General features: G+C 47.5%; 1 long non-coding RNA gene across 1 annotated transcript; it reads left to right on the top strand.

Moving 5' to 3' along the window:
* Positions 1-28,617: 28,617 nt before the first annotated feature.
* On the top strand, positions 28,618-51,411 carry LOC138487859 (uncharacterized). The gene is made up of 4 exons (XR_011274551.1): positions 28,618-28,736; positions 32,710-32,748; positions 40,073-40,147; positions 51,389-51,411. It is a non-coding gene; the product is annotated as an uncharacterized lncRNA (long non-coding RNA).
* The last annotated feature ends 20,678 nt before the right edge of the window (positions 51,412-72,089 follow it).

Here is a 72,089-nt window from a genome sequence, read left to right on the forward strand (position 1 = left end):
TCTAGAACAGCAAGACGTTTCTCTAGCTTCTAGAGAAGCATGTAGATAAGTCGTCATGTGGTGTAGGACGGCTTTTGATACGGACCAATTCTGTGGCCAGGGCATAAACATCTTGTGGGCGGTACCCTTAACCCATTCTGTGCTATACTTTTTTAATTTAGGTGCATGCTTAGGTAGTTGCTTGCATAGATGCGCAAGTGGGGTGACCTCCTCCATTTTCAATTCCGTTACCAACAATATTTATACAGTTTGTTATCCTTCTACTAGTATGAGCGAGAACCAGATATGCAAGCTCCAATCCAATCTTTTCCTGCCAAAATGTATACTATCAATTAACTCAAAACCATCAATTCATTGGCGAATCCCTCTTCTTCACAGAATTGCGTAAAACTCAATTTCATCTCAAACAATCAACAATACGGCTCTCTTACATTCAACACACAACAGAACACATAGGACAGACACTTGACAGACTAGACGGAAACCAGCTGGTCATACATATACCTGCCTTCTAATCAATACCCCGCCATGGAGTTTAAACAAACTCCTTTAATGCATCTTTAAACGTCATCGTAGTCTAATTGTCCCTTATTATATGGGCTATGCGTTCACGTTTCTTCTGACCGCTGTATTAAAGTGCAGGAACAAGGCAAATCCTTATGTTTTTCTCTTGGGTGCCCCCCGTATCCTTACGTTTTTCTCTCGGGTGCCCCCCACCCGGTATCCTTATGTTTTTGTCTCGGGTGCCCCGCTGGTATCCTTACGTTTTTCTCTCGGGGGCCCCCCCCCCGGTAACCTTTTGTTTTTCTCTCGGGTGCCCCCCCCGGTATCCTTACATTTTTCTCTCAGGTGCCCCCCCGGTATCCTTACATTTTTCTTTTTTATACTCGTTATTAACCCCTTATATATATACAGTCTTCTCTACTTCTGACTATTTTATTTTTTCTCCGCCACCCTCCGTTACCTTTCCCTTGCTTGTTCTAATGCCTTCAAGACATTTGCCAAAGTAACGAGTTTATTGTTTCACTCACCAATCGCATCTTTTCCGCTCTGGAGCTTCGGGATCACCGCCCCTCCTTTTCAGCCTCTTGCGGCCTTTTAGTCCGATTGGCTGCCCGTGGGAATGAGAAGGGTTATGCTTGGAAAGGCGGATTCCTTCAGACCCACTGCAGATTTCTTATGGACTTACTCTATCATTGTCCACGGGAAGCTTCTCAGCCTACTCAGCCAGAATGGCGAAAGGACTTGTGATATTGCCAAAGGCCTAGAGTTACTTTGTGCCGTCGGTCTATAGGTGTTTTATAACTATATTAATCAATAATCCATAATCGATGGCCGAAACCATCCTCACGCTACCAAGGGTAAAAGAGGACGAGATATCCACTGATGGGCCCATAGGTCAGTGCTCACCCTCTAGTACCTTTAAGACACAATAGCTGCACCATGTGAAGGATGGGGGTGCAGGATTCACTTACTCCAACACGACTCAATAATGAGGTCTCTGCAATTTGGCAAAGGGAAGTCCGTTTAATGACAAGTACATCAAACAGGGAAGCAGTTGGGAATCAGCATCGTTGCGATCACCTGTCTCGCTCTGACTTCCAGGAACTTCAGTTGAACAGCAACCTTTATACATAAAACATGTCATCATTGACGTCTAATTCTACAAAAACTTGCCATGCAGTATAATTGGTTAGGAAAGGTAACTTAAGTATAGGTGCTATATCTGTATATGATAATGGAGCATGCAGATTGGATAACCCTTATCGGGTGGGCGTCCGCACCCCTCCCTCTACATCACACATGATAGACGTCACTACAAGTATGACGTCTCATTGGTTCTACAATATATAGGACCCTAGATAACTTGGTCCATTGCGATTGGGCAGGTTACACCCCTAGACATAAATTTCCACTTTTAATTAGCAGCATGCAGAATGGACACCCAGGTGCCTGGTGTCCCAAGTTTCACCCTGCCTCCCTTCCATCAATCAGTATCTTGGGGCTATGTGTCAATTAGTTGGCTGGGCATGGCCTCAAAACTGTAGCCTCTTATCTGGAGAAGTTATGGCACCCTTGGATCTGGGTGACATCAGACGTTGGTAATTATTTGCGCCTGTCTTGTTCACATGTCTGTTCACCGTGAATCTGCTTCAGTTTCCAGCTTTTAGTATATTTAATTCTGTTTTCGGCCTCGCCACCTGCATGGACCTCCCTTATCTGGACCTTCACGGGGCAGGCTGGTATGCTCTGAAGTTTCGATTCCTGTTAGCTGACGCTCTCCTCCCTTTCTCTGGTTGACCATGATTTCTCAGGCATGAGCTGCTCTTTGTTGAGTTTCAATTCTGCTCCTTCTCCTGGCTTTGGCTGGGATATGAAACCAGTCCTGTTAGGCCTCTGGCCGCCTGAGCATACTTGTGCTTTTACAAAATGGAGTTGCACTTGTATAGCGTGCCTTATTGAGGTAAATATAGTTGCCGCTTGCCGCTCTATTCTTCTACTAAGAATTGCAAGCAGTATCATTTTCTTAGCTTCTTGCGTTCCAAGCCTATTTACACGCGTTTAACTGGTTCGTTACTTCCATCTTGTCTCATAGCAACGTTTCCTCACGTTTTAACGTCGTCTCTTTCCTGTGTCCATTACATCTATTTTCATAGCTGCTCGCACTGGCGTGCTATCTTCGATAGCTGCTTTCGTTCATTCGCGAGTCTGTCCAGGCTCTTGTGTCATTTCCATTGGCCTTCCATTACAGCTCTTTGGGTCTCTTCATGGACTGCCTGTAGGTACTCTTCATTTCGTCTCAGCGGCTGGTACGGCTGTCTGATAGGGTACCATGCTGCCCAGGGCTGTCTGGTTATGGGCGCTTCAACATGTATGTTTCTTCTGATGTACACTGGGCATAGTCCCAATGCAGCTGTTTGTTGGTTCATCTGCTCCTCATATGTCACATACCTTGGTGCGTCCATTCCTGGTACCTCGAAATAGAGGCAGGGGTGCAGGCCATGTCTGGGACCTCCTCTACAGTTCCATATCCTCTGTTTCTCTTTTCAAGTCCCGCCTTCAATCTTATCTTCTTACTCATTGATCTGTTGGTTCTTGATTACCTGTTCAAGTGATTTGTACTTTTGGTTACTTTGTACAGCGCTTAGGTGTCAAGGGCTATAGAAATTTAAAAAAAAAACACAATAATAAAAATACGAATACACCGTCCAGAGAAGCCCACAGTTGTGCAAGGCCACATGATGCACACGGTACAACTAACATAACATAAATAATAGCTGTCAGGGTGTTCTCCCAGACCCAGCATACCCATATATTTGCACTATTTTAATACATTCTTAATATAATTAGAATCGTCATACGCGCTGAACCCTGGGGTATTTGGGCGCATTGCATGTTACATGGTTACAGAAAATGTACATAATAGCAGAAGAGAAAAAAAATGTTATTTACATCATAAGTCATGTTGTTACAGAACATTTTACACAATAACATATAGTGATCAATTCTTTACACCATAAGTCACTGGGGTGTGACTATCTTACCAAACCATTACACAGCTGATAGTTACAGTACAGTAGATAATTACAGAGGAGTATATAGATTTACAGAGGAGTATTTAGCCTAGGAGAATGTACTTTTGGGAAACTCCGCTACCCTACAACCCAGTTAACATACATTTCAAACTGTAGTGCTGGGAAGATAAACGGGCAAGGTAAGTATCCTCTTGAGATATGTTACGAATCTGCAATCTGTAACTATGAATCCCAGTAGGGATGACTCCGCCTTTCATCCTGTCAAGGGCAATATACAAAGTAATGTTAAAATGAGTGATAATAACGCTGTAATCGCAAATGGAGCCCGAATAAAGTGCTATATTAAACCGTGATATTATGTGAAAACGTGATTTTATATGAAAACAAGATGCAATATGGTGCTGGAGGCAACCACGTTCTGCGTCGCCTGCGCCATGACACAGAGTAATGTTAAAATGAGTGATAATAACGCTGTAATCGCAAATGGAGCCCGAATAAAGTGCTATATTAAACCGTGATATTATGTGAAAACGTGATTTTATATGAAAACAAGATGCAATATGGTGCTGGAGGCAACCACGTTCTGCGTCGCCTGCGCCATGACGTACCGTGATCTTAACCAGATGCCCACTGAGTCCAGTGTGTATTTTCCAGTTGGAGTGCCAGAAAGGATGTGGTCACTGAGAAGTTCTGTCTTAACTTATCCCTTGCAGCTGCCTGAGCCTCTTGGGGTCAGAGTGGAAAGTCCTCAGCCTGAAGTCAGCAGGGCTAAGTGGAGTTCTGACCCCACGGTGAGGCCAGATACCAAGAGTCAGACATTAGCAGAACTTGAGCAGAATGTGTAGAGCTCGAGGGGGGCAGGCGCTAGGCCGGCCACTGTGTCTGTGTGGCTGTAGTGCAAGAAGGCAAGCGCTCTGTGGGCCGCAAGGGGCCTAAAGAGAAGGTGGCCTTGCCGCGATTTCTAAGGGTGTGGGTGAAACGGCCCAAGCGCATGCCACCCCACCAGGGTCAGACTGGGCCATAAAATGGTCCCGAGCACCAATGAAAAAGTGGCCCACAGTTGCAAATGGCTATTCATTCCTTTTGTGACACTGTTTGAATAGTACCAAAGGGGGAGTTTTTTGATAACGTGTTATGCAAATTGTGCATTTTAAAGAATATTTATTCAGCAACACTGGTCAAAGATACTAACCGCACGGTGAAGCAAGTGATCAAACTGGCCCACTTTGACCAGAAAAACTGTCCCACAGCAGCATTTTGTGTTTTTGGTCCTGCCATGAACCCATTGCCCTATATGCCAGTCCGAGCCTGCACCCCACCTGCATCGCCTCCCCCTAAAAAGCCCCTTCACTTGAGGACTGCTTCACTGCTTGCTCAATTGGGGACGACACACACACGGGACGCTTCTGAAGGGGCACCCAGAGGCAGAGCTTGTACCAAGTGCAGCAGAAACCCCCTCGCGCATGCCTAGCACTCGTGCCACGTGCCTAGAGACTGTATAGAAAACCTAACATAGCACATGCACGTGCCGGTTAGCATGGTAAAAAAAGCACCGGCCCTTGAGCACAATTTTACATGGTTAAACTTTCTTCCACTTTTCAGCGGGGGCAATGGGAAGCACTGGCTTTTTTTTAACGAGGGGTGGAGGGGGATGGGGTGTCGAAACCTGTATTACTGCCAAAGTTCATGATAATACACTGTTTTCTTTTTAATATTGTACGTTTTAAGTAGGCATGCATGCCCCTCGCCAGGTCCCCCACACACTTAATCATTTCCATTCACTTTCACTCTTCACAAACTGCACTTAGGCCTAGAATGTTCAGGTGCAAATATAACGTTTTCAAACTCAATCAAGCGCATCCGTTTATTCATAGGGTGCAAAGCCTCCGCTTTTGAGAGCAACCAAATACACTCCGGTCAGAAGAATCATTGCTGCATGACTAGAACCCTGACGCCAAACAGGGACAAGCATGGGCAAAGCCAAGCGTTCTGGCATTTGTGTAGGCATGGAATCGTCCTTGGTAAGATGCTAACAGCTGGAAAATGGTGTGCACATCTGGACATATGATAGCAGTGCCTGGAAATCCAGTCCACATACACTGCAAGGAACAGATGTGAGGACACACATTGCTTATAATTCAAGTGCCCGAAGGGACACTTTTCTATAGCATTGTTTGTACAGCAGGGGCTCGTTTACTGCTGCAAATAAACCATTCACTCTCAGAAGACTGAAATAACACTCGCAGGCCCTATACAGCAGTTTGATGTTACTGCATGGGAGAATGAGCTCATAGAGATCACAGGAGGGTGGATTCTGGCTGGGGAGGGGCAAGTAGTGGTTGGGCACGGCCCTAGCCACAGCATGGCTATGGTCAGTCAAAGGGTGGGTAAGCACCCAAACAACACTCACATGCTGTGTGACCTTCCTCAAATCCCATCTTCCTCCCATCTGTACTGGAATGCAATCGTTTCGGATCAAAGTAGGTGCTAAAGCCAAAACCCAAAATGGGTCTGACAGCACGCCTTGAACAGGGACAGCATCAGAGTGCTTGGCAGGCCCCGGGGCCGAGCATTCAGCACCCTGGGAGACGTGCCCCACACGGCCCAGGCCCCAGCTTTGCGGGAAGCCCCCTTGCCACTCTGAGATGAAGCTCTTCTGAGGTCCTTAGGTAGTGTGCAATCACCATCGGGTGTACCCACCCCACAGGCCTGCAGACATATGAATCCTACTTCCTGCATAGGTGTAAATGCACATATTGGCCGGCGTGTGCTTCACACAGAGGACCTGTGCTTTAAGTGGGCCAGGGCTAGACACAGCAGAGTTACAGCAGTCTTTAAAGTGGTCTTGAGCCACGGCTCTGTTGGGGGGCGCCCCCAGTAGGCATACTTTCCTGCCAAGTCTTTGTGGGCAGTTCTCTGATCAGACGGCGATGCACATACATCGATATAATTTTATTGACTGCCCTGTCATCTCCTTTTGTGTCTTAATCCGAGGTGCTGACCCCTGCGGCAGCCCTTGCATGAGACAACAGAGACCATCTCTGTCGAGTGGTGAGGGACTGAGAGGGAGATGTTTTCTGCTGCATTGTGACAGGGCTGTCTGCAAAGTTCAGTGCTAGAGATTAAGAAACGAAAGGAGAGTGCAGCAAAATGAGTTCTAGCAATGCGCTCGCCTCTCCCATTTTCCTCTGACAAAAAGGCAACCGCCACTCCCCCACCTCTGCACGCAGGCCACGACCCCATGCCTGATTTCTCACCCCATTTTCCTACATACTTGAGAATAAAGGTAATACACGTCGCAGGGTTCGAGATGCCACAGTCTGCACTAGCTGCTGTTTCAGGGCTAGGCGCATATGCAGCTTTGCAGAGAGTGAATATGCATAATTCAGACATGTCAACACCAAAAAGTGGCCCATTGATTCTAGGTTAGCTGATTGCATGGGTCACGTATGTTAAGGCTGCTGTCAAACAGGACGATGAGGTTTCCTACTTAAGCAGCAGAGAAGGTTGCCAGAGCCAGATCACACCTTCCCTGACCTACCGCCAGTCACCTTTCCAAACCCACAATTACCCTGAAGATTGCATTCTTGTGCCCCATCACTTCTTTCTTGCTCTTTGTGTTGCAATTCCTGGTGCAGGAGTCTGTGGTCATGGGAATATCTTGGAAGACTTAGGCCCGAGTCATGGAATACTTTGCGGGAAAATTGGGAATTTGCGGGCCATTTTGCGCTCAACCCCCCCCTTACATTGACTCAAGGAATCAACTTTGCAGGACTTTTCCAGACCTTGCGGGTCTCTGCGCTGGCTCGGCGCGTCTTTGCGTGCAATCGAGCGCATTGATAAAAATAGGGGGTGGAATATGCATATATCCCATTTTCCACAGAGAATGAGGAATAATGTGGGCATGTTGAGGGACAGGACATGTGAAACAATGGCATGCCCAATCCAGCGCAAACCCAAACGAATTCATGGATTCTAACACGCAACCTTACATCGAGAAAAGTCGCAAGCAAACCCTGTGATCCAACCACCATATGAAAGCAGGCGTAAAGTTCAATGTGCAAAGGATCCAATGTATATAAAGGACGCAATGCACACCATACTAATGTCGCACAGCCATGATGAACGCTGCAATAGTGGGAGCCATCGTACACGGATACAGAAGGTGGAGAAGGCTTCCCAGGCCCTGGATTTGGTGCTACATGCACCAGGCTGTTTAAGATGCTTAATGACCAGGTGTATGCCAGGTACCGGTTCCCACTCCATGTCATCCTAGACCTTGTCAGGGAGTGGGAGCAATACCTAGCATCACCCACCATCTGCTTCTAGGCCGCTACCCCCCTTGAAAAGGTGCTGACAGCTTACATTTCATTGCCACAGGCTCCTTCCATGAACTGGCACGCACATGCATGCATGCATGCACATCACACACTGAACAACAGACCATGACAATAAGTGCCAATTACAACCATGTAAACATTTTCAGGGGACAGTGCCTACCCGCTATCACTGTTCATGATGATGCCACAATGACACCATACAGAAATTCTGCCACATCAGCTGAGGTAAGATATAATGCTGTGCATGTGGCCACAAGGGGCATAGTGGAGCACACATTCGGGGTGCTTAAGTCATGTTTACGCTCCCTAGACCACTGGTATTGCTATATGCCCCACAAGTACTCTGTAAAACCATTGTCGGAGCATGTGTACTGCACAATGTAGCCACACAGCATGGCGTACCAGTTGATATGCTGTTGGGACATCGCCCTCAGCCACAGGCACCATCCTTGCTCTTGGTAGAGGGAGAGGTTGTACGCAACCAGCTGGTGCAAACATACTTTACATGAAAACCTGTCTCTGTGGGGCACGCACAGTGAGGCCACTGCCCTGGTGCCATTCAATGATGAATGGGGCATATCCTCCGTGCCCATAATAACACCTTGAGAATGTGTGCTGAAAGAGGCAAATTGTGTTTGTCTACTAACATAATATAACATGCACCAAACACCAACACACTCATAGCAAAGGGAAACAACAGAATCCATTTTGTTGTCGGGAAGCATGTTCAGATCCCATCCCCTCCCAAATGATTCACATTGTGGAATGGACACTAACGTGTGGAGAATGCACAGGGGTGGGCATAGGGGCTAGGGGGGAATCACGTGGGTAGTGATGTATGGTGGGAGACACCTGTAGTGTAGCAGCACATACACATTCAAGGGAAAATAACCTCTTGCTTTGCAGAAGCGTCATGTACAATACATTGCATGTACGTGATGTACAGACCATGAACTAACACTGTATTGGACAGTAGGCCTCAGTCCTTGCAGGCTGTGTTTGAAACACAGAGCAACGAGGCCTCTGCTCGTGCTTGACTATCACATCAGAACCCCCAGGCAAGGCAGGGAACATGCACATACACATACATGCAAATATATAACGTTACAACTTTGGACAATTAGACAAGAAAGCGAGCAGTCAAATGGTAGTAGGGCTGAGGCCGATTGTGAATGTCATACCCATGGGAGCCGGAGCAGAGGTCCTGAGCTGCGAAAGAACGGGCTGAGATTTATGACGCCAGTGCCCCCCAGGATAATGGTCATCACATTTGAATCAGCAGATGCCCAAGGATACAGTTCCAAAATCCTACATGAATCAGATGAATCAGTGGGACTTGCAGGAATCCCAGGCCTACCCCTTTTGAGGAGTACCTGACATAGGGGGCAACAGAGAATAACAAGGTCCATCATTTGTACGAGGGAGAGCAAAGGGCGATGCCAACAACAATAAGATTGCGGCGGGTAAGCCTGAAGGGGGTGCCTGCATGTCTGGCATGAGAAAACAGTCGCCTTGATTGCAAGAACCAGGCTGACCTCGAAGTTGTCTACTGAGCTCGTGTTGATGGCCAGGTGCACATCACGTGGTTAGACCCTAAGGTAGGGTGGAGTGATCGAAAGCCTATCCAATCCTTACACAGTGCCCCAAGGTGAAGAGATTGTCACTCATGTGGGATCACTCATGTGGGAAGAAGTTGGAGGATAAGATGAGATGGCCAATGGGAGATTGGGCAAAATGTGACAATCCAGATTGATGGTCGTGGAGACCACCAACAAGTTCTGTGCGCCAGTTGAGTTGGGGAAAGGTCAGCTTCTCCAGCAGTTTCCCCAGGAAAGGGGTGATGGAAATAGGGCAGTAGTTGGCTGGACAGGTCAGGTCTCCTGAAGGTTTTTTACGGGAGTGGGCACAGAAAGGAGCGCTTGAGGGAGGAGGGGAAAGATCCAGTGGCAAAAGAGTGGTTGCAGAAATCAGCGAGTGTGGGGGCAAGAGAGACAATGTTGTCCTTGCATGTAAATAGGCGGTAGTCAATGAGGGTGGTGGCTGAACAGTGTACATAAAATGCGTCACAAATGATAACTTATTTATTTATTTATTGTTTGCTTGTTAGGCGCTTGTACAGTAAATAAATTCTGTTTCAGAGCACCCACAGGGCAACAGGGAGGGAACATGGGAGTGAAACACAATAAAAACAAAAAATGAAATACAGTGGAGGGAGAAAGAAGGATGGACCTACTGTGCCTTGTGAGTATTCAGAACATGCAAGTGCAGAAAGGAGAGGGGGGTGGGGTAGGTGCTGGGATGTACGTGCTCGTGGGTGAGCAACAGACGAAGTGCAACAGTATTGTAAGTGCTACACATCCAGGAGATGCATTGGGTGGAAAGTGTGAGCCTCCAAGCAGGAGGGTGTGCAGAGGCAAGCGCTGGAGGTAGCAGAAGCTGGGTGATTGGGTGTGAGGATGAAGGGCCCCAAGGATGCATAAGGGCCCCGAACACCAATCACAGCAATTGTGAGATTAGCAAAGGAGAGAAGAAGGGAAGGAGGAGGTAAAGAGGAAAGTCTTGAGGAGCTTCCGGAATTTAAGAAGATCCTGCTCACGGTGCAGACGGAGGGGGAGGCTGTTCCATAGGAGTGAACTAGCTGAGGAAAGCGATCAATCTCCGGCCCTCTGTTTAGCAAAACGCTTTACACACAGAGCATTGGTGCCAGAGGAATGTAGAGGTCTAGAGGCAGAGTATTTAGTAAGAGTGAGCTGCAGATAGTGTGTTCCCCAGCCCCAGACAGCCCTGTGGATGATGCAGAGGGATTTGATTTTAATCCATGCAAAAGCCAGGTGCCAGTGAAGACTTTTTAGGGCAGGAGTGGTGTGATCCCTGGGCTTAAGGCAAAGGATACATCTTGCTGCCCTATTCTGGATTAGCTGGAGGGGTAACAGAGTGGATGAAGGTAGATTCAGGAGGAGGCTATTGCAATAACCAAGCATAGAGAGAACCAGGGCTCGGGTAACATTGAGCTTCTGGGGAAAAGTGAGAAAAGAGAGAATTCCTTTGAGAAGGAACAGCTGAAAGTGGGATTTCTTGGCAATGTACCGAGTGTGAGGGAGGGAAGAAGGAGAGAGAGGAGTCAAAGAAGACTCTAAGGTTTCTGGCTACAGAAGAAGGGGCAGCGGGAGAGCCCATGGAGGAAGGCCAGAGTGAATGGAAGAAGCAGAGATTGTTTGAAGTGTACCAGGATTGGATGGCAGAAAAGCAGTCAGAGATGATCGAAGGTGCAAGAGAGTCAGCAGGAAGTTTGAAAAAGAGTTGTGTGTCGTCTGCATAACACTGGACGTTGTAGGAGAAGGAGGAACTGAGGAGTGCCAACTGGGAAAGGTAGATGTTAAAGAGCCAAGGGGAGAGGATAGAACCCTTGGGAACACCACAGGAGGAGAAGGAGGTAGGAGAGGAGAAGGTGCCCAGGATGACTTGGGAAGAGTGGTCAGTTAGGAACGAGGTCAGCCAGTCCAGTGCCCGTTCTGAGATACCAACGGTATTGTGAAGCCTTTGTATGAGGATGGAATGGTTGACCTTGTCAAAGGCAGAGGAGGATCAAGTACAGCTGGGGAGTTGAGTCCAGGGACACAAGCAGTTCTTCATGGGTGTTTAGAAGAGAAGTTTCCATACCTGTGGATGCTCGGAATCCAGATTGATGGTCGTGGAGACCACCAACAAGTTCAGTGTGCGATTTGAGTTGGGGCAAGGTCAGCTTGTCCAGCAGTTTCCCCAGGAAAGGGGTGATGGAAATAGGGCAGTAGTTGGCTGGACAAGTCGGGTCTCCTGAAGGTTTTTTGCGGGAGTGGGCACACAAGGGAGTGCTTGAGGGAGGAGGGGAAAGATCCAGTGGCAAAAGAGTGGTTGCAGAAATCAGCGTGTGTGGGGGCAAGATAGACAATGTTGTCCTTGATGGTTTCTGGATGAGCAGGGGGAATCCTGTTTGGAAGAGAAGGAGTGGACAACTGTGGTAACTTCATCAGGAGTAACAGGGGAGAAGGAGGAGAAGGAGGCAGGAGGAGTGTGAGAGGCCGAAGGAGGCAAGGGGGTGAGGGATGGGATGGTTGGGCCGTGAGTAACAAGGGTATTAATAATGTCCTGAGTTTTGGTGGTGAAGTGAGTGGCCAGTGCATTGCAGAGGGCCTGAGAAGGAAGAGGGGAGGAGGAGATTGGGGAAGGGTTGGCTAGTTCCCTACAGATTTTGAAAAGTTCAGCCATTTTGTTGGATGCACTGGATACCTGTGCCTGAATGTGGGCCCTTTTCTTGGCATGGATGGAGAGTCTGTATTGCTTTTGGAGGAGGCGGCAGGCCAGCTTGTCAGAGGATGCACCTGAGGTTTGCCACTTCCGTTCCGCCGCTCTGCACTTCCGTTTCAGGGATACAAGTCTGGAGTCATACCAAGTGTTACACTTAGAGGAGGGCGTCAAGCGGAGCCTCATGACTGGGGCAAGAATGTCAAGAGTATTGGTGATGGCCAAGTGGAAGTTGTTGAGAGCAGAGTCAGTGATAGAGTCTTATGTTGGGGAGAAAAAGGGGATGACGTTGGAAGCCAAGGCAGCAGCTGGCACTTCTTTCATAGGACGGATGTTCATGAACGTGTTTGGCAGGGCTTTTGGGGATCCGGTCAGAGGGTCGAAGGGACCCAGGTGGGAGGAGAAGAGTGAATGGTCTGACCAGGAGGGAGGGGTGACCAGAGGGGGTGGGGGAGAGAGAGAGAGGTCAGAGTGGATGAGGGAATCCAGAGTGTGTCCAGCCGAGTAGGTTGGGTCCGAAGATTTTTGATAATGCATGCAAATATCATGGTGACGACTAATACAGATATAAAACAAGAGACTGTGCTCATGCTTACCTGCTGACAGAGCTGTCTTGATGTGATTCCCTCATCACCTCCACCGGAAACTGTACCTCCACATTTGTGAAAGTAGGGCCAGCGCCTGGCAGAGGGCATGGGGACTAGGGAGGTGAAAGTGTGCAGGGCGGACCTCCCATGGAGTGCAGTCACTGGATGAATTAGGATCAATGCAACAACATCGGACATGGTATGTCACCATCCATAGTAGCAAATCATGCATCCAGCACATATGTGGAAAAAAATCCATCAACCTATTGCTACATACACATATCATCCTGTTGTTCTCAAGGCAACCATGGCAATTGACACCACTGTGCATGGCTGCATCTCCAGTACTGCACTCATCATTCCTTTGAGAGGGCAATAGCAAATCTCTCATGGAAATAAATAAAAAAGAAAGACCATTTTGGATTTGGGAAAAAAACAAAACAAAACATGCCTCCATTCTGAACAGGGGCATTACAAAAGCATTACAAAAATGAGAAAAATGGGTCCATCCCGATCAAGGGGTAAACAAATACAAATACAATCAGACCACACCGCTGAGGTTTAAAATAAAATATACATCCACCCTGGGTTGGGGATGAAAAGAATTTCCACCGTTGGCAGAGGCAAGGTGCATGTCAATATCCTCATGAGTGACAAAAAAAAAAAAACCTCAATGGGCTCATGGACATCATGGGAACAGTGGTTGAAGAAGTGGGGATGTGTTGGGCTCCCCCATCCTGCGGTTGATTTGCAGGTGGCTGTGGTGGTGGATCCAATCCATGCAGTGCCAAGGTCTGGTCTTCATTGGCCAAGGCCAGCCGTGACACAGATGCATGAACCAGCATCCCAATGGCGGTAAGGTCACAATGTGCTTCATCACGAATGGCTACAGAGTCTGTATACACGCTCATTTGTGATGCATCGAGTTGCTGGGACAGTGTCTGCCTCAAGGCATCCATCTCCTCGTGGAGCAGTGTCCTTGTGGCTGAGAGTTCATCATGCAGTGCAGTCCTCAAGCTCTCCATCTCATGGCGATGTGTTCTACGAGATACCGACATCTCACACCTCAAGCCCACTCTATGTGCCCTACCATCTGCATGCATGGACTTCTGCAGACACCTCATATCAGCCTGTGGGCCCTTGATGTTGGCCTCCATGCCCAGTCTGTGGGAGCAGCTTGAGGACCGGATGATCTGCAGCTGTTGCGCATCCCGGGCCGCTGATGGGGTCATGTTCTCGGTCAGTCAATCTATGCCTTCTGCAATTCGATCCAACACATGTGCTGGATGGTGGTACGCATCATAGGCGGGGCGCACAGTGGTGTGATGCACAGGAGCAGGCCCGTTGCTGCGGTGCCCCTGTGGTTGGCTACAGGTCTGCATCTCCATTGGTAATCAGCCCCAGAACCTGACACCAACTCATGGGAGGGTGGCCTTGCAGCCATAACCAATGCAGATGTGTGGCCCACCACAGACTGGCCCTGTAGAGGAAACTGCACCGCCGCAGACCCAACAGCCCCATATGACTTGCCAGTTGGGCCACTCACCTTCTCCCTCAGTGAGTAGTCCACTTCTGGTTCTTTATCCAAAACAGCAAAGTCAGAAGATTCCGAAGAGGCTGGAGCATGACTGATAATGACCTGTAGCACCTGTGGATTTCACGTTGAACTGCGCCACGGCCTCGACTGGTGGACTGACGTACCACAAACTCTTCTTCCTCCTCCTCCACTGTATCCGCTGCATCATCAACTGCACATTGACAGAGATTGACATTAGCAGTCATGTGTGTCCTGACAAACATGCCCATGTACATCAAAGAGGAGACAGACACAAAATGGCAGGACACCCATGCATCTGACATCATGACCTGGAACACTGTGAGCTGTAAGCCACAGACATATGGCATTTGCTGAGATATAGCACCACCCCACCCTCTTGTCCAGCCCATGATGTTAGTGGACACATAGAAATACCAAAAGGTGCGAACACCATGCTGCAAGGGATAAGGTATGTGTCTGTCATGTATTGACTGATGGACACATACAGGGCTATCATGTCAGACAGATGGTACTATACTTTACTATATGAAGACATATATAAATCGACCATGCACCTACATGACATGCAATGCAGACAGGCACACTCATTGGCATTGTTCATGCACCTAACCTTTAGCTTGGGATATCTGCAGTCATTCCTATTGGAGTAAACTAGACTGCCCACCTTGCCATGAAGACCCACCATCAGCTATTATTCACCTTGTTTTGTTTAGTGTTGCCCGTTGTATTGCACAACTCAAGTTGCATATTAACAAGGCCTGCTACACAGGGCAGTGGTCTGTTAGCACTGATTCCCCGGCAGGCTGGTCACACCTCAGTGCCTGACATGTACTTGCTGTACAATTCAATGAGACAGGCACCAAAACTGTGGCAATGAATGATACATGTGGATGTGGCATTGTTTGGCGTGACACAGAGGTGTGCCCTGTGGGTGATGTGTGCCTGTCAGGGGTTCACATCATGGGGTATTGCAAGTTGCACATCTGTCGGACATTCAAACCCTGCATGCAAGTACTCGCATGGCTATGCGGCCCTGCAGACAGTGATGTGAAAAGTCACACTGACATGTGCCACACATGTGGACCACACAGGAAAACAGCTGAACACAGGCCATGTGACAGAAGTGTACATGGTAGCAAACATGCATTGCCCAGGGATGGCTGACAACTACAGCCAGCTGTACTGCTACAGAAATATGGGTTGGTCAACCATGATTGTCCACACATAAAATGCACACAAATTCCACCCACCAGATGTGTCGTATGGGTCTCCACACCTCACACGCCTTGCACCTGCTCAATGCTGATAAGTTGACTCGTGGCCTCTTCGATTGGTGTCAGCTCTGCCTCTGCTAGCTCCCCGTGGCCAGTGCAGAGACCAGGTTGGCAATGAGCTTATGCTTGGTCCACCGCATGAGATCATTCCACTGCTTCTGGACCTGTTCAGCATTTCGCCTCTCCACAACTAAGGCATTGATGAGGTCAGTGAAATGCCGCCAATGCACCAATCGTTGTGCTGTTGTAAATGTGCTCACCGCATACAAGAACATCTCACAATGGTGATCGGTTACATGGTCAACGAGGATCTGGAGCTCTTCATCAGTGAAGCGCCTCTTCCTCTGCGGACCCGTCTCCTGTGCCATGTCTTGGGTTGGTGTCTCGGGTTGGAGACTCTTCCTGCTCAGCAGGGCATCCCTTATTGGTCGTAGTGGCACTAAGTCATGCTGCTTCACCTGTCTGGCTGCGACTACGTCGATATCTAGGTGTGGGTCACCTGTGGGCTGAGATCCACCATGTCCTCCTGGGGCTGGGGCAGATGTATCCTCACCACGTCCCCAACCCGGTTACTCTCTTTCTGTTTTCGGGACTTTCCACTCATGTTTCAGATGTAAAGGAGAAATAGAAGGCACACCAAGATATTGTTATGGGCAGTATAAAGAAGGGAACAGTGTACATGATGTGCGGTGTAGATGTGTGGTCCAGCAAGGCTCCAATGTACCCCAAAAGCAAAATTATGCACAAACGATATACAGAGACACCTTTAAATGGTAAAATTGTGTATGCGGTACCTGGAAAGCTTCTGAAAGGTGAAAAAAGTGGTAAGCGATACGCAGAGGCACCCCAAAACAGAAATTGGCACACGCAACACTCCGTAGCCCTCACAATGGAAACAAGTACATGCGTGTATGCAAAGAGGCAACCCCCAAAAAGGAAAATGCGGTACATGTTACCTGAAGGAAACGGATTGCGTAGCACCCCCAAATACGTGTATGCGACACTCGTCCATCTCGTATTTTTGCGCGCACAACCAGTGATGTGCATTGCATCCATTACATTACACCGTCATTGCCATGAGCCGTGTAGGCGTGCTGCATAGGTGCGCTGAGCACAGTGCATAGGATGTAACTTACATGTTAAGGGCCTTTACTCTGTTTTCGGCTGCTATGGATGAGAGACACACACCAAAGTTACTCCTGCACGCAAACTGCTGATTTTGCCTCCTCCGGCCCTGCTTTGCCTCACTCACTCCTTATCTGCTGCTGCCTTCTTGAGTGTGAGGGCCTGCTTGCAACCAGCACTGTCTCGCAGTTCCAGCTGTCCTGATATTGCCTGTACTCCTGTGTTGGTCCTGTGACCACCTCTTCTGTATTTGGGACTACCACCGCTCCCTGCCAACACCACCACAGCTCAACAGCACCTATCCAGGACCCAGCAAAGCCTTACCTGCCTTGCTCATGCCATGTCTGGACCATCAACATCCTCGGAAGAGTGCAGTACCCCCATGTCAGCGAGGCAAGGGGCTGCCGGCCTCACCTCCACCAAAGTTGGCATCCTGGTGGATCGGGTCCTGGGTGCCTATGATGCCCACTATAACCCAGCAACTCAGCTGGGCAACGACAACAGGCAACAGATCTGGGAGGACATCGCTGCTGCCATCCACGCAGAGAGAGTGGCAGACCATCTGATGAAGACGGTTCAGAAACGTTGGGATGACCACAAGGCCAGTAACCATTGCAAGGTGGTGGCAGCCCTCGCCAAGGAGCCCATCATGGAGGTATACTATGCATGCTGCCTCTGGTTCTCCCAGGTAGAGCTGTGGGTCCTTGAGAGGTTCTATTTGGACGTTTATACCCAGATCTGTGCTTGGAGAAGTTGTCTGGAAGCTGCTGATGAGTACCCATGTGGAGCAATGCTCTACAGTGTATGTGTGGCATGCATGTTTGAAGATGCCCCATTCTGTATGCAGGTTGTATGTAGGTGTGAGATGCAGCAGCTTGCTGCCTCATGCCAATGCTGGGTGTATGTGGCGCCAAACATTGTATACTGGCATATACATGGGTATTGGCTGAATTTGTCCTCAGTGACTTGTTGGACTCGGGCACATGCTGCGTGAGATCATGAACCAAGTGAAGGGGCAGTATGAATGCGGGCATGTTATGTTGTGGGCATGTGAGGGATATGCATTATGCACGTCTCCATGTGTGTAGGTATATATTTTGTGTTCTATGTTAGCCTGTGTGCTTGGTTTGGTGTTTTTATTCGGATTGTCTACTGAGTAAATTAGTATAAGTTCTTTAGTTGTTCTGTGCGGCACTAGAGTATCAACACTGAAGTTTGGAATATTTTTATGAATACCTTTTGAGAATTTGAATAAACTATAAAATACTGGAAACAACCCAAGAACTTTTACTAATTTACTTAGTAGACAATCCGAATAAAAACACCAAACCAAGCGCACAGGCTAACATAGAACACAAAGCATATATTTACACATTCATTGACTGGTTAGTGGATACCAGTCTCTATACAGCCGTGCAGCTACTGGCCCCCACATACGTAACTAATCAATCATTCTAAAATGTAATAGTAGATGGGTAGAGCGCACTGACTAATCTACTCACCTTCGTATACAAAACATCTCCATGTGTGGCACACCTGCAAGTGCATATATTGCAGACACATCTGCTGAGAATGACACATGTGCATGGATGACTGCGAATAGCAAATTGTTGCATTGACCTCTCCGGGGCAGGGAGGTGACATCTCGTCCCACTGCATTTGAAGCACAAGTGTACGTGTGTACATGCAATATGTGTATGTTGGGCCACACAACATGAACAATTGATTCCCAGATATGTGTGGCGGTACATGTTGCTTGCTTGCGGGTAATGCTGTCACATATGCATGTTGGTGACTGTGTTTGTGTGGGCAGGTGCCTTGGTGCAGTTCCCATGCCCCTGGCCACATGTCATACTTCTGTTGGTTGGTGATTGGTATGGTGGCATTGCATGTTTTTGGTGATGCGTTTGTGGCCACACAACAATGTGCTGTGTTGACATGTGCGTGTGTCATGATCATCCTTCACACTACACTCATAAAGCAGTTGACAGGCAGTTTGTATGGGCACATCTGTGTGTGTGTGTGTGTGTGTGTGTGCATTGTGTGTGTGTCAGTTCCTGGTTGCAACATGCTGCATGATTGGTGATGTTAATGTGTATGCCACACATACATTGATGACGATAACTGATGTCAATGGGCCTCATTACAAGGAAAGCGGTAGAGGGATAACAGCGCCGGTAAAGCTGCCGGCCCCGTTATCCCTCTACCACCTCATTATGAGGTCGGCTTGTGGCTCCCGCAACGGACATCTGGTAAAACCAGGCGTCCTTAGTGGGACCTGCTAGCAGACCAGGATGCTAACAACGGGCCCGTCATTAACGGGCCTGTCATTACGGGCCCGTTGTTAGCACCCTCCCCATTTCCATTGAGCCCTATGGGGGCTCAAATGGGAATTGGGATGTACCGGGTCCGCGTTCCCTATTTCTGGAACCTGGACCCGCTACCCGGTACCCGGTATGGGGGTAGCCATGCTGCTAAAAGCGGCATGGCTACCTCCATACTCGTAATGAGGCCCAATGTCTTTTGTCTCATTTCCACATTTGCTGCAGCTCTTGAAGAGGGCGGAGGCATCACTGTGAAGCAGAAGGGCAGGGACCATGCCACCAGATCCAAGCACACACCCTGGCCAGCCACCATTGACACCACCTCATATGAGGGAGTGCAAGTAACATCGGGGAGGGCTGCTGGGGGTACGTCCCAGGAGGTTGTTCTGGTGGGGAACTCCTCAGTGGCTGTGGTCCTGGGTGCAGGGACAGAGAGGTCATCCAGGGAGGAAGGCTCTCAGGAGTCATCCGGGGACATGGAGGTGGTGGTGGAGGAAGAGGCAAACAAAGGTCAGCACACAGGGTCTGGTGGGGGCATTCAAGAGGGTGCTTAGGCTGCACCCCTGGGCCAGGGACATGAGGATGTGCAGTGCATTGTAGAGGTAGATGCACAACCCCCTGTCCCTGGTCCATCTGCTGCAGCAGTGTCAACCTTTATGGATGCCTCCACCCAGACTGAGCCTCCCGCTGTGCCCGAGGAGACCAGCCCTGAGATGGTGCATGCCCTGCTGGCTGGTCTGGCAAGGTGGACAGGCTACTTGTGATGAGCTAGCACAGCATCACGATTCGATGTGCCTCTACGTGGACCAGCTGGCATGTGCACTACTCTCGGGTGGCCTCTGTGCACTTGTAAATTCACTGGCCCCTCCTCCACTGCTTCCTCTTTGCCCCAGTCGTCCTCTGAGGAGCATTCCTTGCCAGTTCCTATCAAGTACTCTTCTATGGCAATCCCACCCTCACGCCCCGTCTGGTGGCAAGCACGTTCCTGCCTCTGGTGGAAGTCCCACATACTACAGAAGAGGTGGTTACTGTGCCTGCCCAGGCATCAACACAGAGACAGGCAGCAGTGGGACAGCTTGCGCCTCAGGACAGTGCTGACACTGAAGTCCCCCAAAGTGTGACATGCAGATGGCAAAGGTACCTGTGCAGCCTACGCTCAGCCAGGCAGTAGCAGATGAGGAGTGCCCAGAGGAAATCCTCGAAGGGCCATTCTTTATCGACGAGGCAATTCAGGTGGGGATTTTTGACAATCTGGCAGGAGGAACAGAGGAGACTCTGCGATATGGTCTGCGTCCAAATGAAGTTCAGGAGGCAGCTGATGGCAGAGAGGCAGTGGGCTAGGGAGGCGAGGATTGCTAGGGTCAGGGCAGAGTTGGTGGAGGAACGTACTTCGAGGTGGGCTGCCTTCCTGGAGGAGGCTTGCAGAGATGCAGAGGAGGAGAGGAGGATGTTAGGGGGCCTGCAAGCAATCCAGCCAAATGCAGAGGCCCGCCTCCATGTCGATGAGGAATGTGACTCTGCCCTGGAGGACGTAGTGAGAGACAAGTGAGCCCGCTACCTGTGTAAATAGCTTTGTGTGGATTTTCGTTTTTGACTTTTGTTCATTTTTGATCCTTGGACATTTCCTCCTTCCACATAATTGTTTTTTGTAGTGTACATGCTTTGTATACAGATTTAAGTTTCTTGTTCACACAGTTGTTGCTCTTTGTTCATGTGTTGAATTTGGTTTACTATGGTTTTGGAATGCATTTGTTGTGTAACTGTCATGTGGGTTTGGGGCCTCAGTGTGGATGTGTGGGATACACTTATCAGTTGTGCAGTCGTTATTCAGGAGGTGTGTCCCTCCCAGTGCATATCCACCCACCTGCACACATCAGCTCTGACCCAGAAGATAGTTTTACAAAGGTAGCGGGCGCCCCTCTCTCGCAAGAACAGACATGATAACCTGTTCAGTGGTTATTAACCACTTGAGAGTTCGCAGCCACTGCTTTTACTCACTGTGCCTTTCACAGATGGGAAATATCCATTTGCATATCAGTCTTTGTCCTGCCCAGGGGCAGTCCAGCACCGAAATACAATGGCAATTCCAATCTGAACGAGAGTACCACCAGCAACCCCATACACGTGTTTCACCCTTGTTGGGGATCATCAGTGAGGTGAAGCTGATGCCTCTCTAAGCACAGTGAGAGGGAGACCACGTCTGGTTGCCCCCAGGAGACCTAGGGTTACCAATCCCAGGTTCCTTAAAAAATAGTTTTACAAAGGTAGCGGGCGCCCCTCTCTCGCATGAACAGACATGATAACCTGTTCAGTGGTTATTAACCACTTGAGAGTTCGCAGCCACTGCTTTTACTCACTGTGCCTTTCACAGATGGGAAATATCCATTTGCATATCAGTCTTTGTCCTGCCCAGGGGCAGTCCAGCACCGAAATACAATGGCAATTCCAATCTGAACGAGAGTACCACCAGCAACCCCATACACGTGTTTCACCCTTGTTGGGGATCATCAGTGAGGTGAAGCTGATGCCTCTCTAAGCACAGTGAGAGGGAGACCACGTCTGGTTGCCCCCAGGAGACCTAGGGTTACCAATCCCAGGTTCCTTAAAAAATAGTTTTACAAAGGTAGCGGGCGCCCCTCTCTCGCAAGAACAGACATGATAACCTGTTCAGTGGTTATTAACCACTTGAGAGTTCGCAGCCACTGCTTTTACTCACTGTGCCTTTCACAGATGGGAAATATCCATTTGCATATCAGTCTTTGTCCTGCCCAGGGGCAGTCCAGCACCGAAATTCCAGGTTGGAATTTCCATTGCATTTCGGTGCTGGACTGCCCCTGGGCAGGACAAAGACTGATATGCAAATGGATATTTCCCATCTGTGAAAGGCACAGTGAGTAAAAGCAGTGGCTGCGAACTCTCAAGTGGTTAATAACCACTGAACAGGTTATCAAGTCTGTTCTTTCGAGAGAGGGGCGCCCGCTACCTTTGCAAAACTATTTTTCAAGGAACTTGGGATTGGTAACCCTAGGTCTCCTGGGGGCAACCAGACGTGGTCTCCCTCTCACTGTGCTTAGAGAGGCATCAGCTTCACCTCACTGATGATCCCCAACAAGGGTGAAACACGTGTATGGGGTTGCTGGTGGTACTCTCGTTCAGGTTGGAATTGCCATTGCATTTCGGTGCTGGACTGCCCCTGGGCAGGACAAAGACTGATATGCAAATGGATATTTCCCATCTGTGAAAGGCACAGTGAGTAAAAGCAGTGGCTGCGAACTCTCAAGTGGTTAATAACCACTGAACAGGTTATCAAGTCTGTTCTTTCGAGAGAGGGGCGCCCGCTACCTTTGCAAAACTATTTTTCAAGGAACCTGGGATTGGTAACCCTAGGTCTCCTGGGGGCAACCAGACGTGGTCTCCCTCTCACTGTGCTTAGAGAGGCATCAGCTTCACCTCACTGATGATCCCCAACAAGGGTGAAACACGTGTATGGGGTTGCTGGTGGTACTCTCGTTCAGGTTGGAATTGCCATTGCATTTCGGTGCTGGACTGCCCCTGGGCAGGACAAAGACTGATATGCAAATGGATATTTCCCATCTGTGAAAGGCACAGTGAGTAAAAGCAGTGGCAGCGAACTCTCAAGTGGTTAATAACCACTGAACAGGTTATCAAGTCTGTTCTTTCGAGAGAGGGGCGCCCGCTACCTTTGCAAAACTATTTTTCAAGGAACCTGGGATTGGTAACCCTAGGTCTCCTGGGGGCAACCAGACGTGGTCTCCCTCTCACTGTGCTTAGAGAGGCATCAGCTTCACCTCACTGATGATCCCCAACAAGGGTGAAACACGTGTATGGGGTTGCTGGTGGTACTCTCGTTCAGGTTGGAATTGCCATTGCATTTCGGTGCTGGACTGCCCCTGGGCAGGACAAAGACTGATATGCAAATGGATATTTCCCATCTGTGAAAGGCACAGTGAGTAAAAGCAGTGGCTGCGAACTCTCAAGTGGTTAATAACCACTGAACAGGTTATCAAGTCTGTTCTTTCGAGAGAGGGGCGCCCGCTACCTTTGCAAAACTATTTTTCAAGGAACCTGGGATTGGTAACCCTAGGTCTCCGGGGGGCAACCAGACGTGGTCTCCCTCTCACTGTGCTTAGAGAGGCATCAGCTTCACCTCACTGATGATCCCCAACAAGGGTGAAACACATGTATGGGGTTGCTGGTGGTACTCTCGTTCAGGTTGGAATTGCCATTGCATTTCGGTGCTGGACTGCCCCAGGGCAGGACAAAGACTGATATGCAAATGGATATTTCCCATCTGTGAAAGGCACAGTGAGTAAAAGCAGTGGCTGCGAACTCTCAAGTGGTTAATAACCACTGAACAGGTTATCAAGTCTGTTCTTTCGAGAGAGGGGCGCCCGCTACCTTTGCAAAACCTGACCCAGAAGATGCTTTCATGTCATGCTGCACATCTGCCACTCAAATGCTACATCTTCACATGAACGTTTTCTAAGTCTGGCTGTACACATCATTCATTTCCTTGGCTCACACACTGTCAGAGAACCTTCACAGCACCCAAACAAATGCCTTTTCTATGTGTGTTAGTTGCAGGGGCTTTGACTGCTATGCTTCCCTACTTGACTCCCTTCATTAGTTGACTTTTACAGGCCACTATGCACACTCACATTACATGTGACTCTGTCCTATCAGTGATGTCTTGAACTTGTGTCCTCCAGGGTCGTTCACCTACAGCGCTGTGAGGCCATTGCAATGGCACATGTGAAAAATGATACGTCACATTGCATTACATAGCTTTACTATGTCACATGTACATGGTGTGTTCACAGTGTAGCTGCTGCTACATTCTGCTGTCCTGTTGCTGTGCAACTGAGTGTGATGTACCAGGGAGTCCTGTGTTGAGCTACAGACAAAGATTCTGAAGCAGTGCCCCCAGTTGTTTGGGCTAGGGGAGGATATGTAGCCGGTGTGCTTCATGTTGGAGGTAGGCCAGTGGAGTTGAGGTAAGTTGTTGGACAACATTGGACTGGTAGGGGTGTAATGTAGCAGGGCCAGGCTGGGGTAGTGTCAGAGGTGAGGGGGACTGGTGGGTGGTGTCGGGACCTGAGGGGCTGCCTGGAGGTGGCATCAGAGGTCAGGGGGGCTGGTGGGTGGTGTCAGGGCTGCCTGGGGGTAGTGTCAGAGGTCAGGGGGGCTGGTGGGTGGTGTCAGGACCTGAAGGGCTGCCTGGGGGTAGTGTCAGAGATGGGGGGCTGGTGGGTCATGTCAGGGCCTGAGGGTCTGCCTGGGGGTAGTGTTGGAGGTAAGGAGGGCTGGTGGGTGGTGTCAGAGCACACTTGGGGTTGTGTCGGAGGTGTAGTAGGCTGGTGGGTGGTGTCAGGGCCTGAGGAGCTGTCTGGGGGTAGTGTTGGAGATGCGGGGGCTGGTGAGTGGTGTCAGGGCCTGAGGGGATGCAGATGCCTGGCGGTAGTGTCAGAGGTGAGTGGGGCTGGTGGGTGGTGTCAGGGCTGCCTATGTGTAGTGATGGAGCAGAGGGGGCTAGTGGGTGGTGTCTGGACATAAGGGAGCTGCTGTGCAGTAGGGGCATATTCCAGCAGTATGGGTGCATTGGGAGAAGGGGGGACAGTTTGCTGTTTCGCTGGGGTGTAGGCTTTCCTTATGGGGATCTCACTAAAATTCCCAGCGGTGCAGCTGTTACTTACGGGTGACCTTATGTAGAATTGCAGGGGTGCAACCTTTACTTATAGGGGACGTCACACGAAATCACAGGGGTGCAGCCGCTACTTACATGGGACCTCACGCAGAATCACGGAGGTGCAGTCATTACGTGGGACCTTGCGCAGTTTAGCTGGGGGCAGACTTTACTTACGGGGGACCTTGTGCAGTTTAGCAGGGGTGCAGCCTTTACATATGGGGGACCTCATGCAGAATTGCAGGGGTGCAGCTGTTACTTACGGGGGACCTCGCGCAGAGATGCAGAGGTGCAGCTGCTATGTGAGACCTCAGACACAATTGCAGGAGTGCAGCCATTACTTAATTGGGACCTTGCACACTTTAGATGGGGTGCTGCCATTGCTTACGGGGGACCTTGCACAGTTTAGCTGGGGTGCAGCCTTTACTTAAGGGGGACCTCGTGCATGCTGGATGTTGGGTCAGAGGTGGACACAGAGGTTTGAGGAAAGTTTGGTCCATGGCTATGTTTTTGTTTTGCGTGTGGGCGTGTTGCGGGTGTTCCTCGCAGAGCTTGGTTTTCTTTGTAGGTCGGGTTGCTTTGCGATTTGGATTCTATGAATACGCAGACCGCACATTGGAAACTTTATGCGTAGGACCATGCAGAGTCGTTTTCGGCATGAGGACTTTGCGGGATCAATGCAGACTTTTCTGTGAATTGGGCCATAAGACTCTTTTGTGCCTGCATTTTGCAAAGTCTTACTATTTCATTGGCTCCCTGCGCCGAAGGCTAGGGTCTAAGCCTAGTTCCCATGAACCGAGGAGTTAATTTCCTTACACCTTTCTTGCCTTAGACGATCCTGGGAACAGCTACAGACACCCTGGGAGCAGCTGTTTATTCAGGGAAGGCCTTGTGGAATGGCACATTGTTCAGTTAGATTCAGATCTCTACATGGTTTTGTTGTGGCTTTAGTTTGAGTTTCAAGTTTCTCAAAGTTTGGGGACCGTCGACTCCATTGCCTTACCACTGTAGCATTTTAATTTAAGGTTGATAGCCACATTTTTCTTTCTAACAGCAATCTCTGGTTTTGTGTTAGTATGCAGACCTCATTTCTTGTGTTGGTAGAAAGACGGTAATCCCATAGCTTGTATTGGTATGTAGATGTCGGCCTATTGCCTTGAGTTAGTGTGCAGGCATCAATCAATTATGTTGGTCCGTAAATGTTGATCACTGTTTTTGTGTTATTATGCAGTTTTCCAGCTAAGGATGTTTGTTGTTAGGTCCACGTTGATCTCAGGTTTTGTGTTGGTATGCAGACATCCATCCCAGGTCTTATATTGGTAGCAGAGGTCGAGCTCAGGTCTTGTGTTCATATGTAGATGTTGATCCCAGGTCTTGTGTTGGTATGTCTACCTCAGGTCTTGTGTTAGTTTGCAGACGTGGATCTCATATCTTGTGCTGGTAGATAAATGTTGATCTCAGATCTTCTGCTGGTATGTGGACGTCAATCTCAATTACGCTGGCAAGCAGATGTTGATCTGAGGTCTTGTGTTGGTATATAGATACCATTCTAGGTTTTCTGTTAGTATACAGACGTCAGTCCTATGCCTTAAATTAGTACGTATTGGTCGATTTCAGGTCCTGTGATGGTATGTAGTAGTTGATCTCCCATCTTGGGTTGGTATGTGAATATTGAACCCATGTCTTGAGTTGGTATGTAGATGTCAATCTCAGATCTTGCGTTAAAGGCATGGTCTAGTAAAAAAATGTATTTAAAAAATAGATAGGCAACATAAAAAAAAATACTAGCATTCTCTTTTTTAAAACTTCCTATGTAAAATTTGAGCTATTCAAGCTCAAAATTCGCAAAAGCAAGCACATGGGCGCATCCATTTTGTGAAATGGATGCCCTCCTGTGCTCGCTTTGGCTTTTGCGGCACTAATGAAGGAAAAGCCAGCCAGCTGTAGTAAACAAAAGCTACCACTTGGTGGCTTTCCCTTCATTAGTGCTGTACGCGGAGGACGGGGACCGGAGACCAGAGCAGGAAAGCTGCAGCTGAATCTCGGTAAGTGCTATTTATTTAAAAAAAAAAAAATAAGCACTAGCTGCGTTTTTTTTCTAAGTTTTCCGGGCTGGAGGAGCCCGGAAAACTTAGAAATAAAACCACAGCTTTAAAAACATTGTATTTATGTTTGCGGTCGCTTTTGAAGCGACCGCAAATATAAATACAACGTTATTGTGTTGGAAAACGCTGCGGTTTTTCTTTCCAAGTTTCTCAGGCTCCTCCGGCTCAGAGGAGCCTGAGAAACTCAGAAAGAAAAACCGCAGCGTTTTCCAACACAACCGCGTTGTTTCTGCCTGAATCTGCTTTCCCATTTGGGGCTCTCGGGCTCCAAATGGGAAAGCAGATTTAGGCAGACACAACGCAGCATTTAGCATTTCCCATGTGTGGCTCTCGGGCTCCTCACGGGGAGCCGAGAGCCCCAAATGGGAAATCAGCTGTAGGCTGAAACACTACGCGGCATGTAAACACAACCGTGTTCCGGAGACCCAAAGTGAAAGCCACAGCAGGCAGAAACACAACACGGTTGTGTTGGAAAACGCTGCGTTTTTTCTTTCCGAGTTTCTCAGGCTCCTCCGAGCCGGAATTACCGACATGTTACCCGCAAACCCGTAATGAGGCAATTGTCTCCACTTGCACAGATTACTAAAGTCTAAAACCTTTGCAGCAAAGTTTCCAAAGTTTGCTCCTGCCTCCTGATCATGAAATTAGAATACCAAACAGATCTCAGACCTTGCGTTGCCTCATCCCCTCCTCGAAGAGGGAAGGTCGGATCAGACAGCCAGTGGCCCCTCTGCTGACACGCCAACAAACTGGCAGGCAGGGGGCCACAAGGGAGGCACCCAGTGACCTCTATGACTTCCGTGCTGCAGGGGACCGAGGCGACGCTGCAGAATCTCAACAACTGCAATTTAAGTGAAAAATGACACATATTTTAGTGTTTTTTAAAGAATTGCAATTGCTATTTTTTTTTAAGATTTTAATAATAAAGGTTAACATTAATCAAGAACTTTTTTTTCTTGCAAACAAATCGCAAACGGAGTTTTTCTGCCTTTCTGAATTTTGAACTAGCAATTCCAAATACTATTTAAATGTTTAAGGGGGTAATTCATGGATTATTTGCGCCGGAAAAAACGGGATTTGTGCGCCATTCTGCCCGCAAATCCCTGTTTAACAAATGGGGATTTGCGGGCAGAATGGCGCACAAATCCCCTTTTCTTCGGCGCAAATAATCCATGAATTACCCCCAAAATCTCTGGTATAACTTTTTTTAATGTGATTGAATATCAAGATACCTGTTTCAGCCGCATTTTGCATTTGGGCCTCAGCATTTCTATTGCACTGCCTTTGAGTGGCTAATTTTCTATTGGACGTTACTTATGAAGACGAGGGGCCTGATTCCTTTTGTAAATCGATGTTTCAATAAATCTGCACTTTTCACAAAAGTGTACAATTGACTATTGATGAAATGTTGCCTGGCGGGAAAATGTGTGCACCTCAGTGAGGGGCACCGTCCGTGATGTCGAGGAAAGTGTTCCCACCGCACCCAACCTCCCCGTGTTACCCACCTGCGCTGGCCTGTGTCCACAGGCGCCGGCACCGCCACTTGGGGCAGGCCAGGGAATGTGCACCTTGGCTTCCATTCGCTCCTATCGATCGCGCCATCTTGTTCCGAGAGCGCTCGCGCATTGTTCAATTGTCAAAGCAACCGGGTAGGACCTGCCCGGGGGTGCAGTGTGGCCATCTAATGGGCCTGAAGCTGCCAACAACCACCCTCACCCCCCACCTCCCTAGCAGTCACGCTCACCTCGTGATGGGGATAAATATTACACCGGACCAGTTAATGTTTAATGTGGCTGAGCTTGGCCTAATGTCCCTTAACACAGGTGGCAGGCATGCCATTGCGTGTTCCCACCTCGAGCGCAGAAGGGGCACCGCTTGGCTCTCCGGGCACCATGGCAGATGGTAAGATACAGGTGTCCACCGCCAGGGTGTGAGACAGCGCCATTTTGGGCCACTTAGTTTGCTTTAGTCTTATTTTCACTTGCAAGGCTGTCACTTTCTCCCCGGTCCTTTTCCGCCAGTTGGCCAACCTCTGCCCGGCTGTAACTGCTGGTTAATGGGGTGTGTTTGCCCCGTACCGTTAGTGGACAGCTAATGGGGTGTGTTTGCCCCATACCGTCAGTGGACAGTTAATGGGGTGTGTTTGCCCCGTACCGTTAGTGGACAGCTAATGGGGTGTGTTTGCCCCATGCCGTCAGTGGACAGTTAATGGGGTGTGTTTGCCCCATACTGTCAGTGGACAGTCTGCTCGCGCACCTGGACAGTACCACCTTGCGCTCTTTTTTTCGGAGGCCATTTGCGTCCATGGTTCAGTTGACTACAGGGGCCAGAGTTCGATTCCCGGATTTCCCACTTCGACAGACTTGTGTGATCCTGGGCAAATCGCGGTATTTCAATGTACCTCTTGTTTTAGTCCTGGGTGACCTCGTTTCGGGATAACTTCAGCCACCTGCATTTCGGGTGCTTCTAGGACCGGCAAAAAAATGGGAATATTTTTCTAGATGAACTGGGAAAAGTTTGAGGTTCATCGTGGGGCCATCAGCTGGGATGGTTATAAAAGGCCATCTTATCTTCTACCAAGGCCTGGGACATGTCGCTAATGGGGCCTGGTGGGCAGCAGCAAGGCAGTGGTGTATGGTAAACCGTTTCTCGATTTCCAGTGCTCTTGCAATAGAAACACAGAACACGTTTCACTGCTTGGGGTGATGTGTGAGGGCGAGCCACTGGGTAAGTAGGCGGAGAGAGGCACGAGGGAATTGGGGGCTGGAAGTGGCTTGTTTAACCCTCAAAAGCAGTCTGTACAGTGTGTGAATCATCGAACTTTTAGAGCACTAATCTCCAAATATTCACTGGCCAATTTTTGGATTTTCGCCTGGGCATCACGTGTCCCTTATTTGCCCAAAGTAGGAGTGCTTAAAGAAGCCCCCAACCCTCTCTTGTAGTCACTTATGTCCTGCCCCAGTTCCATGGTTATACTTTGTAAAGGTGCAGAGCTTATGCGCGAGGAAATGGAGCAACCCGCTGTCCCCCCACAAGCAGATCCGCCTTTTAGAGCTGGAAAAGGGCACCTGTGTTTGTCCCTTTAAGAGCCAGCATACCACGGAATCATTCATGCCACTTGCTGTTCAGTGGACCCGGGGACTCGTTCACCCTCTGTCACACCTCCTGTTCTCTCTCACTCCCTCCTTTCTTCTTCTGCCCTTTCTCCGTATGTACCTTTCCCTTTCCCGCTCTGTACCTCCCCGCCGCTCCTTGTTCTCTCATCATCTCTCTCGCCCCGCATCACTCTCACTTGCACTCTGCACATCGCGCTTCTCTTGATGTCAGTTTCTAGAGTGCACTTCTTTCACTCTGCTGAGCTCTGCGTCTCCTACCAACGCCCCCCAGTTGAACCGCATCTCGTTTGCTCTTTCGTTCCCACCCACGTTTATCTGCTGTCAGCCAAACTCGACGCCTTTCCTCGCACTTTTTTCACAGCCGTTTCGCCGCATTTCTTCGCTGCATTTTTATGGGGAGCGCGGGAGTAGGGGACATTTTTGTTAAATATTTTCAGGTAAGGGAACTGCGATGAAGGGCAGTGGGGCAGGGCGTAGCCAGGATTGTCTAACAAGTGGGCCCTGAGGCTAACGTAGTTGGGCCCACCGCAGTGACATTAACATCTGCAGCATGCTAATACCAAGCATTGGCAAAGCCACACTTTTGCTTTCCACTGCACAATGCTTGCAATGTCTCAGGCGCAGGAGCCGGTAGGGTAGCCTCCAACAAAAGCCAAAACCACTTTGGGCCACATTCGTGCATTCGCCTGGCTGACCCAAGGCTTCCGTCCCACTGCTTTTCGCGCGGCCCTGGGGACATGGCCGAGGAAGCGCAGAGTTGCTGGAGTGCTGTAGCACAGCGACGTTTACCACTGATGTAGTCACCTGATGCGTTAAGCATTCTCGTCTGTCCAATGAGATACTCCCTAGCTGCTCTACAAACCAATGAAGTTGAACCAAACTCCGGGGATCACTTGATTTTTGGTGTATTTTTTTCAATGACCCTAGAAAATGTCCACTGACTGTAGGACCCTGTGATTGATACCAGATTCCTGGGAATCGGAGCTACATGAGGAGGCCCCAGACATGCTCATGCTTTCCATCCCACCCGCCGATTCCTCACACACAGCCAAACATATCTGGTGCCACATTGGGGAAGACACACAGCCAGCAACATATGACCATCCCAGTGAGAATGCTGAAGTGAGGGCCCATTCCATCAGTGGTAGTGAAATTATATATTACGGAAGGCAACCTGGCAGCACTGATGGCGATAAATAATGCTTATGGTAATGTTATGTTATGTTATGTTATGTTATGTTATGTTAAAGGTACTTATATAGCGCACCGTCACCAAACGGAAAAGGTCCCCAGGCGCTCTGGCGGATCTGTAAACAAGAAGGACGGGTAGGGTTAGTCGGGAGGAGGGGAGCAGGAGTGTGGGAGAAGTGATGTGCTGTTGGCAGCTTCAGCTCGGTATACACCGAGTGCTGGGCTTTGGTGCTAGTATCGGATCGGGCGAGACCTCGAGTGCTCTATGTGATGTTTATGTGTTGTTGATGTGGTGTGGTAAAGTGCGTGCGGATTTCTGGGAGAGAGATGGTCGTGTGGCTTTGTGTGGTTTACGTATGCAGAAGATTGAGGGTTGGGTTAGTACGGTCTGTGTCCTGATTCAAGTACTTTCTGATTGAGTTGTATCCCTGTCGGTTTGGTTGATGCTGGTTCCTCATGGGCCGACTCCCTTTGTTGGTGCTGCGCTGACCCCGCTGTATCATAGTGAGTATTGTTTGGATTGATGGGTGCATCTGAACCTTTCTTCGGGTGTGGGACTGGGTTGGTAATCTCTCTATTCTCTTCTTATCTGGTATGACACTGGTCAGTTGAGGTTTTGAAAGGTTCAGGGTCGGAGTGGTGTTGATGTGGCATTCTAGTGCTTCCGTCTTGGTGAGCCTGTGTATTCAGTCGTTCGTTTCCTCCTGTCATGACTGTCTTTCCGTTGGTTCATTGGTTTTTGTGGGATGAACATCCTTGGGGATGTTGTTAGTTGTAGTTTTTGTGTGGTGGGGCATTGTGCATCCCGCTGTGTGGTAGCTGGACAGTGTGTAATGATTTACCACCGGCAGTAATTGTACCTCCTGCATTTGCCTGGTGGCGAGGATTATCCTCCACGTCAGTGGTAATTCCAAAGATTCGACAGTAGAACGTTTCATGTACATGGCTGAAAGTCTAGCAATTCACTCTCACTACATCCGCGAAATGGGGCCACTTTTTTCAAAATATAGAGACGGTGAAAATGTAACTGTTTCATTGAGAGTACTGAGGCATGGCCTCTCCTTGACAATTAGATCCCCAATTTAGTAGCCAACCAATCATAAGCCTAAGACCCATCTCAACATCACATTGACTATCAAAACCATGTTGTTTGTATAAATGGGCCTGAATGGATGTACTGCCTTCTACTGCTGTTTGCCAAGTTTCTATTTGTAACTCACAACTAACAATGCATTTGGTGCACCTCATTTTTGTTTTTGTTTTTTTGTAAAGCCTTTGCCATCTGTAACCTTTAGCAAGGCCTTTGTACCTCTAACGAAGACATTTTCTTGCAACAGCGCCTCGATGCCCTTGGTCTGTAGTGCGCTTTACAAATTTAAAAATAGAAGAAAATAAATCTGTAAATGCCCATACAGTGCTGCTTAGTGGGCATTTACAGAATTTGGGTGGGCCTTGCCCACACAGGCGCTACCCTATCTACGCCTCTGCTGTGGGGTGAGGAATCTGAAAGAGAAGAATTTGCGGCTTGAATCCCATTCTCAATGTACCTCATTTTTTATTTATTTCAGACTATTTGAACAACCAGGTTGCGGACCAATTCTTTTACGGTACGTCTGTTGTCCAATTTGCTTTAATATGAATTCATATTTCAGTGCAAAGATGTAGATGTTTGTGCCATCTTGGCCTCACAGTTTCGCATGACCCCTTGCTGCCTTCGAGTCATGCATCATTCTCACTGTTTAAAGTGAGGATTGGAAGCTTTTCAGAAGCTGAATCCAAAAGCACATCAGCTGGTGTATTCTTAAGCACACTGCAGGTATCTCACACCCCTGCCCTCTAAGATAATACAATTATCCCACATGCAGCTAAAATGATAACTAGTCAGCTAATTTGCATATCCACACTGCATTTCTTTGTGGCTCAGGAATAGAGGTGAACCTCAAGGGATTGCCACTAGATGGTGATGCGGCATGTGTGGCTTGTTAAGTGAAATTGCCTGTTCTTCTCAGACCTTATTGGCCCCTGGGACCTTAAGTGTGACTCTCTGTGACCTATTTTTCTCTAAGTTAAGATCTCTTTCTACTAGGTCCTCACTGGAGGATCTGAAGTAGATGGAGGAAGCTCATCTATTCTAAGCGGAAGAGTTGGGGGACCACTGTGCGGTGCCCCAGCATGGACAGGCTCAGGGTCCGACTGGGATAACAAATAAGAGACACCCCAAAAAAAGTTGCCCACATTAACAAATTGAAAAGAATCACTTTTAGTAACAAACTGTTTCAGAAACACTCATGGCACATTTTTTGTGATTTTGTTTTGCAAATGGTGCATTTTATGGCATATTGGACCTGTAACATTGCCCACTATGCTCTCAAGCGGTCTCCCGTGGACCTGCAGGACGTGCCCTTTATAACCTGCCTGGCCAGCCCTATTTCTCGATGGGCCAGTCCACGCCTGGGCAGGATGGGCCTGTGTGGCTTGGAAGTATAAGGCACAGACATCCCAAAACAATGAGTAAAGAGATGTATCGGTGCCCAGCACAGCTGATTCCCGCTTGATGTGGAGAATGTCTCCAGCAAGGCTGGATCTTGTAAATGCCAGTTTCTATTAGGGGTGTACCGATATTCGGCTTTGAGTAAGTATTCAGCCGAATTCTGGCTGGAAATTAGACATTCAGCTTCCACCGAATACTTAATTAATTTTCACTCAATGCTAAATAGTTCCCCTACAAAATACAATAAGGACTGCTCTGAGTGCATGCCTGGAATCATTCAGACATGTCATGTTTAACCTTTAAAAGGATGATTAAAGAAATGCTGCTGTCACTTTTTTGATTGAGTGCTGGCAGAGCAGATGTGTGAAAGTGCAAACAAAGTCCCTGCCCTTCATGTGCTGGACAGAGACTTTCATCTGGGGATTTGCTCGGGAGGGGTGAGCTGAAGAAAACTCTCAATATTTTGAATCTATTTCTGGTCTCCCCTGTAATTTGTAGTTGAAAACCATTGAGCTGGAACAATAGTTTATGAAGCCGCTATTGGAAAATAGTATTTTCTTTATTCGCTTATTGATTTGCAGTGAGAAATCTGAAAGTTACAGGTTCCAATCCCACCAGTTCCCAAACCAAATAATATAATTAAGTGGATTAATATAGCTGCTGCAGAGATCCCAGCAAGTTCCAAACTCTGAGTAAAATAGCTCAGGAAGTAGTGTGCCTGCATCAAAGGACTGTATTCGCCCTCCAGGCCAAGGTTATAAAGAAAGAAAGATGACTCAATGGGAAGTATGTCTGCAGTAAATATGTGCTTGTAATATCGCAACATACGTTACAATTCCTGCCCTCTAATGTTCTCATTTTGCCAAAATGAGCCCGTTTGAAATGAGTAAAAGTGACAGATTTAAAAAAAAAAAGTGGCTATATTTTTTCAACCAAAATTCCCCAGTCCATGGCAGGAGAAACATTCCTCCCAACGTTAGATATTTGTAAAATAAAAATGAGGAGATACAAGTTTACAATTTAGAAGCATTGGACCAAATGGATGTAGAGTGAAACAAGTAAGTAACATAGACATGCACATGCCAATGAAAGATCTAAACATCAGCAATGCCCCTTCCCTGTAGGGTCAGCTGAGAACCATGCAGGACTCAGCATTAAAAGATCTAAACATCAGCAATGCCCCTTCCCTGTAGGGTCAGCTGAGAACCATGCAGGACTCAGCATTAAAAGATCTAAACATCAGCAATGCCCCTTCCCTGTAGGGTCAGCTGAGAACCATGCAGGACTCAGCATTAAAAGATCTAAACATCAGCAATGCCCCTTCCCTGTAGGGTCAGCTGAGAGCCATGCAGGACACAGCATTCCCTATATATTTTTGCCTGATGTTTTTTAACATTCCCCAAACAACCACAAACATACCCCCCCCAGAAAAAGTAAAATACTGTCTATTAACGAAAAGTCATTTTTCAAATGCCTCACCATGGCTTTAGCATTGTAAAGGTTTGTATTCAGTAGCACTTCAGTCAGTCGGGTATTCATTGATGTAAGCACCCGTTCTGTGTTTCAGTGCCTTGCTGGAGCCAGAAGGCTAAAGATGGCCAGGCCCAAAAGGAACATTTGAAAGTACAAATAGACACACTCCATTTCCCCCCTCACAGTGATTACATACATGTACACTATACATTTGGGCTAGTCATAGATACTTGGGTCCCGCCCAACAAGCGACACCTAAGAATGCACAAAAATAAAAATTGTGCTGTTTTTGAACAGTTTATTTTCTGATTTATTCTTTTCATGCTGTACATTTTTTTTCCATAGGCAACAAAGAAAAACAATGCAACAAACAGCAGATATACATATTTTAAAGTGTATTTTTAATTTAAAAAGTGTTTTTCCTGTCTACATAACTTTATTTATTAAAAAGGCAACCATTCAGCTCTAGCTGAATACTTGTCCAACTATTCGGTATTCAACAGAATATTTAAATCTACTATTAGTTGCACCCCCTAGTTTCCACCCCATGAGTGCTTGTGCCCTTATTCACTTTCTCCTTTACTTCACCAAACCCAATGGTGATCTCTTTTTAGGACACAATGGTTCTCAACTTCAGAGGCACAAGGCGAAGGGCAGACAGGAAGGCATGTGTGTCTTTTTGGACATGTTTCAAGGAGGGGGGACATTCCAGCCCAAGACCCTCTGGGCCTGATTCACAAAGATTTGAAGTAGAGCAAATGAGAATCTCCCGTGAGGATCTCTGATCTGCTCCTGCTTCCTGAGATCTGATTCACAAACGCTACAGCTGGACTGAATCTGGAGATACTCAGCACATCACTGAGATTCGCTTGAGCAAATCTTTCAAAATCACATTTTGCACCTGGGCATCCCCATATTGACGCAAGTTTAAGTATGTGTGAATCAGGTGTAATATTGCAGGTGCAAATCAGAAACACTCAGGAGCATCGCTGGTTACTCCAGTGCAAATATATTGGAACCAGTGCCATTAGCATCAACTAGAACCATGTATGAATCTTGCCTGCTTTCTCTTAATCCCGGCTTTTGATCAAACTGTCTGTTTTGTTTTTGCCCTTTGTTGCGCTCTGAGGGTTATGGCGTGCGGCGCTCTATAAAAAGTTAAAATAAATAAATTATATATATATATATATATATATATATATATATATATATATATATATATATATATATATATATATATATATATATAAATAAAATAACTTTGCACCACAGATCAAGCCAAGGGGGGGCACAGCCAGTGCTGTAAATGGAAAAAAAGAATAGTCTGGGATTCCATCTAGAGGTGTGAGGGACGGTGTATGCGGCAAGGATAGGGGTGGAGTCATGACAGTCAAGTGATCGGCTTCTAAAAAGTCTAAAAAATACAGAGCTAAAATATAATAGCCTGTTTTGTCAAAATGACCTAAAATGCAGAAATCCCATTGTACCATCTGGACAATCTAATGGTGATAGCACTGAGTTGAGAAGAACAAGTATGCTGTAGCTTTATTTTCCCCATCTTGAATGGGAGCCAACAATGACCAGCCTGCAAAGTCATGGAAGCCTGAAGAAATATAATCTGGGTTGCTTGCCTCTTAAGGGACAATAGTGCTCCCAGTCACCAATTGGCTGCTGTGCCTGCAGCCATGTCACATTAATCTCACCTTAACGTGAATACATGTAAAACAACAAAGATAAATCGAAGCAGGGCTCTTCGAGGCTCAGTAGTTTGTCTCCGAGGTTGGGGCAGTTAATCACTGCCGGTGCAGTGTGTAGCAGCTCAGGCGTGGGTTTTTGTTTCCCTGGATTCAGAATCCAGGGGCGGGGAACATGTTTGCAGTTTTCCAAATCTGTGGAAATCTGACACAATTCCAGCCGTAGGCACGGTGACATCATGTGGGAGGACCCCTCGCAGGCAAGTCTCTGACTACATCCGCATAGCGTGCAGTGGCAGTGGGCAAGTGCAGTTTGTTGGAAGACGACTTACCTGGGAGGAATGCAGTCATTAGAGTTTATGTCCTGGGCAGTGCCCTCGGATCTCTATCATGGTGCCCTCTCCACTAGAGGAAGGAATGAGGCCGATCTCTTGGGTTCTTCCTTGGAGATGGGGGCACCGCTCCATTCATCTCCATGCTGGGGTGCAACTTGCACTTCCTTGCCCTCAGATGGGGTTCTGTCGAGATATTGGGTGGATTTTTGGCTCTAAGCGTGGAACTATTTGTGTTAGATATAGTTTTGACTAAAGTTCCTGCCCCTGGAAAAGTAAGCACTAGTTCCCAAAAAAGTCTTCAAGGAAGGTTTGCTTGGCAGTGCTGTTCACCCTCAGAGGGCCCCACCCGGGCGGTGCGAATTGATCTTTGTGACAACATGTTTCATAGGAGCTTCTCGAAACTCCAGGAAAAGGAAGCCACGGGGTTGATCGAGGTGAAACTCACAGATAGGCCTGAGCAATCTTTCACAAACGTGCCTGCACTTCCACGAGTCCCAAGTGAGACAGACGCGGGTAGATTTGTGGGTACCTGCAGATTTTTCTTCCAGCCAAAATCTGCCTAAATCTCAGTTAACAGCCATAAATCGTCAGGGAAGTTCAGCAGCACTTCAGAACGTTTCTGGCTGATTCTTGGGGGGAAATCATACAAAAAATAACTTCAAAGGCTGCAGGAAGGGAGGACGAGGTTAAGGGAACGGCAGAGGGTAGGCGAGGCTGGATTTGGGGGATTAGCAAGAGGAAACGTGGTCCTGTGCATCTGGGAAGGTTACCGAAATAGGACAGCAAATCAAATGATGCGTTAGGATAACTTAGCAGGTTAATGCATCTGCTGCAGAGACCAATGTGTAATAACCCGCAGGTCCCAGGTTTGAAACTGGCTAAGAACAACTGAACCTTCCATCCTTCAGTAGATGATGACTTTAGCAGAGGCGAAGTGGGCAATAGTCATATATCATGTGAGAACAGCAGAGCCAGTCTCATGTAATGCATGCCTGAGTCTGCTTCTCATAGTTCGGAGGTCGATACATTTCGAATTATTATGGTTTATTATATTACAAAATATTGAATTCATAACAGACATGTCAAAAAAGCTGATAATTTAGAGGGCAAGTCAGTCATGCATTGAGTGTGCACGATGTTTTGTCCTGCTGAGTTTGGTTGCATGAGGACTACTGAGGTTCACGCTATTATGATAAGGAGTGCCCAGGACTGCACGTCAATAACCTTGAAAAGAGCCAGCAGTGCTGAGGCAGGTCAGTAACATGTTAAGCATTTGTGATTAGTCGGATAATATTACAATGTTATGAGATCTGTACCCGGGGGAAATATGTAACATATACATAACACAGCTCTACAGTAAGTTTCTTTACAATATTGTTTTTCTTTAGCTGAAAACAAAGATTTCATTTTGGTTCATATACTTTAAAAAATGCCAGGTGCAAGCCATTGTCAATTGCACACTTAGTTTTCTTTGGACATTCCGGGCAAGAAGGAAGCTGACCTTTTCGAATAAGCGTGTACTTTGTTTGCTGTGAACATGTGCTGGCAGGAAAGGGACTGCGCTTCAACCCACTGTGTTCAGCAACATTTCATCAGCATGACAATAGCAGCTGAGCCCGAACCAACCTCCCGAATCTCTTAAAAATTCACCCTGCAAACCCAGAAACTATGATAATTCGGGCGATTTTCAGTTTGGCTGAATTTATTTGCCCAGGCTCAGTAATGAAGACATTTTTTGCATCAACACAGGTGGCATATGGTTGCTGAAGTTACATGCAAAACCTTTAAAGCCCCTTTTTGGATGTAGTTCAAATGTCCAGGAATAACAGTAGAAAATGTATGTTTCCAATATCACTTTTTAATACAGTATATGCCAAGACAGTTTGAGGACCACCTACCCAAAGGCCTCAAGATATAGTTATTGTGAACTGTCAGGTAGAGATTGTGTGAAAGGCCTGTAAAAAGCCTTGTATACAGTGTGTGTAACCTTCAAAATATCCCAATGCGTTGTCCCCGCACATTCAACACACTCCAAATCCTAGTACGCTCTACAGGCATTTCACAGAAACATTTTCCAAAGGTTTACACAAACTATACTCCAAGGCTTTTTACAGGCCTTTAACACAACTATATAAGGAAGTTCACACGGTTCCACCATGTCTTTATAATGAACACATAAATAACGAAAACTATTTCAGAGAAAGAAAGATAACGAAATAATGTTGAATGTTTTCCTCTTTTTTTTAATTTGGGGGTTCCCCGCCACGCCACCTGTTTCCCCAGCTATATTACCCCCCAGAACCCCGACCCTTTTTAATCCTTCACCCCACCCCCATATATACTTTTACCAAAAATTCATTATTTTTTTCATTATTTATTTTTCACTGAAAAAGCTATTCGTTATTATTTATTTTGTTATAAACACTGTATACGAGTTTACACAAACGATATCCCAAGGCCTTTTACAGCCTTCCACGCAAACTACACCCCTAAGGTTACACCAACTAGAACCCCATGAGAACTATATAGGAGCCTTTACACACACTATATCTCTGGGGATTTTCACAGGACTTTCACAGAAACAATAGCTGGAAGCTTATACACACTATATCCTGGGACCCTTTACAGGCCTTTCACCCACATTACGTGCTTTGAAAGGACTGTCACAAAAACGATTTATCCAGGACACCTGTATGTCTTTAACGCAATTGTTATCCAAAGGTTTTTAATGTGTCTTTTTTCACGCAAACTCCTTCAAAAGCACTTTACAGGCGTAAAGGTACTTTACAGGAGTTTTACGCAGACTGTGTCTTCACTCCCTTTTCAGAACTTATCTCATATGTTAAAGCTGCTCCTCATGCTTCATCATGCAGGGGACAGCAGTGGGGGGCTGAAATGTGTGACTGAAATGCTGAACCGTGTTTCCCCTGCCTTGCAGATTATGAGACCATCAGGCGAGGAGGCCTGATATTTGCTGCTGTTGCGTTCGTCATCGGAATGCTCGTGATTTTCAGTAAGTTGTAACCCCCCACCCTCCAGCATACATTTTAAACACCACACCGCAGCATTTGCCACACATCACATTGCGAGGACTCATGCCAGAACTGCAGGTGGGGCCTTCAAAGCATCTCTTTGCATTTACCCCTTTTTATTCTTTAATATGTATAACACTATTACACATTCTACACTGCCCGCCCACCTCCTTTGCTCTAAATCCTATGCCTACCCACACGTGGGTCAGATCTCTTCTGGCATAGTCCGCTATCACTCTAGAGATACAGAAATGGTATTTTCAGCAGCAGATATGGCTTGCTGCTTGCTCAGAGTTCAGTGTGCAGTGTCTGAAGACATATGTCCATAACGAGGGTCCTTTCACACTGTATCCGCTGGGGAATGTGAGAGTTAGCGTTCTTGTGTGAGCTTGCATTATATATTACATGGGAAAGGGCTCTCTGCGTTTGCAAATGGGCAGCCTTACCGCAAATCTCCTGATCCAAGCAGTGAGCCTTACTAGCATCCTAGGTGCAGATTCTGGGCAAGAAGAACACGAATCAGACTGTTATCTGTAATGCAGGCTGTGTAAAATAAAAAAGAAATCTGCTTATTTTGTTTATTTTTATGTTATGCATCAAACATATTAGAAGAAAATCTGCTCTATTTTTTACCCAGTGAATACATTTTTAGATATTACAAATTAGGACAAACCCTGTTTGTTTCATTCCCTGTTACACAAGCAGTAAACATGATGCTAAATTAATTTGCATCACTTTTTTGCATGAGGGCAAAGTTTAGGCAATCTGGTCCCAGAGAAGCATTTACCCTACAGAGAAACTCAATACCCCCAGCTCAACCCACATTGGATCATACAACTCCAAAACCCTTCACCAAGTTTGAATTCTCTCCCATCACCATAGAGCAGACAATGAAAATCATCAAAGCCCTCAAACCCGCGAGATGCCAAGGGGACATCTGCCCGGCCAAACTAATCAAAGACTGCACAGACAATCTGGCACCTTTTATCACTACCCTGATAAATAACTCCTTTGCAACCAATCAAGTGCCAGATAACCTGAAGGAAGCCTGGGTGCTCCATTTAAAAAAAAAAACACACACTAGCCCCTAACATGTCTACTAATTACAGGCCTATTACAACAGTGCCATTCCTTCTCAAAATATTAGAGTCTATGCACAAATTCCAAACTATCTGGAACGGCACAACCTTCTTGGCCTCCGCCAATCAGGATTTCGTCCTGGACATGGCACGGAAACAGCCCTAGTCGATCTTAAAACCCAAATGGACCTAATAAGAGACAGAGACGACTTAGCCATCTTACTCCTACTGGACCTCTCAGCCGCATTTGATCTAGTTAATCACAAGATCCTGTGCCGCCACCCGGCGCGCAACGCCCACTTTTCCAATAACACCATAAGCTGGATAGAATCATTCCTTTCAAATCAATCAATGCAAGTCTTCTCTGCCTCGCCAGCAGCACACCCCACACCAGTCATACATGGAGTATCACAGGGCTCATGTGTAGCCCCTACTATGTATAATGCATTTACCAAACCCCTCTTTGATAAACTAGATAAACTGGGTGTCACGTACACAAATTACGCGGACGACACCCAAATTCTCCTGGCAATCACTGGGGACTACGACACAGACGCTAAAGCGCTCAATGCCATCTACTTCACGATTCAGGCCTGGATGGCCGAAAAAGGAACTCTGTCTCAACAACGATAAAACCAAGATCCTAATCATAGGTAGCCCAGCGAAACTCAAGAACCTTCCACCATCCTACCAAGCCTTTGATATAGACGGGAACAACATCAAAGTCTCCAAAGAAGTCAAGGCATTAGTGGTGTACCTTGATTCCTCACTTACCCTCACCATGTAAGTAAACTCCATCTCATCAGCCTCCTTGTACACCGTGAAACTCATCACGGCATGCAGACCCTACCTTACGGTGCAAAATAGCCTCACTCCAGCCAGAGCACTAATCCTCTTGAGGATTGACTACTGCAATGCCATCTTCGCAGGTACCTCCACTTAAAATATTACAAAGCTCAAAATTATTCAAAATAACGCCGCCAGAACTGCTCTCAATATTCAGAAGTCCCCCAACATCTCCACTGCTAGAAGAAACATCCATTGGCTACCAGTCAGAGAGCGCATTCAATTCAAAGTATTTTCCCTCACCCATAAATGCCTAGCTAACACCGCTCCACGCTATCTATCCAACCTGATCTCAAAAACTCAATCAGACAGACCCACCCGCTCAGCCTACCTAAGGCAAGTGAACTCTCTAAGATTTAAAAGACAGAAAGCAGGTGGATCCAGCTTCCCCGTTCTCGCAACAAACTACTGGAATTCCATGCCCCCTGAACTTAGGACAGACCCCTCCCTATGGTCCTTCAGAAAAAAGATAAAAACGTGTTTTTTCAACTAGGACAATAGGAACCAGCCCAGCTCCTGCCACTGAGCACCAAGGACCCGGTACTTAGCCCACCTACAACAATCGAGAGACACTCTAACTATGCCCTTGCTCTGACTGTCACCTAGCAAGCCTGTGCAACAGTATTGCAGAAATTACTTCTGCAGTCCTTTGTCAATGTTACTGTCTGTTCAGAACCCATAGCACCTGGTTGTCGGAGGTTCCTTTACACTTGATTTGATTTGATTTATTAATTTATAGAGCGCTTTACACCAAGGCGCTGATTGCTATTGTACAACTTATTCAAACAACTTCTAATGTACAACTATGTAACTCATATGTAACCATTATCCCTATGAATATCCTAAGTAACTCTCATGTAACCGCTTTCTTAAGTCACGCTCCCAGATACCCGAGGGTTAGGCATGCTATATAAATGTAATAAATAAATAAATGAATAAAAATACTTAGCCATATGATCATTTGGTTTTAAGAAGTAAGAGGGATGTTGTTTTGAAGAGACAGGCGTCAGAGAGAACGAGAGATAGAGAAAGAGAGGGGGGAGACATTCATTACACATTGTATATCAGTAAGTACACATGTTAATTTATTAGCAATGTGTAAAGTGAGAAACTGCTGAAGTACTCCTAGCACAGTCTCCGCTCAGTAGTGCATTTCTGCAGTTAAGTGATGTTCCCCACAAGGAGCAAGTGGTAATGTGCTTGACACAAGAAAGCTGTTTGCAAAATGGTATCCTCTTCCTTCATATGTCACGATTGTCAGCATACCCTGCATCCCAGAGCCTAACCTCCACCCCAAAGGTGTTCTAAATGCCCACCTGCAGCTGTGGTGGGTTTTGCAGCAGAGGATAGTGTTGTACCCAGTGTAACGCTCTGGAAAGAGCTGTATCTCTGCACGAAGTGCAAGAGAAAGCAATGCACCGGAGCACCTGACAGGTTTAATACCGGACAGCAATATAGTTGTGTGTCCACCTCTAGAGTATCGAAGAAGCAATTCATATAACCCTTGTGTGAATGATTAACATTAAATGTTATCAGACTCTTCCCAATACACCTGTAACTTTAAATCAACCAGTATTTACACTTGCTGAGTATATTGTGTGTTATACTCATTAATAGAAGCACAACAATAATGCTCTCACTCTTTTTGTTTAACATGGATTCATTTATTTTATTTTAATATTTATATAGCGCACAAAGCCCAGAGGCATCTAGGCACTTTTAGCTTAAGAATTCGGTTACAGATAAGTGGTTTTTTGTGCTATTTGTTCTCTTATAGAAATAATATATGAGCCCTAAAAGAGTATAGTCAAGCAATATGCAGTTACCAGCATGAGTAATAATGTAGTTCAATATACTTGGAGGGGTCAGAAATGTGAGGCAGACGCCTTGGTAAGGTTTTTCAGAAGAAGCCGTTTTATTAACTCAAAAAGGTTTGAAAAACACCTCACTGTCCCTAACATAATGAGGATTTTCCCTGCCTATAAAAATAAACTAAAGGAAAACCCTCTAACAAAAGGAATCTGTCCCTCACACTTATACATACATCAGACTCATAAAGGAAGTATTTGGCAATTTAAACATAGCATAAATAACAGTTAAAGGAATATTGCGCTCAGAAAATATTATTGGCTAAAAAGATGGGCAATAGTCTAAAACATAATTTAAACATATTTTGAATGAAAGTTCCTATGTAAACACTTTGAGCAAGCGAGGCTCAAAGTGTTTACATCGGAGCATCCATTTTGCCATTTCAGGCAGCCTCCTCAGCTCTGCCCTGGCAGCACTAAACAAGCAGCAAATGCCCCCTATTGGGAGATTTTGCTTACTGCAGCCAGAACAGAACTGAGGAGGCTGCCTTCACTTTCATTTTACTTTTCGGTGCTCCCCAAGCCCAGGGAAGCACAGAAAACGTAAAATGATGGCAAAAAGCAGAGGCGCAGCAATTACAAATACAACATTGTTGTATTTGTGATTGGCGTGGTTGGAAACCCACGGAAATCATAAATACAACAACGTTGTTATTGTGACTGCGCCGGCTTTTGCGTGGAATCTCCTGGGCTCCCTCAACCCTGAGGGAGCCCCGGAGACTCCAAGCGTAAGCCGGCGCAGTCAGAATAACAATGTTGTTGTATTTCTCACTGTGACGGCTTTTGCTTGGAGGCTCCTGGGCTCCCTCAGGTTTGGGGGAGCCCAGGAGACGCCACGGGAAAGCTGCCGTAGTGAGAAACACTGCAGCATTTCAAAACACACCCGTGTTGTGTTTCTGCCTGCAACGGCTTTCACTTTGGGGCTCCCCCGAGGGAACCCGGGAGACTCAAAGTGAAAACTGCTGCAGGCAGAAACACAGCAGCATTTTGAAACACACCTGCGTTGTGTTTCTGCCTGAAGCAGCTTTCACTTGGAGTCTCCTGGGCTCCCCTGGGGGGGCCCAGGAGACTCAAACTGAAAGCTGCTGGAGGCAGAAACACTGTGGCATTTTGAAACACAACCGCTTTGTGTTTCTGCCTGCAGCGGCTTTCACTTTGAGTCTCCCGGGCTCCCCCGGGGAGCCCAGGAGACTCAAAGTGATAGCCACATCAGGCAGAAACACAACGTGGTTGTATCAAAAATGCCGCGGTTTTTATTTCTAAGTTTCTCGGACTCTTCCGGTTCGGAGAAGCGCAAGAAACCTAGAAAGAAAACCGCAGTGTTTTTAAATACAACAATGTTGTATTTATGTTTTTGCGGTAGCTTCAGCTTGGTGCCCAGGGGGCTCCAAGCTGAAGCTTCTGCAAACATAAATACAACGTTTTAAAAGCTGTGGTTTTCTTTCTAAGTTTTCCGGACTCCTCCATCCCGGAAAACTTAGAAAAAAAATTGCAGCTAGTGCTTATTTAAAAAAAGAAATAAGCACTTACCGAGATGCAGCTTTCCTGCCTGCAGTCTCTGGTCTCCGTCCTCCGGCACCAATGAAGGAAAAGCCACCCAGTGGTAGCTTTTGTTTATTACAGCTGGCTGGCTTTTGCTTCATTAGTGCCGCAAGGGCATGCACAGGAGGCATCCATTTCACAAAATGATTGCCTGCTAGTGCTTCACATTTTTAAATTTGAGCTTCATTTGCTCAATACTTTACATAGGGACTTTTAAAAAATATATTTTTTAGATATATTTTTGATTATAGGCATCTTTTTAGCCAATAATATTTTCTGAGCGCACTATTCCTCTAAGTTCATCATAAACTTAATAACTGTGTATCCTTGGAACCTGGGTCGGTTCCCCTTCCCCAGATTCGAAGCAGGATTTTCACTCAAAAGCTCAAATAAGCAAGTGACTTTTTGTAGCCACATTTGGATTTTAAAATTCTTCTAGCTCCAAAAGTCTTTCACTTTGACTTTAACCAACAGTTCAATTAGACAAGTCTTTATCTCTCCACTTATAGCAAAATATTCAACACAACTTCTTTCTCTTGAGAGCAAAAACACTTTTACAACTGTTCTGTATCAACAGCACACTTTTGTCAGAATGATTGCACAACAATTCATGAAACACTTTAGTGACTTTGCCCCTTCTTCTCTACAACCTTCAACTGCAATTTAGTACGTCAATGATTTCTTCCTGGTCTGCTAACTTGCCAGGACTACCACTAAAAGATCCCTGCCCTGGTATACTCACCTGCCAGGACTAAAAGCTCCTAACACTACTACAAGTACTATGTAGTAGTTTTTTAAGCCTTTGAGAAAATAGTCTTTAAACTTCAAGAACATCAGATTTCACAACTTCTTCTCAGAAGACATGAGACACATTGGTGCTGTTTATTCCACTGTTGTTTGACACTTTTACATCAGATAACTTCTGACAATGTTTCTCTAGCACACGTGCCCCCTTCTTTGGCTTTGCCAATGCGTGTTAATGTCTTGTTCAACTATTGCCTCTACCTCACTCTGCCAAAAATGGTTACACTCCCTCTGTGACAATGCTTTCTTGTTGTTTAGCCAATATGATCTACATTCTGTTTGAAGTATTGCCCCCTCTTTACTTTGGCAATGGTTGTTGCAATTGGCTGGCTTCGGTATTGCCCCTTCTTGACTTTGGCAAAGGGGTTTATAGTTAGCCTGCTCAAGTGTTGCCCCCTCATGGTCTTGGCAATAGTATTGGCTTAGATAGCAATGATTATAAGCTTTCCTTTCTCGTCCGGAGCATACCGGAGTTACCTGTCAATGCCAAACCCAACAGTGTGTGCAAACGCACCCGCTTGATCCGCTGCCACGCTTTGTTCTGCTTCTTCTTCTGCCTCTCACATGGCAGACTGCTTTGGGTTTCCTGTGGCTGTGTTGACCAGGAAATGAGCTTCATTTGCTCCCAGCACACCGCGGTGCTCGCCAGCCAGTGCGTCATAACGTGCAATTAGGAGAGCCTCTCTCTCCAGGGGGAAAGCTTGCTACCACGGTGCTTCCCGCTGCACAGTCTCTGCATTCAAGGCCCTCAGGTTTCAGAGACCCTCTCAGGGTCGACATCCGCATTAACAATAGCAGAGGCTCTGGCGTCTCCCTTCTTCCTCCACTGCCACTGCTGCTGGATACCTCTACATCTCCTCCACCTCCTTTCTGTGCTCATCTGTTGCACCTGAGGAGGCCTTATATATTCAAAGGTCCTGATCAGGTGTGGGCCATTAGAAACACTAGACTGCATACTGCAGTTTAGAGCCTCTGAGTCCCTCTTCCTCATCCCAGTACTTAGGGCATTGTGGGACTTGAAGTCCCCAATGTTCTGATTACCTTTTTCTTTATGAATACAAATTTCAACTTTATTGGGTTTGCTCTGGGTATTGTATAGACCTCTCAAAAAGAGCTTTAGAGGGGCCACGGGCCACCATTGTACCCCTCTGGGGTACGACTGCCTCTGGATTCCTCCCTGGTACCCTCCCCACCCCACGCTGAAAGGGGTTCTCATCCCGTCTTGACATGGTCAGGGCATTGACTTGATCACATTTGCAAGTTCCAGTAACATGACAGACACTGGGGATTTTGAATTGGCCAAGACTAGATGTGCAGGGGAAGTCAGGATTCAAAGCAGGGAATTATTGACTTACGCTTAGTCCATTATTTGTTACACTGCACACCTTCCAAGGGCGCTTTTCTCCTCCCACCCTCTCTGGTGCCCCTGTGGGGAGTGGCTGCCACTCCGCGGAGCTCTGGCTTACCTGCTGTCCCTGGCCAGATCCAGTGGCGGCTGCTATTATAGGGCGGCCGGGCGCCGCCCCCCCAGAAAAGAAAGAGAAAAGAAAGAGGAAGCTAAAAGAGATTCAATCAGAGAACTTCTCTGATTGAATCTCTTTTTTAGCTTGCATTTCCTTTGCCAACAGCCGGGGGCGCTGTGGCAAGGCAACACCTGAAGGGCTGGGCCCGGCTGCTTACACAGCAGGGCGCGTCTCGTTTTACTCTAATTTCTTTAATAGTAGAATGCGTGGAGCTCGTAGCTCCACGCACTCTTCGTAAACCCCTTTAATTAGAAGGCTGGCGGGGCGCTTCAGGGGTGGCCCCGCCGCCAGTCTAAAATGTGCGCAAACAGCGCACTAGGTCAGTCCCTCCCCTGCATGGACACAGTAATGTCATTGGCTGTTTGCCAGCCAATGACAACCCTTGCATTGGCTGGCAAACAGCCAATGACATTACTGTATCTATGCAGATCTCGTGCTGGTGCAGGGCGTGTGGGTGCGCTTGCGCCACCTTCACACTCTCCCCTGGATTCTTTGGAGTCAGACGAGTAACGATGCGAGCTCAGCTGCCCCTGACCCCTGAAGACCACCAGAGACAGCCTGGACCACGACGCGACGAGTTGCCGGTGGGTAAGTACCAGGTGGTCCTGTCCCAGATGTTGTTCTGTTTTCTTTTGGGCCTGAGGTCGGGGACGTGGTCCACGGCCACAGTCAGCAACACTGAAAGACGTGTAGGCCAGGGCCTACGGCTTTCAGTGTTGCTGACTGACTGTGACTGGGCCCGGCCTTGGTGGTAGCGGGCCCGGGCCTGCCTACCCCCAAGGTGGGGGCCAAGGCAGGGGCTGCCTGGCCTGGGCCTTTCTTTCCCCCGGTCCGTGGATCAAGGCCCTAGAGCCTTGGGCCACGGACAGCAAGGCAAGGCCCAGGCAGGCGTGCTGCTGCTGCCGGGCAGTGCCCGTGTAGAATCTTCAACATCCAATGTGCCGTTTTATATTTTCGGCATTTTTCGACAAAAATGCTGAAAATATAAAACGGCACAAGTAGAGCCCTGGGCTGCTGCTGCCTCAGGTGACGCAACGAGAGCGGGCAGGGCTTTAATGAGGCACACGCCCAACTAGTCCGGGCTTCTGCGGTGTGATTGCGGGAATCAGTATTCCCGCAATCCCGCATCCAGTCCCACACAAACAGTGTAGAAAAAAGAAAAAAAGAAAAGAAAAAAAAATAATAATTTGGCTACAAGTGTTTGACAGTTAAAAGGGGCTTCTTGGTTATGTCACGTGTAACCCAGGTTCTCTGAATGGCATGTTATGACTCTAGTCAGTCTAGTGATGACAACAGTGTGTGCAATGGGCAAGAATTTGGCACGATGTATTGGGAGAGCTTAACTGGCAGCGTGATGTGTGTGTGTAAACTCAGCCCTGATGCAGAGTTACAGATGCATACAGCGCCGCTTCCTTCCTTCCGCTCACCTCTTAGCGCTATGGCCAGGCTTCAAGTGAAGGCATATTGCAGCTGTGCGATAGTTCGCGTGCACTCGCCGCCTCGAGATTTCTGTGAAGGCGCAGAGTCAGTGTGCGACTGCAGCTCTTTCAGCGGCACGCCGAGCCTGTAGATGTCACAAGCAGGGGTGGGGGCTGCAGCCAGACCGGTGCTCCAGGAGCTTGTGATTCACAAGTAACTTCTGAAAAGGCAATAGGCAGGGTCTGACAGCAGGCGTGAGGATGGGCTGTTGAGTCGATTGCCTTCATGACAATTGTGTTCCTTCGTAAATGGATCTGAGTGCAGTGCACCATTTTCCATCAAGTTGTTCGCTTCGCCTGATACTGGAATTCACTGGTGACAGCACTGCCTGGTACAGATTTGGCTTGCTCGCCCTCTGTGCGAGTCGAAGGTTGTTGTTGGTGCAGTACAATTGCTGGCTTAACTTACTAGCGCACATACCACATCATGCGTTGGATTTGAAATGGGGGGAAAAAAAAACTCCTGGCAAAGAGCGTGATGGCGATCTGCTCTTAAAAACGGGACCAGCACATTATGGGACAGAAAACAGTCATAGCGATTGTTGAATCAAACCAACCCGATTACAAACCCCTTCGCTCGCTCCAACTACTAAGTTCACCTGCATGTGACGGGGAGCGGCTAATCATTAAACAGAGCATGTTCACCAAGTAGCAGCAGTATTTCTGCATAAACTCTCAACCAACTTGAGAAGTGGGCTAATTACAAGTTAACCTTCAAGCAGTGGGGTGAAAACTACTGCTTAGCGGTGGTAGTTAAAGCAAGGCCTGGGCCCACCTGCAACAGACACTGGGATCACAGCAAAATCATGTGTTTATAAATTCCCAAAAATATTATAATGAACAGAGGGCAAGGGTGAGTGTGCTACTCCGTAAACCCATGCGCATGTCGCTGGGGTATGGCTGCTGAAACAGCATTCACTGAAATCTTAAGATACGGCAGGGTGTTGTGGTTGTACACAAATCCACACTGCCGGGCTTTTTATTTTATTATTATTATTAGGAGGTGAATGGACACTAATCATTTAAAATCATATTGCTCGTATGATCATATCCACTGAGAGTGCTCAATCTGTGCTCAAACTCTAATGTTCAAGACCCATCATTTTCAGAACTGAACTGGCCTGATAGCCACGCAACGAAACGGCTAGTTCTTACCAACAGGGCACCCAGAGAAACCATTTGTACTGTTATGTGAGCTCAAAGGAAGGAGGGAAACTCATTTTGCCGCTATTGGTATGTGTGTGATACTCAAGGGCAATTGAAAATATCAATGCCCAACTGCCGTGCTGTTTATTGCAATCTGGCAATTTGCGTCTGTGAAGCCTGCTACTTTAAATAGCATTGGGTTTGCACATGAACATGCTTTTAGACAGGTGGACCCTGTGTGTATGTTACTATTTTCTTCTATGGCTTATATACTTTAAATCAGGATGATAGTTTGATGAAAATGTAAAGAAATAAAAATCATAGGAACACATTTAAAACAGTGTTTTTTTTTTAAGGAAGTGTGACATTTCAATTTTAAACGTGGATTTAATAAATGAAGCAAGCATTCGGCTTTGTTTGGCTTCAGCCGTATGATTGACACACTGTTAGATATTCGTCGGAATACTACATTTGCTTCTTGATACACATAAAATAGGTAATAATAATCCCAGCAGCCAGCAAAAGTTATGCATTACACCATAGTACCAGTTATTCTCAATACAAGCTGCTGTAAAATACACCATCACACTTGCACACGTAAGAATAGTGTACCACCATTAATATGTAAAACCGAATGCTTTTTTCATATTTCGGTGGGTTTTTTGGACAGTAAATTGAACATTTTGTAGGCCATTTTTCCAAAAATTTCGTGGCGGGAGAGCCCCCCCCTGCTCCCTCCTTGGGGGGGGTGGGCTTGGGCGCTTTGCGCGCTCGCTACTAAATTCACCCTTGCAAATTTACGCCCCACCAGCTTTAAAACTCACCAGCCGCCACTGGCCAGATCTCCCCAGTGTTCGCAGTGAAGAGCCCCGGTGACAGGCGAAGCCTCGGCCATCTGTACATGTATTCACACACGCTCTTGCTTCTTTCCTTTAGGTGGAAAGTTCCGATGCGGAAGGAAGAAGCAGCTGCGGTGAGTTATACCGCAGATTTGGCCTAGAGCCTGGAGATGCGGTGTGATCATGTAGGCGCTGTAGTGCAGTGGGAGGTTGTATGGTGATCTTACACGGAGCTAATGCGTCAATTTCTCCTTTAATTTTCCAGAGCGACTGGTGATGACATGTAGCAGCAGAGCAGCCGGTGAGTCAGGGGGGCAAAGGGCAAGTGTTATCCTTACACTTTTCTGAAATGCACTGCGCTGGAATGTAAGGCGGGCTGCTGCTGCTGCTGAGGAAACTGGCCTCCTTCTTCCAGAGACCCTAGGGCAACGGTTTCCATTCTTTGTCAGTGTGAGACCACCACTCCCCGATGAAACATTGTTGGCAGCCCCCACAATTGCACAGGTGCTTATATTTTCTAGTAAACACAGTTACCATCCTCCCACTTGAAAGAGCCTCACACCCCGCCCCCTGATATCCTCTGGACCCCCTAAAAGTGTCATCCGGGCAGTTTGGAGACCTCTGCCCAAGGGTTTAGCCAGTATCCATGTTCACCACAAGTCATTTCATTGCAGTGAGTGTTTGGCCGCCTGGTGATGGTCTCACAACAGATTTGCCTGCTTTCAAAAATCATCTTAAGAGTTATTACTGGACTAATCCAGTGTGTGGGAGGCCCTGTAACAACAAGCGGCAGCAGGTTCCAGGAAGTGCGGTGCTGAAGCCATGGCTGGACCCACACTGAGTGTGTGAAAGGGAAGGTGTATCACTGATGCACCCACGCCTGTCTGAGCAGCATCTGTTCTCTGGCACTGCTGCTGTCTGAGCTGCTGCTATTCTCTGGCACTGCTGCTGTCTGAGCAGCATCTGTTCTCTGGCACTGCTGGTGTATGAGCTGCTGCTGTTCTCTGGCACTGCTGCTGTCTGAGCTGCTGCTGTTCTCTGGCACTGCTGCTATTCTCTGGCACTGCTGGTGTATGAGCTGCTGCTATTCTCTGGCACTGCTGCTGTCTGAGCTGCTGCTGTTCTCTGGCACTGCTGCTGTCTGAGCTGCTGCTATTCTCTGGCACTGCTGGTGTATGAGCTGCTGCTATTCTCTGGCACTGCTGCTGTATGAGCTGCTGCTATTCTCTGGCACTGCTGCAGTCTGAGCTGCTGCTATTCTCTGGCACTGCTGGTGTATGAGCTGCTGCTATTCTCTGGCACTGCTGCTGTGTGAGCTGCTGCTATTCTCTGGCACTGCTGGTGTCTGAGCTGCTGCTATTCTCTGGCACTGCTGCTGTCTGAGCTGCTGCTATTCTCTGGCACTGCTGCTGTATGAGCTGCTGCTATTCTCTGGCACTGCTGCTGTCTGAGCTGCTGCTATTCTCTGGCACTGCTGGTGTATGAGCTGCTGCTATTTTCTGGCACTGCTGCTGTCTGAGCTGCTGTTATTCTCTGGCACTGCTGGTGTCTGAGGTGCGGCTATTCTCTGGCACTGCTGCTGTCTGAGCAGCATCTATTATCTGGCACTGCTGCTGTCTGAGCAGCATCTATTATCTGGCACTGCTGCTGTCTGGGCAGCATCTATTATCTGGCACTGCTGCTGTCTGGGCAGCATCTACTATCTGGCACTGCTGCTGTCTGGGCAGCATCAATTATATGGCACTGCTGCTGTCTGAGCTGCTGCTATTCTCTGGCACTGCTGCTGTATGAGCTGCGGCTCTTCTCTGGCACTGCTGCTGTATGAGCTGCGGCTATTCTCTGGCACTGCAGCTGTCTGAGCTGCTGCTATTCTCTGGCACGGCTGCTGTATGAGCTGCGGCTATTCTCTGGTACTTCTGCGGTCTGAGGTGCGGCTATTCTCTGGTACTTCTGCTGTCTGAGCTGCGGCTATTCTCTGGTACTTCTGCAGTCTGAGCTGCTGCTATTCTCTGGCACTTCTGCTGTCTGAGCTGCTGCTATTCTCTGGTACTTATGCTGTCTGCGTTGCAGCTATTCTATGGTACTTCTGCTGTGTGAGCTGCTGCTATTCTCTGGTACTTCTGCTATCTGAGCTGCTGCTATTCTGTGGTAGTTTTGTTGTCTGAGCTGCATCTATTCTCTGCTACTTCTGCTGTCTGAGCTGTGGCTATCCTCTGGTACCTCTGATGTCTAAACCACAGCTATTCTGTGGCACTGCTGCTGTCTGAGCTGCAGCTGTTCTCTGCCACTGCTCTGTCTAAGCTACATCGATTCTCTATCACTACTGATGTCTGAGCTGCTGCTATTCCCTGACACTGCTGCTGTCTAAGCTACAACTATTCTCTGGCACTGTTGCTGTCTGAGCTGCAGCTATTTTCTGGCAATGGTGCTGTATGAGCGGCGGCTATTCTCTGGCACTGCTGCTGTCTGAGCTGCGGCTATTCTCAGGCACTGCTGCTGTATGAGCTGCGGCTATTCTCTGGCACTGCTGCTGTCTGAGCTGCGGCTATTCTCTGGCACTGCTGCTGTATGAGCTGCAGCTATTCTCTGGCACTGCTGCTGTATGAGCTGCGGCTATTCTCTGGCACTGCTGCTGTATGAGCTGCGGCTATTCTCTGGCACTGCTGCTGTATGAGCTGCGGCTATTCTCTTGCACTGCTGCTGTATGAGCTGCGGGTATTCTCTGGCACTGCTGCTTTATGAGCTGCGGCTATTCTCTGGCACTTCTGCTGTCTGAGCTGCTGCTATTCTCTGGCACAGCTGCTGTCTGCGCTGCAGCTATTCTCTGGTACTTCTGCTGTCTGAGCTGCAGCTATTCTCTGGCACTGCTGCTGTCTGAGCTGCGGCTATTCTCTGGTACTTCTGCTGTCTGAGGTGCGGCTATTCTCTGGTACTTCTGCTGTCTGAGGTGCGGCTATTCTCTGGTACTTCTGCTGTCTGAGCTGCTGCTATTCTCTGGCACTGCTGCTGTCTGAGCTGCGGCTATTCTCTGGCACTGCTGCTGTATGAGCTGCGGCTATTCTCTTGCACTGCTGCTGTATGAGCTGCGGGTATTCTCTGGCACTGCTGCTTTATGAGCTGCGGCTATTCTCTGGCACTTCTGCTGTCTGAGCTGCTGCTATTCTCTGGCACAGCTGCTGTCTGCGCTGCAGCTATTCTCTGGTACTTCTGCTGTCTGAGCTGCAGCTATTCTCTGGCACTGCTGCTGTCTGAGCTGCGGCTATTCTCTGGTACTTCTGCTGTCTGAGGTGCGGCTATTCTCTGGTACTTCTGCTGTCTGAGGTGCGGCTATTCTCTGGTACTTCTGCTGTCTGAGCTGCTGCTATTCTCTGGCACTGCTGCTGTCTGAGCTGCGGCTATTCTCTGGTACTTCTGCTGTCTACGGTGTGGCTATTCTCTGGTACTTCTGCTGTCTGAGGTGCGGCTATTCTCTGGTACTTCTGCTGTCTGAGGTGCGGCTATTCTCTGGTACTTCTGCTGTCTGAGCTGCAGCTATTCTCTGGTACTTCTGCTGTCTGAGCTGTCTGAGCTGCGGCTATTCTCTGGTATTTCTGCGGTCTGAGCTGCTGCTATTCTCTGGCACTTCTGCTGTCTGAGCTGCTGCTATTCTCTGGTACTTATGCTGTCTGCGTTGCAGCTATTCTCTGGTACTTCTGCTGTCTGAGCTGCTGCTATTCTCTGGTATGTCTGCTGTCTGAGCTGGTGCTATTCTCTGGTATTTCTGTTGTCTGAGCTGCATCTATTCTCTGATACTTCTGTTGTCTGAGCTGTGGCTATTCTCTGGTACCTCTGATGTCTAAGCCACAACTATTCTGTGGCACTGCTGCTGTCTGAGCTGCAGCTGTTCTCTGCCACTGCTCTGTCTAAGCTACATCGATTCTCTATCACTACTGATGTCTGAGCTGCTGCTATTCCCTGACACTGCTGCTGTCTAAGCTACAACTATTCTCTGGCACTGTTGCTGTCTGAGCTGCAGCTATTCTCTGGCACTGCTGCTGTCTGAGCTGCTGCTATTCTCTGGCACCGCTGCTGTCTGAGCTGCTGCTATTCTCTGTCACTGCTGCTGTCTGAGCTGCTGCTATTCCCTGGCACTGCTGCTGTCTAAGCTACAGCTATTCTCTGGCACTGTTGCTGTCAGAGCTGCAGCTATTCTCTGGCACTGCTGCTGTCTGAGCTGCAGCTATTGACTGGCACTGTTGCTGTCTGAGCTGCAGCTGTTCTCTGTCACTGTTGCTGTCTTAGCTGCAGCTGTCCTCTGCCCCTACTGCTGTCTAAGCTACAGCTATTCTCTGACAATGTTGCTGTTTGAGCTGCAGCTATTCTCTGGCACTGCTGGTGTATGAGCTGCTGCTATTCTCTGGCACTGCTGCTGTCTGATCTGCTGCTGTTCTCTGGCACTGCTGCTGTCTGAGCTGCTGCTATTCTCTGGCACTGCTGGTGTATGAGCTGCTGCTGTTCTCTGGCACTGCTGCTGTCTGAGCTGCTGCTGTTCTCTGGCACTGCTGCTGTCTGAGCTGCTGCTATTCTCTGGCACTGCTGGTGTATGAGCTGCTGCTATTCTCTGGCACTGCTGCTGTCTGAGCTGCTGCTGTTCTATGGCACTGCTGCTGTCTGAGCTGCTGCTATTCTCTGGCACTGCTGGTGTATGAGCTGCTGCTATTCTCTGGAACTGCTGCTGTATGAGCTGCTGCTATTCTCTGGCACTGCTGCTGTCTGAGCTGCTGCTATTCTCTGGCACTGCTGGTGTATGAGCTGCTGCTATTCTCTGGCACTGCTGCTGTATGAGCTGCTGCTATTCTCTGGCACTGCTGGTGTCTGAGCTGCTGCTATTCTCTGGCACTGCTGCTGTCTGAGCTGCTGCTATTCTCTGGCACTGCTGCTGTATGAGCTGCTGCTATTCTCTGGCACTACTGCTGTCTGAGCTGCTGCTATTCTCTGGCACTGCTGGTGTCTGAGCTTCTGCTATTCTCTGGCACTGCTGGTGTATGAGCTGCTGCTATTCTCTGGCACTGCTGCTGTCTGAGCTGCTGCTATTCTCTGGCACTGCTGGTGTCTGAGGTGCGGCTATTCTCTGGCACTGCTGCTGTCTGAACAGCATCTATTATCTGGCACTGCTGCTGTCTGAGCAGCATCTATTATCTGGCACTGCTGCTGTCTGGGCAGCATCTATTATCTGGCACTGCTGCTGTCTGGGCAGCATCTACTATCTGGCACTGCTGCTGTCTGGGCAGCATCAATTATATGGCACTGCTGCTGTCTGAGCTGCTGCTATTCTCTGGCACTGCTGCTGTATGAGCTGCGGCTCTTCTCTGGCACTGCCGCTGCATGAGCTGCGACTATTCTCTGGCACTGCAGCTGTCTGAGCTGCTGCTATTCTCTGGCACGGCTGCTGTATGAGCTGCGGCTATTCTCTGGTACTTCTGCGGTCTGAGGTGCGGCTATTCTCTGGTACTTCTGCTGTCTGAGCTGCTGCTATTCTCTGGTAAATCTGCTGTCTGAGCTGCGGCTATTCTCTGGTACTTCTGCAGTCTGAGCTGCTGCTATTCTCTGGCACTTCTGCTGTCTGAGCTGCTGCTATTCTCTGGTACTTATGCTGTCTGCGTTGCAGCTATTCTCTGGTACTTCTGCTGTGTGAGCTGCTGCTATTCTCTGGTACTTCTGCTATCTGAGCTGCTGCTATTCTGTGGTAGTTTTGTTGTCTGAGCTGCATCTATTCTCTGCTACTTCTGCTGTCTGAGCTGTGGCTATCCTCTGGTACCTCTGATGTCTAAGCCACAGCTATTCTGTGGCACTGCTGCTGTCTGAGCTGCAGCTGTTCTCTGCCACTGCTCTGTCTAAGCTACATCGATTCTCTATCACTACTGATGTCTGAGCTGCTGCTATTCCCTGACACTGCTGCTGTCTAAGCTACAACTATTCTCTGGCACTGTTGCTGTCTAAGCTGCAGCTATTTTCTGGCAATGGTGCTGTATGAGCGGCGGCTATTCTCTGGCACTGCTGCTGTCTGAGCTGCGGCTATTCTCAGGCACTGCTGCTGTATGAGCTGCGGCTATTCTCTGGCACTGCTGCTGTCTGAGCTGCGGCTATTCTCTGGCACTGCTGCTGTATGAGCTGCAGCTATTCTCCTGCACTGCTGCTGTATGAGCTGCGGCTATTCTCTGGCACTGCTGCTGTATGAGATGCGGCTATTCTCTCGCACTGATGCTGTATGAGCTGCGGCTATTCTCTTGCACTGCTGCTGTATGAGCTGCGGGTATTCTCTGGCACTGCTGCTTTATGAGCTGCGGCTATTCTCTGGCACTTCTGCTGTCTGAGCTGCTACTATTCTCTGGCACAGCTGCTGTCTGCGCTGCAGCTATTCTCTGGTACTTCTGCTGTCTGAGCTGCAGCTATTCTCTGGCACTGCTACTGTCTGAGCTGCGGCTATTCTCTGGTACTTCTGCTGTCTGAGGTGCGGCTATTCTCTGGTTCTTCTGCTGTCTGAGGTGCGGCTATTCTCTGGTACTTCTGCTGTCTGAGCTGCTGCTATTCTCTGGCACTGCTGCTGTCTGAGCTGCGGCTATTCTCTGGCACTGCTGCTGTATGAGCTGCGGCTATTCTCTTGCACTGCTGCTGTATGAGCTGCGGGTATTCTCTGGCACTGCTGCTTTATGAGCTGCGGCTATTCTCTGGCACTTCTGCAGTCTGAGCTGCTGCTATTCTCTGGCAGAGCTGCTGTCTGCCCTGCAGCTATTCTCTGGTACTTCTGCTGTCTGAGCTGCAGCTATTCTCTGGCACTGCTGCTGTCTGAGCTGCGGCTATTCTCTGGTACTTCTGCTGTCTGAGGTGCGGCTATTCTCTGGTACTTCTGCTGTCTGAGGTGCGGCTATTCTCTGGTACTTCTGCTGTCTGAGCTGCTGCTATTCTCTGGCACTGCTGCTGTCTGAGCTGCGGCTATTCTCTGGTACTTCTGCTGTCTACGGTGTGGCTATTCTCTGGTACTTCTGCTGTCTGAGGTGCGGCTATTCTCTGGTACTTCTGCTGTCTGAGGTGCGGCTATTCTCTGGTACTTCTGCTGTCTGAGCTGCAGCTATTCTCTGGTACTTCTGCTGTCTGAGCTGTCTGAGCTGCGGCTATTCTCTGGTATTTCTGCGGTCTGAGCTGCTGCTATTCTCTGGCACTTCTGCTGTCTGAGCTGCTGCTATTCTCTGGTACTTATGCTGTCTGCGTTGCAGCTATTCTCTGGTACTTCTGCTGTCTGAGCTGCTGCTATTCTCTGGTATGTCTGCTGTCTGAGCTGGTGCTATTCTCTGGTATTTCTGTTGTCTGAGCTGCATCTATTCTCTGATACTTCTGCTGTCTGAGCTGTGGCTATTCTCTGGTACCTCTGATGTCTAAGCCACAACTATTCTGTGGCACTGCTGCTGTCTGAGCTGCAGCTGTTCTCTGCCACTGCTCTGTCTAAGCTACATCGATTCTCTATCACTACTGATGTCTGAGCTGCTGCTATTCCCTGACACTGCTGCTGTCTAAGCTACAACTATTCTCTGGCACTGTTGCTGTCTGAGCTGCAGCTATTCTCTGGCACTGCTGCTGTCTGAGCTGCTGCTATTCTCTGGTATGTCTGCTGTCTGAGCTGGTGCTATTCTCTGTCACTGCTGCTGTCTGAGCTGCTGCTATTCCCTGGCACTGCTGCTGTCTAAGCTACAGCTATTCTCTGGCACTGTTGCTGTCAGAGCTGCAGCTATTCTCTGGCACTGCTGCTGTCTGAGCTGCAGCTATTGACTGGCACTGTTGCTGTCTGAGCTGCAGCTGTTCTCTGTCACTGTTGCTGTCTTAGCTGCAGCTGTTTTCTGCCCCTACTGCTGTCTAAGCTACAGCTATTCTCTGACAATGTTGCTGTTTCAGCTGCAGCTATTCTCTGGCACTGCTGCTGTCTGAGCTGCTGCTATTTTCCAGCTCTTCTGCTGTCTGTGATGCTGCTATTCTCCAGAACTGCAGCTGTCTGAGCTAATGATGTTCTCTGACACTGCTGATATCTGGGGTGCATCAGAACCCACAGAATGCTTGCCCTGATGCATATTCCGTTCGTTCTATGCTGTCTACAAAGCTTGCAATTCTGCTGTCTTTGCTCTACATACATTCTTTGTGGGAGGGCCTCTCTGCTGTGTTCAGTGTGAAGTGATGCTTGTACTGGTGTAATCCACTTTTCTTCTGTTAGGTAACCTTGCACAATTGCTGGTCACACTATATCTATTCTGCGTGTAAAAAAAACCTCGCACTGCTGCTATTTTTATTGCACTTATTCTCTGTGTGAATGACGCTTGCTCTGTGTTTTTCATGTGTGCAAGTGAAGCTTGCCCCTCAGCTGCCCCTTCTGCACCTGTTCTTTGTGCATGAACTGTGCTTTGCTCGTGCCCATTTTGGACCTGTTCTTGAGTGACTTCTGCACTACTGCTGCATGTACTGCACCTCTTCTGCATGTAAAGCAAACTCGCCCTGCAGCTGCCCCTTATGCACCTACTCTGTTTGTGTTTGTGCAGGAGCCCTGCCCAGCAGCTACAGGGCTGTGCCTGTTCTGCATCAGGGAAGCAGCCATTACCGCTGCTACTGTCTGTGCTGTGCCTGTTCTCTGTTGAATCCTGCACCGATGCTGCATGCACTGTACCTGTTCTGTGTCTGTGTGTTACAGAATCCTGCACCGATGCTGCATGCACTGTACCTGCTCTGTGTGTGATGGAATCCTGCACCAATGCTGCATGCACTGTACCTGTTCTGTGTGTGATGGAATCCTGCACCAATGCTGCATGCACTGTACCTGTTCTGTGTGCGATGGAATCCTGCACTGATGCTGCATGCACTGTACCTGTTCTGTGTGTGATGGAATCCTGCACCAATGCTGCATGCACTGTACCTGTTCTGCGTGTGATGGAATCCTGCACCAATGCTGCATGCACTGTACCTGTTCTGTGTGCGATGGAATCCTGCACTGATGCTGCATGCACCGTACCTGTTCTGTGTGTCATTGAATCCTGCACTGATGCTGCATGCACCGTACCTGTTCTGTGTGTCATTGAATCCTGCACTGATGCTGCATGCACTGTACCTGTTCTGTGTGTCATTGAATCCTACACCGATGCTGCATGCACTGTACCTGTTCTGTGTGCGATGGAATCCTGCACTGATGCTGCATGCACTGTACCTGTTCTGTGTGCGATGGAATCCTGCACTGATGCTGCATGCACTGTACCTGTTCTGTGTCTGTGTGTGACAGAATCCTGCACCGATGCTGCATGCACTGTACCTGTTCTGTGTGTGATGGAATCCTGCACCAATGCTGCATGCACTGTACCTGTTCTGTGTGTGATGGAATCCTGCACCAATGCTGCATGCACTGTACCTGTTCTGTGTGCGATGGAATCCTGCACTGATGCTGCATGCACCGTACCTGTTCTGTGTGTCATTGAATCCTGCACTGATGCTGCATGCACTGTACCTGTTTTGTGTGTCATTGAATCCTGCACTGATGCTGCATGCACTGTACCTGTTCTGTGTGTGATAGAATCCTGCACTGATGCTGCATGCACTGTACCTGTTCTGTGTGTGAATGAATCCTGCACTGATGCTGCATGCACTGTACCGGCTCTGGGTGGGTTGTGCGGGAGCCCTACATATCAACTAACTGTCTGTGTCTGCTCTGCACCAGGGAAGCAGCCATTACCACTGCTACTGCATGTGTTGTGCCTGTTCTGTGCGTCATTGAATCCTGCACCGATGCTGCTGCACTGTACCTGTTCTGTGTGTATTTGAATCCTGCACTGATGCTGCATGCACCGTACCTGTTCTGTGTGTGATGGAATCCTGCACCGATGCTGCATGCACCGTACCTGTTCTGTGCATGACGGAATCCTGCACTGATTCTGCATGCACAGTACCTGTTCTGTGTGTGATTGTGCAGGAACCCTGCATAGCAACCGAGGCTATGTCTGCTCTGCACCAGGGAAGCCGCCTTTACAGCCAGTACTGCCTGTGCTGTGTCTGCTCTGTAGTTAAATGCAATATGCTGTATTGAGATGGCTGCTCTGCATTCATCTCCTTTGCGTGCACGATTACCCTCCCAAAAATGTCATGTCAATGCAATGGATGTCGAATAATAATGAATGCAGTGCACTTATGCAGTGTTTCTCTTTCCCATTTCTAGAGGCAGTGGTTTGTGTGGATGCTCAGTCCTCCCCAGTGATCCCAACGCAGACAAAATGCACTTCTCTGAAACATATATACATATATATATATATTTCATTCTGGTTCCCTAAGAAGGATGGACTTACCTGCAGAGAGGGGGCACTGCAGCCCAAACATATTGCACCAGGACCTCTGAGGGACATCACTGCAAACATTGGAATATTAACCCTTACACCCCAGCCTGGAAAGCATCTGTTACCAGTCCTTACACTTGTCTGTAGGTTTTAGGGTTGGGGGTTCGAAGCTCTGAAGAATGAAGCCGCATTGAGGGAGAGGAAGGACACACGTGGGCTGTTGTGATCATTGATGACAAATGTTGCAATTAGAGTGAAATCCGGGATTGACTCGTGCTGATTCGCAACAATAATGCGCTTTTACCACGCCTAAAGCTATAGAGCTATTGTGAAAGTGTGGCTGTGCATTATGGAGTTATTCATGTGGTCATGAGGAATTCTGTATGCACAGAGTTGTGGTAGTGTATGATGCAGTCATATAGGCAACGTGTGGCCTCTCAGATATGTTGGCCTGTGACTCCCATGATCCCTCTCCATTGGCTCAGCTGGCAAGTTTTGATGGGAGTTGTAGTCCAGAACATCTGCAGGGCAGCGAGCAGCCCACCACTGTCAGGCCATTTTAAAGAGCCTTGCCCCTATGGGTACCTTTTACTGTGACACACTGCCAGGTCTCTTCCTCCGTTCCTGCCATTCCACGTGTTTCTTCTAGTAGAATGTATGGCTTCTGCTCAACACTCCAAGAGGGTAATCAAGAGTTTGGTGGTAATCGTAAAATAGCAATATTTACTAGGGGTCTCATTACAAGTTTTGCTGTATTTCTGCTGTAAATCTACAGAGATACCACCAAACGGTACTACTGATATCACCACTTGGGCCGGCGGAATTACTGCTGGATTACAAGTGGTGGTAGGGGGTGATAGCCCCCCTTAATTACAGTCCATAGGACTCCATGGGGAATTTTGGTGGCATTACCACCGGCGGTAATTCCACTGACAGTAAAACTGCCGATTTTCACCGTTGTGGGGCAGTAAGGCAGAGGCATTGCCTCCACCATTCTGCTGGAGGTTTTTCCTCTGCCTTATCCCAAACCTGTAGTTTGGCAGTGTGGTAATGCGGCAGTAATTCAGCGGTAACTACGTTACCACTGCATTACCAATGTTTTTGCCCTTCCCCCTGTGTCCCTCCCCCCCCCCCATTCAGCTTCGGTGAGGTCTTCGTTTGTAGGTTCCAACATTGCGGTGTATTACACTGTATATTCCACCAGAGGGCGGTGTGCCATCAGGAATGACAGCTTCACGTAAACAGCTCCCACAGGGTAATGTGATGATTTAGTGCCGAAGACTCAGCTTCATTGGTAATCAGGAATTTCCAGCGTGTATTTCATACCTGAAAGTCCTGGCTCAGGCACCGAGCCAACACTTTTTGTGTGATTCTGGCCAATTGCCTACATTTATGTACTGCAACTGTATAATGTAAGTACAAAGACGCCGGTGACAGGAATCATTTGAGACTCTACGAATGAGTTCTGTCAATAGAGGTACAACTGTGCTTTCTTAATAAACACATGAAATAAACGTGTTTTTTTTTCTTTTTCGTTCCATCTTTTCAAAATGTTCTTTACTATTTTGTTGCCTATGCAGCCTGTCTCTTTCCGTGTGTAACACTGTTTTCTTGTTCTTCTGGTATTTTGTTTCTGTTGTCAACCATTTCACTTTCTCTCCTTTGTGCCTTCTCTTTTTGGACTCAGTTCTGCTGTGTATATTGCCCTTTTTTCTTAAATCTCCAGTCGCCATCCACTTTTCTTTATACCTAGTTCCCTCGTTCAGGTCGGCACAGTTAGTTGGTGCATAGCGCCATCTACAGGTGAGCCAAAAGCATTGCTATAAACAGAGAGCGTTGTTATGTCGCGGCATGTGTACAGCCTGCGGTTAGTTTGGCCGCACTCCATGTCTCGCTGTTCAGCCATTTCAGTGTCAGGAAATATCAGCTGGACTCCGCTGTAATCTTCTGCGAGACTTGGGGTCTACAGGAGCAGAGGCTAGACCTTTCAAAGTAAGTTGACTGCATGCACTTCACTACAATACAACAACAAAACAAGCCACACATAGCCGCACACAACAGCACATACGGCTACCAACCAAAAAACACACCTGCGCTTAGTGAAAGGTGTAAACCAAACTGAAGCTGCCAACAGCACATCACAGCTCTCTTGCACATTTCTCCAGCTCAGTCCTACTAACTCACCCCCCTTACCCTCTTGCTTTACGGATCCGCCAGGGCATCAATGGACCACGCAGATGGTGACAGTGTGCGATATAAGAATCTTTAACATAACAAACATTACATAGCCAGAGTGATTTCAGACATGGCCGATCCCGTCCTATCCAGCACATTTGGGGCCCCGGTCAGGAGGGAGGGTGAGTAGGAAGATTCTGGGGGTCTCTGGGGGTAACTCGTTTATATGGCGTCTTTCTACTGGCTGAAAGTCAGCAGGCCTCCCTGTGTAAGTATTCTGCCCCTATAACACCTATAACATGCGATCTCCAACCATGGCCTTACTAGATGGGAAACCTCTCTCGAGTGTAATCAACAAAAATATGAACTTATTTCAGTTCAGGTATTGTATTGGTCATTTATATAGCACCCTTTCCCCATTTGCATGGCCTCAATGCGCTTTGTGGTGGGAGCACCCTTGGTGACCATAGTCCCTGTGCAGGAGGTTCTAAGAGTTTAAATTAAAGATGCTTCTGTGCAATTGGATGGGTGCTGTTGGTGGTTTATGATAGAATGCTAGTGCTGTAGATTCAATGTGTGCCGAGCTAGATCAAATTTGTTTTTGTCAGTTGCCGATGTATACTAGTAGCCGAGGTGTTGAGGTACGTCGGGGGTTTCAGTGTGTACGGCTATGTGTGCTGCTACACTGGAATAGCGTAGCCATAGCTGCATTCTAGGGTGCATGAATGAGTGGCCGTGCCTGTGTTCACAGATGTGGTGTACGGTATACTTACCATAGGCTTGGCTGGAGTTAGACTGCAGTGTTCTCTTTTTCTTGGTCCGGTGTGATTGGCTGGTCTCGCTATTCGCAGTCTCCCTGCAACAATAGTCTGAGTAGTGGGAGAGGGCCCAGAGCGAAGACGGGCCAGGGTTGAGGAGAGGATGCTAGTTTGTTGCAATGTGTCTCTGTGAATGCTGTGGGGTATTGTTGTGTTTGGGAAGGAGGAGTTTGTCACGGTGTGCCATGCAAACGCTGCCGGCATCCGTGGGGTATTGTTGTGTTTGGGAAGGAGGAGTTTGTCACGGTGTGCCATGCGAATGCTGCCGGCATCCGTGGGGTATTGGCCGATAGGACTGTTGTTGTATATGGCTCAGTGTTTCTGTGCGCCTATTGAGGGTCTAGAGAGGGTGGGGTGGTTTCAAGCTGAGGGAGGGAAGAGCCAGGGGTTGAGGGCCTTTCTGAATGCCAGGTGATCGTCAACATTGCAGATGTGTAGGGGTAGGGAGATCCAAATGATCGGCACTTGGACGGAGAAAGAGGATCTGCCAAGTCTGGAGTAGTTATACTGTGGGACTACCAGGAGAGCTGCTGTGCTAGATCTGGGAGTCCTTGAGGAGTGGTAGCGGGTGACTTTGCCTTGAAGGAATTATGGCCTTGTATTTTGGATGGCCCTGTGGGTGATGCACATGGCATTAAAGGTAGTGTGTCAGCCAATAGTGAACCAATGGAGGACTCTCAGTGTAGGGCTGATGTGTTCTCTGTGAGGTAGGTTAATGAGAAGGCGGACTGCAGTGTTTTGGATTCTTTGCAGTTTCCTTAGCTGAAATGCTGGTGCACCTAGGTAAAGGCAGTTTGCATAGTCTATGAGGGAGAGGATGGAGGGGATGATAGCTGAGACACAGTGAGGATAGGTGCGGTAAGGGAGGATACGCCTTAGGATGCCTAGGTGGAACAAACAGGTTCTGGAGGCAGAGTTAACTTGTTGGGAGAGGGATAAATCTGTGTCCATTGTGCATTCATGGTTTTTCTCTGAGGTTGAGGATGCCGGTGGGGGGGGCCTAGAGATTGCGGCTATGGAATTGGTTCTGGGAGAAGCAATGTTTTCCCACTGACTAGGATTTCTGTTTTCCCAGGATTGAGTATGAGATGTTTGCAAGAGGTGAGGAGCTTGGTGTCGGGACAGCCAGGTCCCCTGCGCGGTGGTCGGTCATTTTTTCCAAAAAATAATGTCGAATGACAATTTTTTCGAAAAAATAATGTCGAAAAAAAAAAAATTCGAATTCCGTTTGTTTTTATTACATATTTATTTTGGGGTTTGGGATAAAAAAAAATGGGTAAAACAAAAAAAAATGTAAAAAAGGGGAGTTGAGGGGGGAACCACCCCATTTCGAAAAAAATGCATTAAAAAAAAAATTCGACATTTTTTTTTTCGACATTTCTTTTCTCGAAAAAATGACTTTCGACATTATTGGTTTCTACATTATGACTATGAACCCCCCTGCGCAACTCGTTGTCTATGTTCAAGGTTAAGCCTGCAGCCTGGTACATGGTTTTGTCAGGGAACCAGACTCCATAGTTCCCAGGAAGTTGAGGAGAAATGGGTGGGTTGACAAAACCGAGTTGGTTGGTGGCGCTGGCAAGGGGATTGGTACCCCTCAGTTACTACAAAAATTAGTCCGAAGGACACACGTTTCAACCAAAGTCTTTCTCAAGGCTGTGTGAGGTGGGGGTTGGTGAGTGGTGGGAGAATGAGTGGTGAAGTGACATGTTGCATAAGGTGAAATCATGATAAATGGAATCATATATCAATCCAGACATGGTATAACATATTAGTGACATGTTCATGATGGAAAAGGAAATTAGATATTCATACAATATGGGCCATGGTAAGACATGAATACAGTGGCATGATTAGTGCATGGAGAAACGTGGTGAGTGGTAGGTGGGGTGGTTGGTGCAGATTGGTACAGTAAATATGTAATAGGTGACATCATCAATGATACAGTAGGTAGATGTTGAAACAAAACATAATCGAAAGTCCGATTTAGACAATGAGTACCAAGGAGAATACACAAGCGAAAGTGGAAAAAAGAGATTGGAGAAAAAGCTTTGAAAGCGAGAGTTAGAAAGTTGCTGGTTAGACTGAAAATCACTGAAGTATGTCATAGTGCAAAGCTAAGGAAGCCATGCTTACCATTGAAGTTGGGGTGGGGGTTCCCATTGGAACAGAAGTAGAACAGCCCTGAGTAGGGCACTGAGTAGATGCTGGATAGCAGATTTCTAGAGGGAGAGACAAAAATGTCACCGGAGAAATGTGGCCCGTGGTGTCGGCATGGGACAGACCGAGTCACGTTAATAGGTGTGTCCTTCATGACACCGACTCCAAAATTGAACGACTACTGGCTCAACAGAACTAAACCAATTGTTTTTTTTAAATGTGGAACTTGCTCCATGTGCAAGCATGCCAGAAACACCAAAACCATGGCCTTCAGTGAGACTGACACACATGACATTCACCAATTTATTACAAAAAAATAATTAATTCATTGTGGGCAAGGAGGACAGAGAAGAGAGCACAAACACAAGAGAGTTGGAATATCATAGGAAAACATGAAAATCATGGTCAGTGTTGAGGCCAACAGTCACGCCTCTCTGTTTGCAAATTAGTTTGGCTTCTCTCTGACGAAGGAGGAGTTCCCTGTCTCCTCCCCTTGCATCTGCCGGAATTGTTTCAAGTCCCACAAAGGCAATTTCCTCTTTGCGTGCCCACTGGTGTTCTTCTTGCCAGTGTAGGGCCAGCGGGTATTTGGCATCTTGGGAATGTAGGGTACTCAGATGTTCTCGAATTCTGATCCTGAGTTCCCTCTTGGTGCTTCCAATGTATTTACAATCACACACACACATATTATAGCATATATGACATATTTCGATTTGCAGTTAATAAATTGGTGAATGTCATGTGTGTCAGTCTCACTGAAGGCCATGGTTTTGGTGTTTCTGGCATTCTTGCACATGGAGCAAGTTCCACATTTAAAAAAAAACAATTGGTTTAGTTCTGTTGAGCCAGTGGTCATTCAATTTTGGAGTCGGTGTCATGAAAGATGGGCTGAGGATGGTTTTCAAAGTTTTAGCCTTGGTATAGGTCAGGCATGGTTTGTCTGGGATCCATTCACTGACGTCTTCATCAATTTTTAGAATATGCCAGTGTTGTCTCAGGATTTTCTGGATTTCTTGGTTGTCACTGCAATATTGCATGATGTACCGAAGTTCAGTATGGGTGATGGTCTCTCCTGTAGATGGAACTTTGGGTATGAGTAACGTGTTCCTTTCCCTTTAAGTAGCAGTTTCTTTGGCTGTATTGATTGCATGTTGGGGATATCCTCTCTCCGTGAATCGTTTAGTGAGCGTGGAACATTCTTGGCCATAGTGTTTCGGTGTGCTGTAGTTTCGTTTTGCTCTCAGAAATTCACCCTTGGGAATGTTGTTGATAACCAATTCTTTGTGACAACTTGAGGCGTGTAGGACGGAGTTGACTTCCATAGGTTTCCTGAAAGTCGCGGTTGTTAGTTCGGCTCCTACTGGCATGATGGTGATGTTCAGAAAGTCAATTTTAGTGCAGCTTAAAAATCCAGATAGTTCTAGTCCAAACTGATTGTTGTTGAGGTATTCTTGAAATAGCACAAGTTGGTCTGCTGTTCCCGACCAGATCATCAGAATGTCATCTATATATCGGAACCATTTATGGACCGACTTGTTGAAATCCAAGTTGGCGAGAGCATGTACTTGCTCAAAATGATGCATGAACAGATTGGCCATGATGGTGCATAGGTTGCCCCCATAGCTATACCTTTCGTTTGTTTGTAGTATTGCTGGTTAAACAGGAAGACGGTGTGTTAAAGGGAATTCAAGGAATTCTTTTGTAAGTTCAAGGTGGGAGCAGAATGAGGCAGAGGCTTGCGTAAATGCAAAGTCAATGGCTTTAAGGGCCAGTCTGTGGTCTATGGCAGTATACAAAGCTTTCACGTCCAAAGTCACAAGTGTATAGTCGTTATGACAAGTGACATTCTGTAGAACAAGGAGTGAATGCATGGTATCACGAAGATAAGTTGGTATTTTAGGAACTTCTGGTGCCAATTCATTGTTGATATATTTGTTCAAGGTTTCTGTTATCCATCCAATCCCACTCAGGATGGGACGTCCTTCTGGTACCTGGTTGAATTCCTTGTGCACCTTGGGGAGGAAGTAGATGGTAGGCATCCTGGGGTGTCTGGGCTGTAGGTATTTGATTTTGTCGTCTGATAGAAGACCACGTCGATGCCATTTGGTCAACATGGTGTTGGCAGCATGGTGTTGGCAGCAGTCATTTTCTGGGTAGGGTTACTGCTCAAAGTCTCATAGCAGCCAAGGGAAGCAAGGTCGTTGTTGGCCATTGTAATGTAGTCTGATCTAGCCATGATCATTACCCCCTTTGTCGGCTTCCTTGATTATGATTTTTTGATTAGCTTGCAGGCTCTTCAGCGCAAGTTTCTCTAGATTGGTAATATTGTTGGTCATCCTGGTCCGTTTGATTTTAGTCTGATCCTCAAGTAGCTGTAGGTCCCTGGTTACTGCTTTGGTGAAGATTTCAATTGCATTGTCACCTTGTAGATTGGGTATGAATTTCGATTGTGGCTTGATTTCTGGAATCTTGAGATTGGTCTCTTCAATGTTGAGGTCTTTGATTGTTTGTTGAATGGTCTGTCGATCAGTACCAGTTGGATCCTCCAGTGAAGCTAATAGATTGGTATTTTCTCGATGCTCCATGTTGATTTCACTCAAAGGTACATTTGTGATTTTGGGATTTTTCCATTTGATTTGTTTGGCGAAAAACTTCTTGAGTTTCAGCTTTTGGTATATTTGAACAAATCAATGTGAGCATCCACATAGTTTGTGTAGTTAGAGGGTGCAAACGAGAGGCCCTTGTTAAGTATGTTGATGTCATTAGCAGTGAGATGATGGCTTGAGAGAGTCATTACTAGGTTCGGGGTCTCGGAGTTCTCTGTTGTAGTTGTGTTTGGGATCTTGTCAGCCTTATATCACTTTCGGGTTCTTCTTGGGCGTTTCTTGCTCCCCGCTCGATTGCCTCTCTTGGTTGTAATCTTGGTGGGATATTGCCACGGGGGGCTCTACAAAAGTCACCTGTTTCTTGGTTGGTACACGTGTTCCTTTCTTGTAGCGTTGTATTTCATCCAAAAAGTTGTATCCGATGCTTCTACTTGCTTTGTGTGATCTAGACAGCCTTAGTACTGGTTCCTTGGAAGTGGTGTTCGATTATTGTGGTTCAAGATCCGGTTCGGTGTCTGCTTCTACGTCTGGCTCGGTATCTGCTTCTAGCTCTGCTTCACTGTCAGAATCAGATGTTGCAGGTGAGCTGTTGGGGGTATTGTCCTTTGAGCTGGTGCCTTGTATGTTGCAAATTTCGCTTGGAACGTGAATACTCTGTTGTCCTGGTAATCTCATTCGTCTCTAGCGAATTTTCTACATTTCCTTATTTTCACCTCATCTTGGTGATTTTTGAGTATCTCATACATGATTTTGTAGTTTGTCTCTTTCGTGGCTGTCGGTGAATTACTTGATTCAATCTCAATATTGAGTTGGTCCATTTCTATAATGAGTTTTTTGTGTGCCCGATCGGCATGTTCAATTAATAATTCCATCATGATTTTGGAACCCATGATCAGGTTTTCTTCCCATTTGGCTGCAGGTCGGCGTCATCGGGGTTGGTGAAATCTGGGAAAATAATAATCCAAAGTCCTCTCAGTATTTTTTCATGTTCCATGTAGGTTTGGAGAGTGAATTTCTCCCAAAATGTATTGATCTCCTTGGTACATAGTCGTTCAAATTTGATGAATTGTTGCCTGAGGTTATCAGGCACACTAGGTGTCGGTGGGAAGGCATGTACGGTGGAACCCTTTGCGGAAAAGAGGTTCTTGGTATCACTTATTCTGGATTCCAGATAGTCTGCCATGGTTGGTCTGTTGCTGCGGGGGTCCAGTCCCTAAAAACTGTTTTCAAGGGGTGAGGAGCTTGGTGTCGGGACAGCCAGGTCACCTGCAGAACTCGTCGTCTATGTTCAAGGTTAAGCCTGCAGCCTGGTACATGGTTTTGTCAGGGAACCAGACTCCATAGTTCCCAGGAAGTTGAGGAGAAATGGGTGGGTTGACAAAACCTAATTGGTTGGTGGCGCTGGCAAGGGGATTGGTACCCCTCAGTTACTACACAAATCAGTCTGAAGGACACACGTTTCAACCAAAGTCTTTCTCAAGGCTGTGTGAGGTGGGGGATGGTGAGTGGTGGGAGAGTGAGTGGTTCAGTGACATGTTGCATAAGGTGAAATCATGATAAATGGAATCATATATCAATCCAGACATGGTATAACATAGTAGTGACATGTTCATGATGGAAAAGGACATTAGATATTCATACAATATGGGTCATGGTAAGACATGAATACAGTGGCATGATTAGTGCATGGAGAAACGTGGTGAGTGGTAGGTGGGGTGGTTGGTGCAGATTGGTACAGTAAATGTGTAATAGGTGACATCATCAATGATACAGTAGGTAGATGTTGAAACAAAACATAATCGAAAGTCCGATTTAGACAATGAGTACCAAGGAGAATACACAAGCGAAAGTGGAAAAAAGAGATTGGAGAAAAAGCTTTGAAAGCGAGAGTTAGAAAGTTGCTGGTTAGACTGAAAATCACTGAAGTATGTCATAGTGCAAAGCTAAGGAAGCCATGCTTACCATTGAAGTTGGGGTGGGGGTTCCCATTGGAACAGAAGTAGAACAACCCTGAGTAGGGCGCTGAGTAGATGCTGGATAGCAGATTTCTAGAGGGAGAGACAAAAATGTCACCGGAGAAATGTGGCCCGTGGTGTGGGCATGGGACAGACCGAGTCACGTTAATAGGTGTGTCCTTCATGACACCGACTCCAAAATTGAACGACCACTGGCTCAACAGAACTAAACCAATTGGTTTTTTTAAATGTGGAACTTGATCCATGTGCAAGCATGCCAGAAACACCAAAACCATGGCCTTCAGTGAGACTGACACACATGACATTCACCAATTTATTACAAAAAAATAATTAATTCATTGTGGGCAAGGAGGACAGAGAAGAGAGCACAAACACAAGAGAGTTGGAATATCATAGGAAAACATGAAAATCATGGTCAGTGTTGAGGCCAACAGTCACACCTCTCTGTTTGCAAATTAGTTTGGCTTCTCTCTGACAAAGGTGGAGTTCCCTGTCCCCCCCCCTTGCATCTGCTGGAATTGTTTCAAGTCCCACAAAGGCAATTTCCTCTTTGCGTGCCCACTGGTGTTCTTCTTGCCAGTGTAGGGCCAGCTGGTATTTGACATCTTGGGAATGTAGGGTACTCAGATGTTCTCGAATTCTGATCCTGAGTTCCCTCTTGGTGCTTCCAATGTATTTACGATCACACACACATATTATAGCATATATGACATATTTCGATTTGCAGTT

Source organism: Ambystoma mexicanum, chromosome 9 (genome assembly GCF_040938575.1).
Source record: "Ambystoma mexicanum isolate Mex_15411 chromosome 9, UKY_AmexF1_1, whole genome shotgun sequence".
NCBI lineage: Eukaryota > Metazoa > Chordata > Amphibia > Caudata > Ambystomatidae > Ambystoma > Ambystoma mexicanum.